The sequence below is a fragment of the Moschus berezovskii genome, chromosome 8 (genome assembly GCF_049115385.1).
Source record: "Moschus berezovskii isolate FMDL1 chromosome 8, NW_MosBer_1.0, whole genome shotgun sequence".
NCBI classification, from domain to species: domain Eukaryota; kingdom Metazoa; phylum Chordata; class Mammalia; order Artiodactyla; family Moschidae; genus Moschus; species Moschus berezovskii.
Genome location: NC_142467.1, coordinates 59014709 through 59085152, shown reverse-complemented (window position 1 = coordinate 59085152; position 70444 = coordinate 59014709). Strand labels below are relative to the sequence as shown.

Genomic DNA, 70444 nt, shown 5'->3' with positions numbered 1-70444 from the left:
GTTACGTAAGTTGCCCAAGGTCACTGTGCTGTCTGATCTCAGAGCCCAGCTCTTAACCACAGTACTATGCTTGGTTATAGCCTAGAACCATCACCAATTCCTAATCCCAAAAGAACAACCTCCACTAAGGTGGGGTCTGCACGCCCTCTTCTCAAGATAATGGCAGAACAACTGAGCCCTCCCATCATTTTGGTAGTAGATTTCCCTTCCCATTTAGTGAAGGTGCTATAGTCACTGGGACCACATTTGGCAAGAAGAAATCTAAAGGAAGACAGAATCATAAGATGTCAGTCTGGCAAAGACCTGATGGCACACCTCTCAGGTCCCAAGTGAAAAAGAAAAAGGTCCACAGAGGCTTCCCACAGCCGTTGGAAAGCAGCCATCTAAATCTGCAGTTCGGTTTTTCTTGGTATTTCTGCCCATGTTCTCATGCCAGAGCTGGGTCTTTTGCAGCCGGCCTACTTGCTGCTTTGTTAGATTTCCATTTTGAATTTCAGCTCTCTTATCCGCAAGCCCCTGGGAGCCTCCTGCTTCCTCTCATTTCTTGTGTCTTTAAAAAAAACTCTCCTTGCCTGAGCTCCCTCCCATTGGATTTTGTCCTTTGCAGCTGGGTCTGTCTCCCTTCCTCTTTTCCTTCTTCTCTTCCTTCTCCCACCCAGACATCTTCCTCTTCCTCATTCAGCAGGGGGAGCAGGACCATCAAAGGCCCCCCCACCCCCCCCACCCCCCGGCTCCAAGTGCTCCCAACCCAGCAGTGGCCATATGCCCACCTCCCCTGGTCTCAGGGTTCTCTGGCTGTACTGCAATGCCTCTAGCTGCAGCTTCCCCCACTCTCTCAGGGTTGCTAGAAGATTATTAGATAATTTTCAAATTTGTAAAGCGCCTTAAGCTCCTCGGAGGAAAGGTGGTATATGAGTGTAATAACAATAACAATCCTATCTGTCAGAGCCATTGAGAAAATGAATCTTGTTATCCTCAGGAACCAGCGGTAGGAACCTCAGCAAGAAACAAGAAAATAAAGCGTGGAGTGAGGTCTCCTGACCAATCAGAGGAGGGGAAAGTGCCACCCAGGGGCTGGGAGACCCTCCCCTCCTCCCCGTAGCTCAGTGCTGATGGGAAGGGGCTCTCAGAAAGTTACCCAAATTGCCTCTGATGCTTCACCAATTAAAATGACTTTAGGACAAGTTGAAATCAACTTAGGGAGCAAAGCATTCTGATTTCTGAAAGTCTCTGAAGGCAGCAGGGAAGACAAGTGTCTGAGCAGGTTGTCACTCACTCAGGAGTAATGATGGGAAAATCCATCCCAGTAACGTGATTGAGTTTGGTGAATTAGTGAGGATGTTTACACTGCATGCTGGAAGCCAGAGTGGGGCTGGCTGGGCGGTTGGGTTTTTGACGTGTGTGGCAGCTTCACTCCTAATGAGGTTCTCGGACTCATCAGTCGTCCTGGCTGGACTCACTGTCGCTGACTTCAAGTCAGTGTGTCTCACTTTTCAAGCAAGTGGCTGGATGCTGGATGGGCTCTGGAGTCAGATGGAACTGGGTTTAACTTCTGGCTCTGACCCTACCAGCCCTGTGACCTCGGGCAGAGCTCTGCACTGCTCTGAGCCTCAGTTTTCCCATAAATCCGTAAAAATCTGCATGATGATAGCACTCAATTCATGATGCTGTTGTAAAGGGAAATGAGATGAGCTACCATTTTAGTTTTTTATTCATCTCACCAAGCCCAGCATGGTCATAGAGAGAAAAGACAGTTGGGTTTCTTCTCTTAGGTTATTCTTCTGGAATATTCATTCCTTTCAGAACCAAGAAGAGACAAGGGGGATAGTCTTTTTTGGCACACATAAGTCCTGACGCTGCATTGTGATGGCTGTGTAGTCTCAACCAAGTCACTTAACCTCTCTGAGCCTTGGTTTTCTCATCTATAAAATGGGGACAACAATACAACCTCTCTGTGGGTTTCTGAACAGCCTTTCTAAAAGTTCTGAGCAGATACCTGTCAGTTTGCAAGTGGAGTCGAAGTCTAGGAAGGGAGGATGAGAACAGGTTGCCTTTCCCAGTCACCGTCGCTACCTGATGGAGGAAGGGGAGGCAGAGGACCACTAGGGTATACTGTGAACCTCGAGTAGGGAGCCATAGGCCGGAGGGGGTCCCTGGAACTCAAAGGCCAGGCTTGCTGAGAACTCACCAGAAGAAATTACAAGGGGCTACAGCATGAAAGACTGAAGTCAGATTGCAAACAGATTCCAGACAATCGGGCAACAACAAACCTACTCTTTCCTGGGGTCTTTGACTGTGCCTAAACAAAATCTCCCCCGAGAGAGAAAGGGGAGGAATGCATTCCTGGAAGGAACGCAGAAGGATGGACAGAGCAACCCTGAAGATGCTCCCCCACAGCCCGAGAAGGAGCTCATGGTGGTCCAGCAGGCTGCCCCCAGGCCTCTTTGAGCCGCATCCTCTGGAGGCCGGCCTTGTCAGAACCTCCCATGACCTTGAAGGGAAGTCGCTGGGCCTTCTCCAGAACTAGGGCCGTGTCCTCACAGACACAGCCCAGGTCAGCGCCAGGCCACAGCTCTATTATTTAAGGGTTTCATAAAAGAGTGAACCTCCGGGCCTGGAAGAATGGCCGGGATCCTGACTCTTCCTGCACAGGAAATGTAGCAGCTGTGCCCAAGCCCTGGCTCGGCCTGCTGAGGACTCAAAGCCCCTGCAGAAGTTTCCCAGCCGGAGGGCCCCCCGCTGTGGCCGGGCTGGTAACACCTGGACCCAGACTGAGAATGTCCTTTTCCAGCCTGAGCTGAGACCCACCCACCACCAGGCCCACGGCTTATGGACTCTGCAGTGATTTTATTGTAATTTCCTCGTTGTCGCAGTTAATAGCATTAGTTTGTTAATTACTGTATATTTTAAAAGTAAGAGGAAAGGGAATTCCCACTGGAGACTTGTTCTTGGCTGAAACGCTATGATGTGAGGGAAGGGAGAATATGCACGGGGTAATGAGCTTGCTCGGCTGCATTCTGCTCCTCTTGACAGGGCCCGGGGCCAGAGATGGAGCTGCCTGGCTGAGGCAAGGCCTTCCCTCCTCTGCGGCACCACATCTCAGCCTCCAACCTCCAACTGAGCCCCCTTCCCTTCAGACCTACACTCTGATCAGAGTGAGGCCCCAGGCCCCAGGGGGCGGGGTGGCTACTGCACCGAGGGCCGGGGGCTGAGGGAACCGGACCAGAGGGCAAAAGGTCACTAAGGAGACTGCAGGGGACAGGGGCAATTATTTAGTAGGATGAAGATTAAATGAAAACAGAGCTGGAATTTGGGGAGGGGCTCTCAAGTTTAAATTCAGAAGGAGGTCAGTCCTAGAGGGAGAATGGAGGTGAAGATAGCACAGATCTAGCAAGCAGCAGGGCTGCTTACAGAAACCTGACTGAACGGGCAAGCGGGGCCTGACACTCGGTCCCCACTCTGCTGGCTGAGCCGGAGACCTGGTGGGGCTGCATCAGCTCAGAGGAAGGGTGCCTTTTGGTAAGTCTTTTGACTGCTGGGGTTAGTGTGTGCTAGGCGGGGCCCTGAGTGTTCAGGCTTCTCCCATTTTTCCACCTGGAGTCATTATCAGGGACTGAAACTGGGACCAGCCACAGGAACCCAGGAGGAGTTGGCAAGGATGAAGAGCAGATAAGGAGAGAGAAGAGAAGGGAGGGAGATGTAAAGACAGAGAAGGATGGGGGCTGAGCAAGAACCTCATACCATCCAGAGGAGCTGATTAAAATCCTGGAAGAAAATGTGATGGGAAGACTTTCTATCTTCCTATTGAGACATTTAACCTAAAAGAAATGAGTTAAATAATTTATACAGAGAACAAGTGAAATTTGCTTTGATCAAATTAAAAAATATGACTCTGGAAATAAAGTGTCCGCCACGTCCCTTCCAGGCAGCAGAAAGAGCTGCCGAGAAACAAAATGACAAAGACATAAAAATAACTAACCCTAACCCGGCGAATATTAGTGCCATATTTTTTGGGAGATTACATGGCATCACTGTGGGCCACGCAGAGAAATCCTCTCTAAGCACCAACAGGAGAGGCTTTGCTCATTGAGGAAGCCCCATAAAAACCAGAAAATGGATAAAATTTTCCTTTGCAAAAGCCAGCCGACTTCACTCAGGGGTTGGCCCAGAAACCACAAGGGATCAAGTTAAATTTCCCATTCGTGCCTTTCAGAAAAAGAAGAAAGTTGCTCACCTCCCCTCTTCAACTCTGTGTTTCTTGAAGCTGACCCCCTGTTCCTCTCCCGTTTACCCTTCATGTAACACACACAGTCTGAAGAAGCATCCCATTTAAACTCCAAGACTCCTGAGCAAGGGGTAAGCATGGTTCTCTTTAAACTTAACCTGCCTGAGCCTCAGTTTACCACTCTTCAAAATGGGCCTACAGCCCCTGCACAGAGTTGCAGTGGGGATTAAAGGAGATGATAGAGCCTGGCCTGTGGGGGCAGTCAGTAAATGCAAGGGATTATCTCTTCCTCTTTGACCTGATAAAATGTCCAGTAAGTGCAGAGCCCCCCAACTTGATCTATACCTCCAAATGGACAGCCAACACCAGACATGGTTAGTCTAATTCTGGAGAGTTTAGCCTCAGGGACACCAGTCTGTCTGTCTTTGGGGGACCAAGGGGCCAAGAAGACACTTCCAATATCTGGAGAGATCTGAGGTTAGCCCTCTAGAGCTACAGTTTCCTGCTAAATTTAAATGCTTTGGACAGTATCAGGTTCAGATTCTGATTTCACCACTTGCTTAGCTGCATGACCATGGCCATGTTAACCTAATCCCTCTATTTGTCTTTTTTATCTGCGAAATGGAAATAATTTTAAAATGGACCTCATAGGATTGAATGAAATGAGGGGTATAAAGGGCATGCCAGTTCAGTTCAGCTGCTCAGTTGTGTCTGACTCTTTGCGACCCCATGAATCACAGCACGCCAGGCCTCCCTGTCCATCACCAACTCCTGGAGTTCACTCAAACTCATGTCCACAGAGTTGGTGATGCAATCCAGCCATCTCATTCTCTGTCATCCCCATCTCCTCCTACCCCCAATCCCTCCCAGCATCAGACTCTTTTCCAATGAGTCAACTCGTCGCATGAGGTGGCCAAAGTATTGGAGTTTCAAAAGGGCATGCTTAACATGTAGTAAAAGTTTGATATATATTATTTTTCACAATGACCTTGGGAGAGACATTCAAGGTCAGAGTGAATTTTCTTCCCAAGCCTTCAGTTATGGTTTCTGATCCCCAGATGGGAGGAGCTAAGACGCTGGCCTGTTTTGGCCTCTCCTTAGGAAGGGCTGTGGTCTGCTTTAGGACCATCTTGAAAGTCTCTGACCCACCCTGATGGCACAGAGTAGGGGAATCAGGATAAAGAGGGAACTTACCCCACTGACACAGGAAACCTGGAGGACTGTTTGGCTGTGAGACTGGAGGTGTCAGGGGGCTGGAATGGCAGCCTTCATGTTCCCAAAGGTCTGTCACTTGCCAGAGGGGGTCTGACAGTGAATATAGGCTCTTACTAAAGCGCTCTTGAATAATAGGAGTTTTGCTGCAATAAGAGTTTGCCTCCTCCTGAGGTAGTGATTTCCCAGTCCCTGGAGTAGGAAGTGGAAACAGAGGCACCTGTAGAGGCAACCTGGCTTCAGGAGCAGGGAAGAGCGTTTACGCTCTGTACCTGGGGGTAGCATAGAGGGTCAGTGAGCATCCCCCAGGACAGCCCTGAACAGTCCCTATGTAGCTCTCAGAGGGTGTCAAGCAGTTTCAAGGTCAGAAACCACAAACCTGTAGGGTACTCCAAGGTTTTTTGGAGTTGGTTTTTTGTACTCCTCCTTTTCCTTCTCTTAAAGAGATCTCTTTCCTTTTCCCACCCCACCCCAGCAGAGAACCTCTGAGAAAAGCAAAGACCATATGGGAATAGAGTCTATCCATATTGTGGGGCTGTTGGTTGAATGGTGTGAAGGTAAAGGAGGGAGAAGCAGGTGATGTAGGGGGGTGTGTGTGTGTGTGTGTGTGTGAGGGAGAGAGAGAGAAGGAGGGATGGGAGAAGAGGAAGAAGCAGAGACAGAAAACAGAAATCTACAAAGAGAGGGAGAAGATAGGAAAGATCAGATACAGAAAAAGAGAGAAATACTGAGAGGGAGGAACAGAAATGAGAGAGAGAAGATTCAGAGCAAGAGGCAAGTCCAGGAGCGGAAGCAGCCCCATGCCCGAAGCTATGCTCACATCTCTGGTCCATGACGTGAATCGGAGTGGGGTTGGGGGTAGGCCTGGGGAACACGCGTGTGCGCACACAGGCCAGGTCACAGAGCCACCATGTCAGGGCAAGCATGTCAGCCCCGGGATGGGGATGAGCCGGCTTTTATCTCCTCCGGCTGCGCAGGATTTACAAGCTTTTGAAATGCAGGATTAATAAGAAGAGGCCAGTGTTTTAATCTATAATGGAACAGAAAGTATCATTATTGTTAAATAATGCACAGCCTGTCGTTTATTAAGAATTAATGGTTTATCGAGTGCTCAGGTTGCTGTAGCCTCCTCTGCCCTCCCAGGCCCGGGCTCCTAGCCACTGGCCTGGCCACGCAACTGTGCCCCCCAGAGCCCAACTGGCTGTGGGCAGGCTGAAGGGGCTGCAGTCCATCAATGCAGGGCTGCCAAGGCTCTGTGATCTTGTGCCCAGGTTTCTCTGAGGCCTTCTGGGCTCAGCTAGGGGTGGGATCAGGGCTTTAAAGTCAGGAAGACATGATAGGGAGGAATTCCCCTCGTGTCTTCATCCTGGATCCACTTACCTCTTCTGGGGAGACAAAAACATGTCCTCATCACGTGAGGCTTCCCCCATCCATCCTTTTTCTAGGCCTGTGACATTCAATTTCCACCTCTTACACCGAGTCCTCTGAAAGTGGTGATGATACAGACACTAGAGATGCAGGAAGTCCCTTCCCACCTTCACCCCTTTGGAACCTGGAGGAAGGGATCACGCAATCACGAGGAGAAACAGGCGCCTGCAGAGGCAACCTGGCCCCAGGAGCAGGGAAGGGCGTTTACTCCCTCTATGGCAGTCATTTCTGTGTCTGCCTCATCACCCTAGGAGGTGTCATTTCTCCTTTTTATAGATGGGAAAACTGAGGTTTGGGGGAGTGAAGTCATCTGTCCAAGGCCACGCCACATATTCTATTTTATCGCAAAGCCATTTCCACTCTAGACCTGGAGTGTCAGTACTGAGTTCCCCTCTCATCTGAAAATGGGAGACTTCGGGACAGCACTGCAAGAACTGCTATAGGGTCTGTCACAAGGAGAGAGCTGTGACTGGAGTAATGCCCCACGCAACAGCACAGCCCTAGGGAAAAGTGACCTAAGGAGCCAGTGAGTGGCTGAGACAGGACTGGCAACCCAGGAGCTTGATGCCCAACTCAGCATCACAGCTGGACTCCCTCCTTGAGCCCCTGTGACGCAGACTCCCTGTCTTTCCCTGCTACCAATCTGTGTGGATTGGGCCTCTGGCCAGAGGTACCCATGTCCAGACACAGAAACTGACCATGTGTCCACCACATCTGAGGCTGGGATCAGAGCTGTGTGACCTTGGGCAAGTTAGTCAGCTTCTCTGAACCTCTGTCAAATGGTAATAGCACCTGCCTCAAAGGATTATTGAAAGTACTAAATGAGAAGTACTCAGTGTTGATATCGGGTAGTAAGAGAAGCACTGGTGTCACTGTTATTAATTCCAGCGCAGGCATGCTCCCAGCATCCAAAGCTCTCCAGTTTCCACTTCATTCATTCAGACCACAAACATGTTTTGAGCACCAACTATGTAACAAGCATATACTCACCTAGCACCTATTTTGGCCAGGCTGTGTGCCAGGGATAAGTGGTGAACAAGCCAGAAACTATGCCTAGACCCAGACATTCCCGTCTCACCCTTCACTGCCTGTTCCATCTCCTCGCACTTCATTCTTTTCCATCTCACCCAATCCCAGCTGCCACTCCAATCTCTCATCACTACTGCTACATTCAACCCCGTCCCCTTTCCACCTGGTACCCTCTAGCAGCTCTCCCTCTGTCCCCATCCTGGCCTCACCTCTGTCCCCAATATCTGCCATCCTCCACCCTCCGTTTGCTCCCTTCAGCTCATCCCTTCTTCCCCTTAGCCTCATCCCCAACTCTTCCACATCCACTTCATCTTTTCCTCCATCCACAACCTCAACTCCCCTCCCATCTCATCTTCATCTCACCCCAATCTCCTTCCTGATTCCCATTCTAGTCTTTCACTGCCATCTCTCTCCTTTCCCAGCCCCAGCCCCAGACTCCTCCTTCAGGGTCCGTGGTCCTGATGGGGGAGGAGACACTGCCTCCAGAGGCCACTGCAGAAAGGTACACTCCAGGGGCTGAACCCCCAGTTTCCCCAGGGCTAGGACAGCCCCAGAACGTGCTGTGGGTCGAGTCCCTTCAATTGGCTGGAGTGGGAAGGGCACTGACTGGGCAGCAAGCCATGTCCTCACTCCCCACCCCCACCCTTCCCCTCTCTCCTCTGGGCGGGCCACCATGCTGGGACCTCGGCCCACTGCCCGGCTCCTCACGCGGCTCCTGTTTTATTAACCTGCCTGTCGCTGCTCTCGCCACTGAATAGGGCCTATGGGGGGGGGGGGCGGCGCTGGCAAGGGGGGCCTTAGGCTTTGCTAGGGATCACCATGGAAACAGCAGCCTCGGCCAATCAGAGGGCCAGCAGCACCAAGTGCAGCAGGCAGCTCGGTCTCGGAAGCCTCGTGCAGCCTGCAGGCTGACTCCTGCCTGACAGGCCCTCGCAGCCCCAGCAGAGGGAGAGAAGGAAAAAAGGGGGGCACAACCCTGGGGGAAGAGGCATAGGCTGGAGTGGTGGGAGTATGAGGCCAGGGGATGCTGAGGGCCCGATTAGAAGAGGAGAGATGGGGGAGGGGATTGAGCCTCCTGGGTAGGGGTGTGGAGGGGGAACCTCAGAGGCCTGCGGCAGAGGCTGAGTTTCTCCCCAGCTGCAGTCTTGGTCTCAGCCCAGTTTCTCAGCCTGGGCAGAACTGACATTTGGGACCAGGTACATCTTTATTGTGGGGGACGCAGTTCTGAGCATTCTAGGGTATTTAACTGCATCCTTGGCTTCCACCCACTAGAAGTGAGTAGCTTCCCCTCACCATCCAATCCTAACAACCAAAACTGCCTCCAGATGCTGCCCTGTGTCTCTTGGTTGGGTGGGGGTGGGAGGGTACATAATCGCCCTCTGTTGAGAATCACTGGCCTAAGCCCTCACAGGGTAGTGGTTATCATTTGTGCAACTTGCTCCCTCTAAGCTGACTTCCCAGAGGGAAAGCAGGAAGGAGGAGGAAGAGGAAAATAGTGGGGATGAGAGAAGGGAAGAGGAGGAGGGAGCCTGGGGCAGGGCTCCTGATGGGTGGGAGAGCCTTGGGGAAATAGGGATGTAGGAGACAGTGCCGCCAATTCGCCTCAGGCTGCCAATTTACATTACATAAAGTAAGAGCTCTAAATGCCTTTCCTTGTTGAAGTTCCTTCTGCTGGGTGCACCCTCTCTCCTTCACCAGCCAGGAATCCTATCCTTCCTTCAGGCTCATAATTGGTACCACATCCAGGAAGGCCTCCCTGATTCTCTGAGCAGATTAATTTTTCTTTTCTCTAACACTCGTTGCCACGTTGCTTCTTTCTCCACGTTACCGCTCACATGGTTCATCCTAATAACAGTAGTTACCTTTGAGGAAGATTTCCTGTGTGCCAAATGCTGCACTAAAGGATTAAACACATGTTCTCCCCCCAGCTCCATGGGCTGGTTACTATTAACATTACCATTTTACAGACGAGGAAACTGAGGCCTAAGTAAAATAACTTGCCTAAGGTCACCCAATTAGTAGAAGCACAGTGAGGACTCAAACCCAGGTTTTCACGACTCCAGGGCCAGCAGTACCTACCGCTGGAGGTTGTGCAAGCATCCATCTCCCCTGTTACATTTGGACTCGCTTGTGATTCCCAGCACAGGGCTGGTGAGTGGTGGGTGCTTGAGAGCTGTTTGAATTGGTTGGTGGTCTCTGGAAAGGTCTGAGTAGGCAGCTGGGCATCAAGCCCGAAGAGGCTGGAAATGGAACTGGCTGTGGTAGGGTGCTGGGTGCCTCCTGAAGGCCCTCAGGTCTTGCTGTGGCCTGAATTCACTGGGTCAACCCCATGCAAGGCAAGTGTCCTGAGGCCACATCCCAGCCACACTGCTTCACTGGGCTGCCTGAGGTCTCAGAACTGACCTGTCCCGCAGTTACTAAGGATGCTGCACCATGGCCCCCCCTAGTGGCCAGAGGGTCACGGTGGCAGGTGGTGGGTGTGAGTGTGCGGTCCAAGTGCTCACACACAGTCCAGGCTTCTCTCTGAGCCCCATTCCCAGCTCCAAGGCCACCCTTGGGGAGTTGGAGACAGAGGCCTCAGATGGCCATATGCTTGTGGAACCTGACCCCTGACTCCAGCATGGAGGACAAAGCAAAGCCCCATTCCCCACAGAGAAAGAGCCCCTCTCCCTCCTGCCCCATCTGAAGCAAAGTGGGTAATGTTGGCAGAGGATTTCCATCTCAGCCTCTCCCACAGTGTAGATTCCACCCCCGTGCCTGCCTTACATTCAGCAAGAGAGGGTTTGAGGCAGAGGGGTGTCTGCCAAGAAGCATCGCGTGGTGCTGCTTCCCTCTCAGGGTTTTGATCTGGAATCCGGGAGCTGGAGTCCCAGGGGGCTCACATCAGAACTACTCCCCTACCCCAGACATGCATCCGCCATCCTCCTCCCCCAGGAACCTGCAACACTGGCACCTTAGCTTTGAAGGCAGGGCTTCTGACAGGCTGCTGTTGCCATGACAACCCCATCTCAGGCTGCCCTACCCAGTGCTTCTCTCCACCCACCTCCCTCCACCCTGAACCCACATCACCTTCATTCATAGAATGAGAATGGCTTAACATCAGCAGAGTGGACACCCCTCTGTCTACCCCACTCCTCTCTCTCTTTCCTCTCATTCAACTGAGATCCATGAGCCAGGGAGAGAAAAGACTGAATGAGTGGGAGTTGGGGTGGGACTGAGGCTGGCTTAACGTGGGTGGAAGGGTAGGATAGGAATGGGAAGGAGCCATGGCTCAGTCCCCACCCCCAGCCTGTGGTCCCCCAAGGCTTGGGCCTTGGCACTTCCTGTTCCCAGCTCTGTCTTAGTTCATGGACCTATGTCTATCTCAGCTGCAGCTCTGTGACGATCCAGGGCCAAGACAGGCTGTGTGATGGCCCCAGAGCAACACAGGGCCAGGTCTCAGCCTTCAGGCTCAGGTTTTCTCTCCAGGACCAACCAAACTGTAGCTCTGAGGCAAGATGCAATGGCCCAGCCCTGGAACTCAGCCCAGGAGCACCAAGGCTGCTCCTGACCTGGCGCCTCTTCCTGTGTAAGACATTGCCTAGCAGGATTGTGGAGGGGTGGAGGGATTCCAGTTTACAGCAGGATTAGAGGAAGGGCTAGAGGGGAGCCTCAGACCCCAGCCCTGGTTAAACAATGTGACTCTTTGGTTTCTGAGTGTTGGCAGGTGCTACTGGAAAGTCAGGCCAGGCCAGCTCAGAGCAGGCATCAGTCCCATCCCTGCAGGAGGCCTTGAGCATGGTCAGCAACTCAGCCTCAGAATCAGCCAGCCTGGGTTTGAATTATAATGCCCTCATTTATTCACTGTGTGATACTTACCTTTTCTGAGCCTTGATTTCCTTATCTAAAAAAGAGATAGTAATTATATACAGGCGCAGTCATCCCTCAGTATCCATGGAAGATTGGTTCCAGGAGCCCCTGCAGATAGCAAAATCTGAGGATGCTCAAGTCCCTTATATAAAATGGCATGGTACAGTGAATACAGCCAGCTCTCCATATCCTCGGAAGTAAAACCCATGGTAGGGAAGGTTGTCTGTACAAGGCTACATCCCTTTCGGACACCATACTTTAGGTGCATTATCTCACTTAATTCTCATCAAAGCCCAGTGATGTAGATATCATTGTTGTTATGTGTCCTTTACAGAAGAGAAACTGAGGCTCAGGGAGGTTAAGGTGAATCACCTGTCAGGAAGGCAGGGCTTTATATTCAGGCAGCATGAGATAATGTATGCAATAAATAGGGAGTCTTATTAGTAAGAGTCTGTGACTGAAAATGGGGCTGTGCCTCTTGCTTCCATTACTCTGAGGATGCACAACCTTCTCCAGCAACCAAGATGGCATACTGCTGGAAGAGGCTCGGGGTTGGGGGATCACAGAGGGGCCTAAGCTTGGTGAGGTTGGGGATGAGATGGATATAGGAAGGGAGACTAGCTCTGGTCCAAGGAATGTCTGAACTGGCAGAACTGTGAGACCATCTCTGGGAAAACCCCTCAACCGAGAGGACAGCAAGCATGTGAAATCTCAAGGAGGAAGTGACTTATCCAAGGTCACCTGGTAAATGGACAGCTCTACCTCCCTCCTTGGGGCTTCCCTGCTGGCTCAGTGGTAAAGAATCTGCCTGCCAGTGCAGGAGATGCAGGTTCGATCCCTGGGTTGGAAAGATGCCCTGGAGAAGGAAATGGCAACCTACTCCAGTATTCTTTTCTGGGAAATCCCATGGACAGAGAACTTGGTGGTCTACAGTCCATGGGCCATTGCAAAAGCCTCAGAGGACTTAGCAGCTAAACAACAACAAACAAACTTCCCCGCCTCAATCCTTTGTCGCCTTTGGTCAACACATTAAGGTCAAGGTCAATAGCCTCGGAGGCTTAGGGTCCCTTGGGAAGGGTCAGGAGGAGTGGAAGTGAGCAATTCTTTCTCCTTGGGGTACTACCCTGGAACTCAAAGCCACCCAGTCAGATTTGCAGCTTTCCTGCATTCCACCTGCCCCTAGCTCCTCTAGCTTCCATCCTTCCCTGAAAGGGTCCCCCACTCCTGAGCAGCCCGCCCCTCTAAAAACCTCCAAACACTGGGGCTTAACCATCCCCCCACCTCCCACCTTGAGTGAATGTGCTGAACAAACAGCATTGTTCCCTATACAATGGATACAAAGAACTTGGGAATTCACAGAATGGTCCTGAATTTCAGCTTCCTTCCCCTTCAAGCCCCAGAGAGATCTATTGTCTGTAAACTCCACTTAAAATATGCACCGTTGCTCCAGCTGGGGATCCACTTAAGACATTCGGAAGAGCCTCCCCCACTCCCACCCCCTTCCCCAGCCCTTTCAGAACCAGGCCGGGAGGATGGAAAGAACAGCCACCGAGAAGGAAGCTGGAAATGACCCAGCCCCCACAGTATTCCTGAGTGCCTGGGGCCCCCATTTTACAGCTGAAAGGACTGATTAGCAGTGCGGTTGAGGGACCTGGTTCCCTGGTAGACCCCAATCAGAGTACTTTGTCTTCAGGGGAGACTTCAGGGCCCCCCTCTCTCTTCTCCTGTCTGCTTACAACAAACCTCCAAGGACAGGGAGCTCACTAGCTTATAAGACACCTGTTCCACTCCTGAAATTTCTCATTATCATAAGACCTTCCTTAGAAGGAGCTTCACTTACCTTCTGGTAACAGCCCAGTCCTCCACGTCCTGGCTCCCATATTAATGTGGTCTTCCTTTGGTGTGTGACAGGACTCCTAGGATTTGAAAGCTGCCATTGCAGCCCCCTAAAGTTGTCTCTCCTGAGCACTTTTCCCCCACGCTCCATCAGCCCATGGTTTTTAGTCCCTCCACCATCCGATTCCCCTCGTCTATGCTCATCCTATCCCCCTCGTCTGTGTGTCACTGAGGACTTATACTGGTGGGGCCCAGAGCTGACCCCAGAAGCCATAAGTATTTATTCAACAAGTATTTAGGAAGTGCCTTCCAGGTACAAAGCACTGTGCTAACAGCTGGGGAGACTGACAAGATCCCAACCCTCCGGAGGTTCGTAATAGCGGTGGGGAACTCAGATACTAACATCAGATAAGCACAAGAATTAATGCATAATTACTAAGTAAGATAAGGGATCTGACTAAAGGAACTTGATAATGTGAAAACATCTAAAAAAGGAACCTGATTAATTGTGGAAGGGTGGACCACAATAGGCTTCCTGGCATCCAAAGGAAATAGGCTTTAACTAGAGAAAGAGGGTAAGGAAGAGCATTCAAAGTGGAGGGCACAGATTGTGCAAAGGACCTGTGGCAAGAAGCTTGTCTTATTCAAGAAACTGAAGAAGCCAGTGGGATTGGAGGCCTATTGGGGGTGGGGATAGGAGGTGTGTGTGGTGGAGGGGGTATAGGCCTCATTGAGGAGTTCAGCATCGGAAAGATATGTGTACATGTAATAAGGGCTGATTGAAATTTGCCTCAAAAAGACATAAATACTTACAGTGGCTGCCCCCAAAGCAGTTCTTCTGTGCTTTTGCACTTATGCTCTTTTCCCAGATTTTTCTGAGGTTTAAGAACTTGCCCAACCCACCCAGCCTAAAGGAGCCCCTACCACATGCCCTATCACTCTCTATCCCTTGTCTTATTTTTTTAATAGCACTTTCACAATCTGAAATTGAATTATCTCCTTCTATGTTTCCTCTTGCTCTCTTCTTTCTCTAGAAAGTAAACTCTGTATGGGCAGGAATTTTATCTGTCTTGTCACTGCTGTGTTATAGCATCTGACCCTGCTAGCACATAGTAGGCCCTCAGTAGATAATCCGTGAACAAATAAATGAATTACTGAGTGTATTTCAAGATAAAAGGACCAGCGTTTACCTGCATGTGTGCTCGCTAAGTTGCTTCAGTCATGTCTGACTCTGTGAACCTATGGACTGGAACCTGCTAGGCTCCTCTGTCCATGGGATTCTCAGGCAAAATTACTAGAGTGGGTTGCCATGCCCCTTCTCCAGAGGATTTTCCTGACTCAGGGATCAAACCCCACGCCCACCCCTCCACCCCGTCTCTTGTGTCTCCTGCATTACAGGCAGATTCTTTACCCCTGAGCCACAGGGGAAGCCCATTGTTTATCCACAGAGACATATATATGTAAATGTATAGGTGTTTATGAGCAAGTGCATATGGACCTGTGTGAACCACCTCTCAAGGGGCCTCTTAGACAATCCAGAGTCACGGCCTGAACAGTTCATTGTTCTGTTTCAGCTGATCAGTACCCACCCCTCTGACTGGATGACAACATATACAAGCACACATGTCTCAGATCAGCTAGTTAATCAAAGATGAGGGTGGAATTTTAAGTACCCTATGGAAGGGCCCGGAAAGAGATTGATCCACGTGGCCTGGAAGTGGTTGAGCTCCTCACGGACTCCATCTCTTCCCACCCGACCTTGCCTCCTCCTGGGGTCCCAGCCCACCTCCATTATTCCGTGTATGCTATTCTACGGGCAGGGGGATGGGGTGGAGGTGAGGGGGTGGTTGGGGGTGTGTGTGGGGGAGTCTGAACCAGGTGTTTTGTGGTCCTAGAACAAAAGACTTAGAATTTAGTGAAATTTACATGATTTGGGAATTTGACTCATTGGACAACTTTTTAAACAAGCATTTATTGACTTACTGAGTATTCACTAAGCGCACAGTATGGCTCGGGACTGCCACATGCATTCATAAACTTGATTCAGGGCAGATTGTGAAAAACTACTTAGGTGGAAACCTTAGGATTCGAAGTTCTGTGCTCCCAGAGTACTCATGGGCTGCGGGTGGGGTTAGAGGGTCAGGCACAATTAATTCCCGGTTGGGGAGTTCTGGAATAGCTTACTGGAGTATTACTTAAAATAATGACTACATAGAGTACTTACTGCATATTGGGCTCTTTTTACGTGGATTTTCCCACTTATTCTTCACTATAAGCCCCTCTGTGTGTGTTTGCACGTGCACTTGATTGCTATTATTATCCCATTTACAGATGGAGAGACTAAGGCTCAGGGTTATCCAACTTTTGAACAGCTGTTAATGCAGGGTGGATTTTCAAGCTCAGGAAGAGGGTCCACAGCTCCTGCTCTGAGCCATAATGGTGGGCTTAGCTATGCCTAAAGCAAAGGTAGGACATGGGTGGGCAGATAGAAGTCCATTCTAGGAAGAGGACGCAGCTTGAACAAAAGCTGGTCTACAGTGCTGCCAGATTTGTCTATTTTTTAAAATCTCTGGTAGACTAAGAACCTAGGAGATAGAAAAAATAGCTATTCTGACTTTTTCCTCTCCCTAGCCTTTAGCAAACTAGCCCTGAAATGGAGTCCTATCCTAAGGTGTGCTTTTCTCCAGTCCCCAAACAGAATTTTATGCAAGAGTGGACCCAGAGATTGGGGGACAGTGCTTATGGTGAATTGATCTCCCTACTCTGGCTAGGGATGGGGGCCACTTGGGGACACTCTCTGGGCCAAGCTGGTCCTCTGCCCATCTGCATCCCTGCCTCCTGACTCATTTCGTTCCAACCAATAGACTCGTAGCATGCAAATTTAATGAATAGGCAAAGAAATGATAGGCTCATTTTCCCCTGATGTAATAATGCCACTATTCAAGTAACTCCCATGTACCCTACCCCCACCTCAATTCAGGGCATTTGATAATGTTTCTGGCAAGAATCCCCCAATCCTCTATTTCCCCCTTTCCCATTCTGAGTTAGCAAATCACTTTAAAATGCCTGACTCATCTCCCAAGGGATGGGATGTGTAGAAGACCAGGAAGCCAGCACCCTTAGGCTCACACCACTGTGGTTCTCCTGGGAGGCCCCGTATGCCTCTGCTGGCTGTGAGTAGCATCAAATCCAGGATAACAGAGCCCATTTACTAAGAGATTTTGTGAGAATCCATGTCCAAGGTCTTCCTGAAACCAAACCCCAGCATATCGGCTGTTCCTTTCAGCCCCTAATTTAGTAATTCTATTGAGAAAAAGAGATTGTGGGTTTTTTTATTTGGTGTGATTTATTCTTTATCATATAAATAATAATAATTTACACAAAGCTCTTCCCCAAACAGAAGAGAATCTGTACATAAAAATAAACAAAAATTAAACTGAGCTGGGCCTGGTGCCCAGAAAACCAGCCAATTCCAAACACAACCAGGGGGAAAATCTCCTCTAGGTCCTGGGAGCTCTGGGGCTTTGGCTGGAATTCTGGGTGGAGGCTCTGGTCCGGGAAGTCAGTGCCCTCCCTTCCCTTGATACTGGGTAGGACGATGGCACCCCTGGCAGCTAACACCCGGGGAGAGCCAACCAGCAGACTTTTTGGGCTGAGAGGTAGGTGGAATTTGGACCCAAAGGAATAATCAATTTTTAAAACTCCTGGGCAGTGTTGCTTGCTGTTGGCATCCAGGGACTGTAAGAGCTACTGTGACTGGGAAGATGGGATACTGGCCAACACCCAAAGTGGGTAGAAGCTGCCTGTGCTTCCATCTTTCCCTTGTAGCTCATTAGAGGCATGGGTTGAGCAGAATATTTTCTGATCTTCTGTTCCCTTGGAGCTCTGACCCCCCCCATCCCTGGAGGCTTGTTATTTCTATAGATATTGAAAGATGACAAGCAATCTCCTTGGCCATTGATTAATTTCCCTCAACAGACACTCTGGCTGTTTGCAACTTCTCTCTCCCACCTTTTATTTCCAGAAAAGTCTCTAAGAGAGAGACTGCCTTTCTGCATTCTGGCTTTGTATCTTTAGTTGAGGGCGTATACATGGCTGGAGGAGACTCTAAGCTCTCTTCTCTCGTCCTGTCTCATCTCATGGCAGGAGTTAGGTTCGCATTGGTCCCTAGGGACACAGTCCTTTGCAATTATGGATTTATACCTGGTAAAGGTGGTGCTGATGCTAATATGATAATGCTGAAGATGATGTTGGCAAAGATGACAGGGAAGATAGAGGAAGGGGGAGTGCAGTAACAACACGGAGCCTGCCCTGTATCTCCGGGGATTATCTGGCTTAGACTGAAATAAGAAATGAGAAAATGAGAATTGGGAAGTGGGCAGTAATGGCTCCAGAGATGGTGAACATAGAGAACAGGAGAAAGGGCAAGTGAGGGTATGTTATGAAGCTCCGGGTGAGGAACAGCAACACAGGGGAGGGTGAGGAGCCAGATCCCAGGAGCAGACATTCTGGTTTTAGATTCCAACTAACATTTATAACACAATCACTTACACTTATAGCTTAGATTAGTTATTCAACCTCGCTGAGTCTCAGCTTCCTCATCTGTCAAATGAGGATCGTAATATTAATAGTGCCTGTCTTAGAGGGTTGCTGAAACTGCATGTAAAATGTCAGCTCATGGTAAACACTGTGTAAGCATGTGTGGTGTGAGGGCAGACAGGGGTTACAGCTATATCCACAATCAGGGAAGCAGAGCACAGCAGGCAGCCTTGGACTATTCTAGAGACCTTGGTCAGGCTCTACCACTTACTCCCTGTGACTCTCCCTGTCTAGGCCTTGTTTGCCTTGAGAGTGAAAGAGGAATTGGAGTGAATAATAGTCAGACCTCAGAAGTCCCCTGGAGCAGTGAAACTTTCTATGTGTGACCCATTCATGGGAACATCCAGGCCCAGACAAGACCCTACAGCTGTGCAGGTCCAGGTGCACACTCGACAGACATGTCTGTCCCTGAGGTCAGACAGAGGCAGACGCTGGACAGGTTGGATCAGACTCCTTCCAGAGGGAAGGGAAAGGTGAGAGGTCAGCTCTAGCCTATGGGAGGGGGCTCCAACCTGCCCCTTGCTCCAAAGAAGCTCCCAGGCCACAGAGCACAGCCCTGAAGGGGGCTGTGCTGCAGACTGCAGTTATCCTGTGATGGACAGAAGCAGCCCTTCCCAGTTCCGCCCCTTGTTCACACTCTCCACCAGTCTCTTCCTCCCCCTAGAGCTGGAGGACAGAAGTAGAAAACAAAAGTCACTCATGCACAGTGCCTGAGAATTCTTCACAGACTCCTCTTGCTGGGTTTGCTCTTAGAAGGTCAGAGCCCTCTAAGTCTTCAGATCCAACAGGTGGCTCAGAGACCGCAGGGGAGAATCAGCCACAGGAAATTCTCCCTCATTCCTGCCCCAGAGGGAGCCCCCACTTCCGGCTCATTGGTCCCTGACAGTGAGGGCTGGGGAAGTGGACTTGACCTTCTGTGTCTAGGAGCCTTTGCCAGTCCCACCCTCTCCCCACTGTCAGCCACTAGTCCTCCTGCAGGAGGGAGAAGAGACCTGCCATGTTCTGAGTTCCAGTCCTTGCATTGTCACTTACATCATGGACTCTGGTCCTGGCATGATTTGCATCCAGGAACCAGGCCTGCATGGTGGGGACTGCCCTCCAGCCTACCCCTTGTCTCACTGGCCTTTGGGACACAGGTACGACTGCATTTGATTGGTGGTTAGAAGACAAAATACAGATACTAACAATTCATCTATTGAGCTCTGGCTATGTGCTGGGCTTTATACAAGGTGTTCCACATGCATCATCTCCCTGAATCCTCATTTACAGATGAGAAAACAAACTCAGAGAGGTTAGGTCACTTGCTTAAAGTCACACAGAAAGCACTAGAGTCTAGATTCACAGAGTTCCTGATGCCAAAGTGTGTCCTTACCCACAAAGCTATGCACCACCCGCCGGGATGGACATGAGGTAACCCTCCTGACCCTGAGTAGCCAAGGTGTACTGAGGACAGTGTGAAAAGCCAAAGGGTGACCACTCTGTGGCCTCAGATCCACCTGTCCACCCATGATCATGTCCAGCGGAGACTGACCAGGGAGCCTCCCAGGAAAGCTGGAGCAGAGCCCAGCGCTGCCTGGATAGCTCCAGGAGGCCGCCACGTTTCTGCTGAATCAGCAAACCACCTCTACAGGCCCTCACCACAAGAACTCCCCCCAGTACCTCTCCCCAGCCCCTGTCCATTAAGTTGTTTCTCCTCCTACCTCCAGAATGTTCCCTGCAGCAGCCCCCGCCCCACTTGCCTCCTCCTGTAGACCCAGCTTTGTCTGGTTATACCGGTCCAGCCTGCAAATCTTCCAGTTGGGCTTCTCTTTGGGGAGTCACAGCTTCTGAGACATCTCTGCATCTTGCCTGTCCTTCTATAAATCAAATGAGGACCCGGTCCCCTCCCGGCTCCTCTAGACCCCCTCCTCCCTGCAACTTCTCCCTGCTCACCAGCTGCACAATGCAGGCAGGGGAAGGGGGTGGACTGGCAGAAACCAGCTTGTTTCTGAGGCTGGAAAACAGAACTGTAGGAAATTAACAGGCTGAGAAATGTCTGCTGGGCTTGTGTTTGTTTTGCACCCTCAGTCTTTCTGCAGCTCCCTCCTCCTGCCCCGGCCACTTCAATCTGGCTCCCCACCTCCACCACTCAGCGTGGGTGCCTGGGGCTTGGGGGTTGTGTATCTGAGGCTTTGCAGGAAGGTATGTCTTGGTGTGTGCGTGTGTGCGTGTGTGTGTGTGTGTGTGTTTAGAGATGGCAGGCCTGCCCTGCCTTCTCAGGCAGCTTAGCCAGAAATGCCAGTGGCAGAGACAATTGTGCGGGTGGGGATGCTGAGCCCAGAGCCGGCAGAGCCCGCGGGCAGGCAGAGAAGCACCACACAAGAAATTGATTCCATTAAAAAGTAATCTTAAATTTAATAAAAGTTATGATTTGATTATAGCCACAGAACCTACAGGCAAGAGGGAAGGGGGGTGGATTCTAGTGATGGATAAACAGAATGGGAAAAAAAAAAAAACAGAAGGATGGGGGGATGGGGAGGAGAGAGAGATGCTAAGGTTTGGATGGATGAGAGGATGGAAAGACCTGGGGGTGGGGAATGAGACCATTTTCTCTCCCTTGGATGGAAGAAAAAAGCCTGTGGCTGGTTTCCAAAGAGGAAGCAGAGTGAGGAGTGAGTGAAGAGATTCAAGGGGCTCTCAGGAGACAGCACTAGGAGGCCAGGCCTGGGAGAGGTGGGTACGTAGGAGTGAGGGCTTGGTCCCTGGGCAGTAGGTGAGAATCACAGAGCACCAATCTAACAGTCAGACAGGCAGTCCTGGGTTTAGAGCCCACGTCAGCCTCCTCCTTGCAGCATGACTTAACCTTCAGACACTCAGTTTCCTCCTCTGTGAACCAGCCAGAGATAGCACCTACCTCTCAAGGGGGCTGTGAGGATGAACAAAATCATGGGAAGGACAGTTCCTTCGCGTCTCTCCCCCACCGGGGTCCTCGCCCCGGCTCTGGCCCCTACCATTTATTGACAAGCACTGGTCAGTCCTAATCCTCTCTGTCACCCTTTTTGCAGTGATGGGGACTGAGTGGTCTTCATCTTCCCATCTCACTGAGGAGAGTTGGTTTTCCTGAGTGAAGTCTTGGTCCTATGCCCATCACTGTAGAGCACGAATAAGGGCATGGGCACAACAGGAAAGACACTCGCTCTCAGACCCACTTCCACAATGGGCTAAGGGACCATTTGACCATTTGGAGGATACATTTCCCTACCTAACCCCACCCCATCCATTCAACGCAGAATCATGCTTGAAGCCGAAACTCTCCCAACCCCTAGAGTGAGACTACTTGGGCCCAGCCCTCAGCCCCTGTAATCAGCTCCTGTTATGCACAGCATTTGGCTCTCAGGCAAGCCTCCTGTTAGTTCCTTCCAGCATGCTGCAGCCCTGTCTCCTGGCTGGGCAGAGGGAGCCAGGGGCCTACAGGGTTAGCACTGGTGAGTGGGGCCTGGGCAGGAAGCCAGATCATCACAGGGAGATGCTAAGGGAGGCAAGAGCCAGAGATCTCAGCTACCCCGGAGTCCAGGAATTGGGAACCAGGAAATAGAGTCACGGTAACAGGAGTCTCCAGGGGACACAAGAAATCATTCTGAGGATAATGTGACCAGTTCTGCTCAGTCATCTCCTCCCCTTCCAGGCTGTTTTTTTAGCGAAGTAGCTCCACTTGAATTTGCTCCAGCCCTTTGGTATAAAGACACCTGCTGATCAAGACACTGAGGGAAATAGGACTGGTGGTATTAATGTCTCCATTTTACTGATGAAGAAATTGAGGTCAGAAAGGGTAACCTATTTCCCCCAGACCACACAGCTTGTAATAGATGAATCTGGGACTGAAAACCAAGTGTTCAGACTCCAATTACCGAGTACAGCCTCACCAGGCCCCCACAGTCTCCCTGACCAGGCCATCGCTCATCCCAGCTGCACCTGTGGGGCCCTCATCACCATGCCTGTCACCACTCTGCTCAGATCAGATTCTTTTTTTTTGGGCACATGGCATGTGGGCTCTTAGTCCCCTGACCAGAGATGGAACGCACGTCCCCTGCATTGTGAGGCAGATTCTTAACCACCGGACTGCTGGGGAAGTCCAAGCTTTGCCTCTTTTGGCACGGTCACACCCCTGGGCCCTGTCACAGCAGCCTTGGGCTCACATCCTCATCCTTTTCCAGAAGGGCACTCCAGTCTTGGATTCTCATGTCCCATGCGATCTCCAGGAGAAAGAAACCATAGCCCTGAAGGTCGAGGGAGGGTGGACAGTGACCTGGAGCTGAGGGGCTCTGAGCATGGCCAGGGATCCCACTGGGCCTATAGACACAATCTGGCCATTACCTCAAAGGATGGCCACACCCGCCAACTTTCCAGACCCCCTTCACAGGGCCACCCGGTCACTGAATGGAAGCGGAGGGGCTGACTCCTGAGCTGGGATCTCCAGCAGGCAGCCGTGACATTTTCTTCAGCCACACGTGTCGGCTCTCCAGGACAGAGATCTCACCTTGCCGCCCAACTGGAGTCCTGTCTGCTGTGCATGTTCTTGTTCTGTTCTGTGTCTGTGCTGAGAGCAATCCAGTCACGCCCTAAAATAAAATCCACCCACCCCACTCTTTTTCTTCCATGAGAACATGAGGGCAGTGGCTGGGGTGAAAGGATCACTTAGTCAAAGGTCCTCCAGGGGATGGCCCCCACGCTGTGTTCTCCAAAGCAGATCCTTTTGCTTTACTTGAAATGGCCCCTAATTCCCAGAATTGCCTGGGTGACCTATAGAAGGAATCACTGGAGTCCTGACTCTGTCCTAACACTCTTCATAAGTCACTTCTCCAGCCTCTACCCAGAGCTGTCCTCCCACAGTGAATGCAGAAGGGGTCCAGACAGGGAAAGGGTGCTACCTCAGCCAAGAGCCTGCTGTGTACCAGGCTCATGCTAGTAGCTTGACCTACAGGAAGCCAGTTGATCCATGCAACAGCTTGTAAGGCAGCGCTTAATGGTCCCCACTTTGCAGTTATGGGAACTGAAGCTCAGATAGGTTAAGTGACTTGTCCAGGGTCACACAGGAAGAAGACGGGAGAGCCAGGATTTGAACCTGAACACATCTGACTCGAAAGCTCATGCTTTTCCTACACCAGGTGACTTTCATCCCTGGTTCAGCCCCTTCACAGGAAAAAGGTCTCCACTTCAACTTGGCAGTACCTTTCAAAATGAAAAATTCATACACACTTTGAGCCAGCAATCTCTCTTCTAGGAATGAATCCTCAAGAAACACTTTATACATGTGCACAAGGTATACTAGGTGTTCACTGCACAAAACATGTGAGATGTTCTTGTTTGCAACAGTAAAAAAGTCAGATAAACCTCAGTGTCCATCAGTAAGGAGTGGATAAATAAACAGAATTACCATGCTGCTGTAGGAAAGGATGAAGCTGATCTTAACTAGAAAGCATGGAAATGTCTCTAAAACAGAGTTAACAGGGAGAATGACAACTGCTTGAATATTGTATGTATTTTTATATATTGAATTTTGTATGTACACATATACTACATAAATGTATTTTTAGGTCATTTTTTAAAAAAGCATTGATCATTTCCTAGTGAGGGGAAGTGGGAGAAGGAGTAAAGAGAGAAGTAACTCCCAGGCACCAGGCAACAGACCCTCCACCCTCTCTGTCTTTACTTAGGGCCGTGTCCTCCCTCTCACCCCTGCGAGGCAGACATTGGTGTGTCTGGGACAAGGGAAGGGAGTTCCTTATCAGCACAGGGCATGATTTCCTCCCACCATGCCCATCTACACCTGGCACCTCCTCCAAGCAGCACAGACAAGATTCGAGGGTGGTGGTCCCCAGGAGGTCATCCCATTAGGTTATTATCAGTGGGGTTTCAGCATATCATGCAGTAACAGCAAGGAAAGCTGTGATCACCCACCCTGGGCTGCATCTGGCACATGTCGGAGCCAGGCAACCTGGACCATGGATGAGTCAAGCTTGTGACTTAGTTCCTCCTTCTGTCTCTCTTGTTTATCACTTAGTATCCTGTAAATCAGATGAAATCTGGGGATGTCTGATAAGGAATGGGTCGGGGAGGGACAATGCTGAACACACGTGATAAGCAGGGATTGGTTGAATGTTTTCATTTGTCTTTGAAGATCTGTCTTGGAATGAAGCTTGTTAAAAGTCTTAAGAGCTATTAATAGGGACGTCCGTTGCAACTGGCTGCTGACTGTCAAAATAAACTCTAACTGCCCTTGCCTTCCTGCCCACCCTCTGTTGACCCATACCCTGTGCAGGCTGGGGGCTCAGGTGGACTTCTATGAGTACACAGGTAGACGGCCTATGTAGCAGGAAAAAAGCTTTCACCCCACCTCAGATTAACCCACCTGCAGAATCGTCTTCAGCTGTGCTTTCTTTCCAATAAACCCTGGTATTCCTGTTTCACGGCTGAACGTCAGTTCAGTGATCCTGATGGACCAGCCCTCCCCCTGCTTCACTTTCCTTTGCTCTCCTATCAGACTTGGTCCTCACTCCTACAACTGTCTCTGTCTCTGGCGGTCATTCTGTCCTGTTTCTCTAAGCTGCCTTACTCTCTTTGATGTAAATCCAACATAGTCTGGCTTAAGTTTTACTCATATAACTGAAAAGTCTAAAGTTAGACTTCAGGTATAGCTGGATCCAAGCACTTAGACAATGTCATCTGGCATCTGTCTCTCTTCAGCTCTTGGCTCTTCTCTCCTTTGTGTTGGCTTTACTCTTTAATAGTCACTTCGCAAGCGTTTTGAGCAGCTCTAGGCTTAAACTTACCAACATGGACAAATCCAATGGAAAGAAATCACTCCTTTTCCAGTGGTTCCACAAAAAGACCCAGTGCTGATCTTACTGGATCAGCTGTTACCGAGACTTGTGACCCAGGGATGGATGGCACAGATGGGCCAGCTCCAGTCACAGGCCACCCTAAGATTTCATGGACAGAAGCAGGGAAGGGGGGGTTCCTAGGAAAAATCTAGGCGTGCTCAGCAGCAGAAGGGAGATGGAAAGTAGCATGCAAATCAGTGTGACACTGACTTGGGCAGGGTCTTCACTTCTCTGGTCTTCTGTTTCCTTGTGTGGTAAACTGGGTGTGGTGTCCACATTGGATCCCCTGCTCCTGGACATTTTCACAGCCTGGGTTCTTTTCAGAACCTTGGGCAGGTGATCTGCCGGAAAGCAGCTCCCAGATCTTTTGGTGTCACCTCTGCTGTCACCACTCCCTTCCCCATTTCTGCTCCTGGTGGAGACTATGGTGGAGAGCAGTACAGGGAGGGGAAAACGAGAAAGGAAGAGACAGGCTAGGAAAGGAAGACAAGGGAAAAGCAACAGAGACTGGCAGGGAGGCAGAAGTTCAGTAGCAAACCTCTAAGGCTGTGCTGATGCTGGGCTCTGCGGCCCACCTCCCTGCCCCCTACCAGCCACACACCCCAGCCTGGAAGTGGTGCATCATGGCTTAGCGGTGCCAGCACCCTGGCCGGGCTAAGCTCCAAGCCCCCACTACTTTGTCAGGGTATCATTATCCCCATTCTGCAGCTCTTGTCACCTGGAGGTTCTTTCTTCTCCTCTGGCCCACACACCAAACCTGCACAGGTGCCTCTGTGACGGTCTCCTAACTGCCGTCTCCTCCAAGGCCCTCTCCACGGCACAGTCAGTGCCTTGTTCCTGTGGAGCCCATCCCTGCCCCAAGACCATTTCCCCCTCCTTAGCCTCCCTCTGACTGCGTTCTCTACTCTGTCTAGAGAGAGCCAGGGTCTCTGCTCCAGAGAGCCTTCTGTCCTCCCTGGGGGGACTGAGATGGAAGGGGCCAGAGGTCAGAGGTGATACAACTGGGGACTGGGCACATCCGGTCAACTGATCACCCCGTAAGAACTGAGCACTCATTCAGTGTCCAGTGTGGGATGCCTCCATGGTCTTCTCCACAGCTTCACGTTGGCTGATCTTATCCCATACTAAGGATCCACTTTCCCTGGGTCCCTTGTCTTTGTCTAGGATGTATCGTACAACTTTCACTTGGATTTTAGGAGACAACAAGGGCCCTGAGACCCTCGAACAGGTCTCTTCACCTTTTGGTTCCTCCAGAATGAAGAGATTGAAACTAGATCAGGGATGTAAATTCTGGCACCCATGCTACCATTTCTACTCCAGTGCCCATGGCAGACATTGCTAATCAATAACGACACTCTCTTCTCAGGACACTCTCCAGGCAGCTGCTATTCATCATTTAGCATTAACTTGAAACTCCTTTGCCACTCCTGGATTGGCTGATCTCTGAGGGCTATTCCAACACTGACAGTCAAGATTCTTTTGGCCTGGTTGAATCGATATCATCTCCCCCATTTCCCATTTCTCCCTCCGGCTCATTCTTTTGATCATCCTATCCCTCTCTCTCTCCCATCTTGCCTTATGTCTAAGTTCCTGCTGCTGAGTCCATGTATACCCGAGATGATGTCTAGGTCTCCAAGGTTCTGTTTACTGTCACTCAACTTCAGTCTCTTTGAAAGTTACATTTTCCAGGCAGTCACACTTACACATGTTGGGCGGTTCTGTGGCATTGGCTCAGGGGAGGGAGGCAATGATAGAGACACCAGAGGCAGTCAGAGGAGAAGCAGGAGTGACATCCAGAGAAATATTAAGAAAGAGATAACAGGATGGGCAGACAGAGGGGCTAGAGTTAAATTTCTGTCTCAAGGCCATATGGGTAGGAGTAGGGAGGGGGGAGTTTAAATGGAATTTATCCTGGACCCCCAAGGTCAAGTAGGAGGGAGGATCAGGTAGAATCTAAAAGCAAAGGACAAAGGGGACATATAAATTAGCAGCTCAGCTGACAAACAGGAAAAGGGAAAGGGGATTCTTTGGTGGGAAGGACTATCAAGAATTATAATAATGAGATGGTATTTTAGTGGGTGCTTTATGAACATAAAAGCATCCCCTAGTTATTGATCAGAAGAGTTTGATACAGGAAGGTGAGTGCTGGCCAGCAGCCAACTGGAGCGTTAAAGCAAAGCCTGACCCAAGTCGCAGGACACTCCCATCAGAATTGCTTGGAGCAGTTTTGGAATTTCAGGAAATGCTGCCAACTTTACCAGAGGGGCCTGTGTACTTGCGCGACAGGCACAAGGGCCAGTCATTCAGGAGCCAAGTGACTATAAGAAAGCCACTTCCCTATAGGCCTGGGTTCAAATCCCAGCTTGTTCACATACTATGAGACTTTCGCCTCAGTTTTCTCATCTGTAAGATGAGGATGAGTAGCATCTAACTTATAGGTCATGGAAAATACTAAATGTCTGTAAAGTGTTCAGCACAGTATCAGTTTTGAGATGGATAATAGCCAGTAGCTGATAAGCTGGTAATGCTAGCAATAGTATTACCATGGGTGATGCATCTTGGGAGCCCCATGAGGGACCCCCTAATCCACTTACTGTATATATATATATATATATATATGCTGGGTGCTGGCCTAAGTGCTTACCTGTATTACTGACTTTAATTGTGGGATTCTCCCAGGCACCGGCACACCATCGAATTCCCACGTGACAGATACATTTTGTCTAAACCCAAAAGGCTGCAATTCAAAATGCTTGCTCTCTGGTTTCGATTGTGTGTGGTAGAGGAAGAGCTGGACAGCTCCTTTGGGCCTGAGAAGAGGGGCTCCTTCTCTTTATGGGCAAAACCGAGGTATGGGGAAAAGCACCACGGCCAGGCAAGAGGCTAAGAAAGGGCCCCAAGATGCTCAGCAGAGAGAGGGGCAGCTTCTCCAGTCTGTCTCCTTCTCTGTTGTGCTGTGGGTGAGCCCAGTTGAGACTGCGGCCCCGCCCAGCCTCCCTCTGAAGGAAGTGGTCAGGCCAGTGGGCCCCCCCAACTCCCCGCCTGTGAGGCTGCTGCAGGAGTTGGACTGGCTGGGGTTAACAAGGGTCAGTTGGCTGTCAGGATGCCATTTACTAGCATGACCTGGGGCTGGGTCAGCTCTTGAGCAATCTGTGCCTCAGTTTTTTTGCTGATAAATTAGGGATGATAAAAATTGACTCCTGACAGGATTAAGTAAGAATGTAGCATGTGCGGTGTTAATTATTTGGCCCAGGGCTTCCCAGGTGGCACAGTGGTAAGAATCTGCCTGCCAATGTAGAAGTAGTGGGTTCGATCCCTGTGTGGTCGGGAAGATCCCCTGGAGAAGGGAATGGCTACCCACTCCAGTATTCTTGCCTGGAGAATTCCATAGACAGAACAGCCTCGTGGGTTACAGTCCATGGGGTCGCAAACAGTCAGACATGATTGAGCATGCACACATGGCACGTGAATGTTTAGCCCAGGTTGGACACATAGTAAGTGCTTAAAAAAAAGTGAGCTATGATTCTGCCAGTTGATTATTATTATGGCTGTGACGTCCTCAAATGTTTATTTTTACTGCCTGTGACTGCCTCAAATTGGGCAGTTACACAAATTCCAGCCAGGAGGTCCATGAGGGCCAGTGGAGGAGTGGGTCTTAGTCAAGTCCAGTATGATCTGGTCCCAGTCTCTCTGCCACCCACAGTCCTGAGTCCAGATGATTCCATAGGGGAAGGCAGCCCCCCACCTCACCAAGTAATTGCTGAGCAAGTAAGAGGGGAGCAATCACGTGAAAACAGACAGGAGCGGCCACAGCGAGACCCAACCCTTTCTGTTAGGGACCTTAGCTCAAGAGCCCCACCCAGAGGAGTGTTCTCCACATACCCCCACGTCCATCCCTGACTCCCACCTCCTTTCTCATCAGGAACACCCTGTGTTCCTGTGTTTACCTGGGAAGGTGGAGGCTGCTGTGTCTGGGTATTTCTCTGGACACGGTCCTTCCCTGTCCCCACCCGGCGGATGCCTGGCCTGGATTGTATATTTCCGGAGCTGCCTACTTGAAACACAAGCTTTTATTTTTAGAAAATTACAAAGGCAGGGGGCTGGGAGGAGAGACTTGGGGCCCCAGAACTGGGGTGAAGGGGAGAAACTCAGGGGTCTGAATATGAATATGATGACTCTGAAACAAGAGTGAAGGGAGGCGCAAAGGGGAATAAGTGAGATGGTGGGAAAACCGAGGTGAGGAAGTAGAGGGGGATCCCACACTCCCAGCACCCTGAGCAGGGATCAGAGTCTTTACCCATTTAGGCTGGGGAGGGCGGGTGGGTGGAGGGGGAAGGGTCAAGGGTCACCTCTCTGGCATGTAGCTGGATCCCCAGGGAGGCTGAGGAGCCTGGGAAAGAGACTGAGCCAGTGGCTCCCCTCCCCACTCCCTGAGGCCTTGGGGACTGGGAGAGCAGCTTCCTGCACAGACAGCTCCTCTGTCTCCTGGGCTGGGGACGTCTTAACCCTTCTGATACCAGTATCAGGGAAAGCAGAGAGGAACACAGATGTACACCCAGGTTCGGGTGTCCCCCACATGCTGTTTTGTGCTTGCCTTCCTCATGATATCTTGCTTACTATGCATCTCTGCATCTCTGGAGTCCCCACCCCAAAGCCCCAGATGGCCTAAAGCGGCAAGAATTCAGCTGATTGTCTTCTCCCAGAGCCCAGACAGAGGGACATGGGGGCGCTTCCCCCTAGGGATGGGTGGCACAGCGTCTTTTCCTTCACTGGTGGGTGTTAGGGGATGTCAGACAGAGCTTCAAGCTTAGAAGATCATGAAGTCCCCATTCTGCTGTAAAGGCTTCCAGCAAAGAATCTGCCTACCAATAAAGTAAAGAATCTGCCTACCAATGAAGGAGACATGGGTCAGGAAGGTCCCATAGAGTAGGAAATGGCAACCCACTCTGGTATTCTTGCTCGAAAAACCCCATGGAGAAAGGAGCCTGGTAGGCTACAATCCATGGGGTTGAAAAGAGTTGGACACAACTGAGTGATTGAGTACATGCTGGTGTGAATGGGAGGCCCCGGGCTGAGGGGAAACTTGTCTTAGAGTCAGGAGTCTTGGTTTGCTTGCCCAGTGACCTTGGGGAGTTATTTAACTCTCTGGGCTTCAGTTATAGACTGTGCAAAATGAGGAAATCAGACCAGAGATGACCTGGTGTCATAAGGGGCACACCCTTCTCTGGGCCTTCATTCCCTGGTGTCCCCTGACTAATGCAGCTCCACATCCCTGGACACTGAACTTCAAGGCTTTCTTCTCCACCTGCTCCATGGGGACAGGAAAATGTTTGCTTTCTCCACCCCTAAATAAGCATGCCTAGCACAATGCCTTGCACAATCCTTCAAACAGGCTTGTGACCGATGAGTAAATAGATGAACCAGCCACCCATGATTTAGGGATAGGATGTCTCTTTCTCTTTCCATTGTCTCCTCAAGAGCACTAGACTAGGAGCAGAAGGACCTGGCCTGGGTTCAAGTTCTGACTGTTACTCACCAACTATGAAGTTTCGGGCTGGTTACATTGCCCCTCCAAACCTTGATTTCTTTTCTCTGCAAAGTAGGGATTAGAAATAAAACATCTACCTTATGGACTTGTCAGGATAAATCCAAAAAGCCTTTGTAAATTCTAAAGCAAAAGAATTATATACAAAAAAAAAAAAATCAAGAAGTATGACCATCAGTTACATTATTGTTAATCCTGCACCCAGTTCAGGGGTAGTACAAAGTATGGTGGTTTTGAGGCTGAGGAGTCTTGATAGTCGTGTGACTTCTGGCAAGTTTCTAAACCTCTGTAAGCTTCCATTTCCTCATCTGCAAAATGGGGATTCTAATAGTACCTTCAGTAAAGGGTTGTTGTAGGTATAAAAGAGAGACTATATATAAATGGTTTCCCCAGTGCCTGGTGCAGAGCAAATTCCACAAATAACAGCTGTTATTATTTCAGCACCGGTCCCCAACAATTCCTCCAGCTGCTTCAGCCCTGCCCTCCCACCTGCAGGAGGTGATGGTCTCACCCATACCTTCCTTGCCTGACACAGACATTCCCAAACTCATTTGATGAAAACGTATCCTGCAGAAGCTGCCTACCCCAAAACCCTCAGAGGAGGCAGAGCAGGAGTGGGTGCTGCTGACGGGAGGCCAGAGGATGAGGGCACTGTGCAGGGCTGTGTGGCGGCCAGGGCCGGGGAACGGAGGGTCAGAGGCTGTCCCTGCACCCTCACCAGCCGCCCAGGATTGGGGCCTCCTCTGCTTGCCAGGCTGGGCCTCATTGATGTTGGGAGCTGCTTATCAGGTTAGCGCGGAGCCGCTGTCTCTGGCTGTCTCTGCATATTACCCGACCCATCCGTCCCGGCCCTCCTGCGTGCTCTGCCTGCCCCCAGCTCTGCCTGCGCTAACTAGCTAATTGGATCTTGGCTAACCTGGTTATGAGCCAAGTCAGCCCAGCTTCTCTGCCTCCAGAAGCACAGGTGGGGGCAGGGCAGAGCGGCTGTGCATGAGTGTGTGAGCCCGTGTGTTTGTGTCTGTGTGTAGGAGCCTGTCTTGGAGCCCTTGTTCTAATCCTCCTGGGATTCCCTGGGCCCACGGAGATTGGATCTGAGGCACCTGAGGTGAGCTCAGAGCACCCCAATCCACTGTAAGTGGTTGAGGGCATGAGGGCATATGCCCTATTCCAAAACTCAGCTCTGCCACTGTCACCATCTAGATGACTTTGGGGCAGCTGAGCCTCAACTTCCTCCTCTGTCAGCTGTATTATGAAATAATAAAATGTGCCACCTTGAATGGTTGTGAGGACTAAGAGAAAACAAAAGACACACTCTAGTGCTTGGAGCTTAGTAGGCACTCTGGGAATGATAACTGTGATCTGTGACCACATTGTCATCATCATCGTCGTAATTAGGCACGCTGGGTTCCTGCCACTTCCCCCATCCTGTAGTGGGGGTGGGAGGGATCTCAGGGTGGGGGGCGGGAAAGGCTTTCATTCACAGTTCCTGGCAGGTGTTTCCTCTGAGGCAAGACTCCAATCTCCTCAATTGTTCCTTATGCAAATATCATGCTAATGATCACGACCAAACACCCTAGCACTTGGGGAAGGTGAAGGGTGGACTGATTCCCCAGGTTTCACTTCGGCCATTCCTTCTCCTTCCTCCCCCAAAGAGGAGCAAGTGCTGATCCCCACCAGTCCTCAGGGCAGAGAGAGGCAGAAAGACCCCGATTGAGAGAGAAACAAAGAAAGGCCCCAGTCTTGGTGGGAGATGGACAGCCTCATCATCGCCATAATCACCAACATCAAAAAGGCCTTTGGAAACGTCAGATTCTTCCCCGCCCTGTGCAGGCTACTCTGCAATTACAAGGCGCAGCCCCCTGGCCCTGGGGAGTTGGGGCGGGGGTGGGGAGGAGTTGGGGTGAGGGGGAAGGGGAGGAGGAGGAGAGAGAGCTAGGGTTTGCTAAAAGGCGAGGGGCTGCTCCCTCATTGTCCTTGAAGGCAGGGAACTTGCTCAGGCCTCTCCCAGTGCCCCAGTGCCCCAGCTCCAGGCTGAGGCCAGGCTCACAATCAAGAGGGGAGACTGGAGATAAAGAAAGTGATCCTGAGTCAGCCACAGTGGGCCTTGCCCTGCTCTGCTTTCACTTTCTGACCAGCGAGGGGTCAGAAAGTCACCTCATAGTCTTTTTCCCTCCATGTTAAATGGCCATGATAATCCTTGGTTTTTTACATTCCTGTGAGAATTAAATGAGATGCTGTAGGCCTCACCAAGGATGATCATAACTGGAAGTAGAGTGAGAGCAAAATAAAAGCAAATGCCCATCCCCGCTCCGTGGCTCACAGTAGGGTGATCTGACAAAACCAGCCTCATTCTGTACCTGGCAACGTGACACAGGGTCTCCACTGAACATTTGCCCTGCCCTCTGGGTTAATGTTGGACAAGATTTGCAGTTGAACCTTAGCCTTCTGGCACTGTCCTCTGTTGGAACAGAGATGGAAGGGAAGTGTACCTGTGCAGGCAAAAGTACTGCTGAGGCCAGTGTGGAACCAGCCTCTTCCCTGAGGGAACTCCCAGTGCATACTGCCTTTCTTTTGCTGAGATGTCAGACCTGTAGGCAGCTCTACCAACCATGACCCCTCTTGACCGTGTTGTGAGGAGCCCCGGCCCTTGGAACCTACTCCAGGCACACCTGGCCCTCAAGACTTAGAAGGTGCTCAGGGACTTACCTGGTGGTCCGGTGGTTAAGAATCCCCCTTGCAATGCAGGGGCCATGGTTTTGATCCCTGGTCAGGGAACTCAGATCTCATGTGCCTCAAGCAACTAAGCTTGTATGTGAAACTACTGAGCCTGCACATCACAACTAGAGAGTCCCTGCACCACAAGAAAAGATCCCACATGATGCGATAAAGAGCCCACAGCCACAACTAAAAGGCAAATAAATAAAAATTAAAACAAACATGTCTCCTTAAAAAAAAAGACATAGTAGGCACCTGATATATACAAATTGGGTGGAATGAGAAGTTAGCCATGAGGACACTGCCAAATAAGTAGCCAATGGTGCAAGCAGCAAGCCACTGTAATTAGACCAAGGAGGATGGTCAGTTATTCATATCAGACACGTGGCAGGGTTAATAGCCATTGAGGGTGGCTGTAAGGACGAGAGAGAGGCACCTGCTATGCCCTCAAGGCCTCCCCTCCCTTTTTGGCCTTCTGAAGAGGGCTGAACATCTCCAAGTGCCCTCCCTGCCTCAGGATTCCCCTGCCTTCATGGCGGCTTCCAAGATGGTCTCTGTCTTAGTCCCCCCACCATTAGGGTCCCTGCCTCTCCCATTCCTCCTCCCTCCTAGAATCGCCCCCACCCTAGCCTTCTATCTACACCTCTATCATGATGCCTATCAGGATGGAGCCCAATTACAGTTCTTTATGCCCAAGCCTTATCTCCTCTGTGGGATTCTAAACTCCCCAGGGCAGGATTTATCCAGTGGTGTCCATTGCTGCATTCCCAGTGGGGGAAGGCAGCCCCTGGCCTATAAAGGATGCTTAATAAATCTGTGTTGAAATGGAAAATTAGAGTGAGGAGAAGGGGAGCTGGAAGAAGGGAGAGAAAGACCTGAGAGAGGGAGGAGAAGAAAGGAGGGGGGCGGAGGGAGGAGAAGGGGAGGAAGGAAGAGGGGACAGTGAGGCACCCGTGTTGTTCTCTGATGCGGGACGCAGCCGAGCCCTCTTTTGGTGCTTATAGTCTACTTGGAAACATAGGTGGCCACACAAAGGGTGCAGGCCCCAGTACTCTGTATTGCTGGCTCCTGCGTCCGTGCCCTGGACCTGCCGTCTCTGTCCTGTCAGTCTAGGCTCCCCTCACTCCCTGGCTCCCCTTGGCAGCCCGGCTCTGAGGAGGTGCACCTGGGTGCCATCCAGGGGGAAGGGGCTGGGCAGAAAACACGCCAAGCCAGGGAGCACGGCCAGGAAGGAGTCAGCAAGGCAGATGCCGCCCCTCTCCTGCTGCCTTGATTAGAGAAATTGAGATGTTAATAATATTCCGAGATGCAAGGTGCTAATTAAAGTTAATTACTGTTTCCTTGTGAAGTAACCTCTCCTCATGTTTACCAGGAGCAAGGCTGCCAGCCGCTCCCCTGGCTCGTGCCAATCACGGTGCCCGCTGCTCAGTGTCCCCACATCTTCACAGGTACCCTCAGCTGCCTCAGTCCAGCAATCTGAGGTTCCCAGGCCCTGCCTCTTGGCACAGTACCAGACTAGCTCTGCCAAGGCACATGGGGGCACACGGGCAGGAGTGTCATGTGGGGCCTGGGGATAGGACAAGTGGCCTTTGAGGTTGGCACCCTGTCCTTTGCCTTCTCCCCTCCTGCAGAGTCTTGCCCTGTCTCTTTCCAGTTCCTAGACCTACAGCAAGTTACTTCACCTCTTAGAATCTCAGTTTTCACATCTGTATGTGGGGCTAATAATTCCTACCTTGTACAGTTGTGAGGATCAAATGAGACTGCCTGTAAAATGCTCACCACAATCACAGGACTGGGATTTAATAAGCTTTCAATTAAGGTTAACTGTGATTGCTGTTGTCTTTGTTAATAATCATCTCCCTCCCAAATCCCTCTCCTGTGTGGTCTGACTGCATGATTGGCAGTGAGTGAGTTGAGTAGACACATCCTCTACATATACCAGGGACATCACCTCAGGGACACTCCACACGCTCCCCACACCGACACCCTTGGGAAGCACACCCTGCCTTGTGGAGGGCCTCCCCATCCCTGCCCCTCCCCCATATACCTGTTTCTCAGGGCTCAGTCCCTGGTCTCAGCCTCACCCAGGGAAGTAGAGAGCAGAAGCCGGGAAGCTGATAGGGCTTTCTCAGGGATAGAGTTCTGCAAAGCCGTGTGTGTGTGTGTGTGTGTGTGTCTGCAAAGCCGTGTGTGTGCGTGTGTGTGCGTGTGTGTGTGTGTGTGCGTGTGTTTCCACCCTTGTGTTCCAGGCCACCCTCTTGGGATACAAGTCAGGTTGCCATGACAACCACTGCAGGTGCACAGCACCTCCAATCTTTTCTGCTTCCCCCTCCACAGCCACTCTGACCAATGCTGGGGGAGACACCATCTCACTGATGGGAGTCTCCCCATCCCCACCCCAGGCTACCACCCCTGTCTCTTTCCTGCCTTCTCAGAAAGCCACAGGGCTCAGGAGGGGGCCCAGGGATAAGGAAGAGCCCTGGGAAAGGATTCCTCCTTCAAGCCCAGGTTCCTCTATGGGCTGAGTGCTAAGAGTTAATATTGTTGTCACCTTTGATTTGGGCAGATGGAGGCTTCTGAAGCTTGGGTAATCAGAGTCAAGACCCCCTACTGATTTTGTGTACCTCCCTCTCTCCTGCCCTGGGAGGATTCCTAGCTCTTTCTCTGAGGGCAGCATAGGTCAGCCCCGCCTGGGGCATTTCCTGTTTATGGGCTTAGAAGGGCAAAGGGAGGGGCTCTCAGGCTGGGCATTTGGCCCAGATTTCAGATGAGGGTGAGCTGGAGGGACACTGATGGTACCGGCAGGCCCTGGGAAACTCCCATGGCTCAGCTATTCCTGGTAGATTTCTGTGTTCCACCTACTCTGACCCCAAACCCGAATTCCAAATGTAGCCTTGCTGAGGGTAGAGCCTGTCCTTAGCTTTCTATTCCAGCCTTGATCTCTTTTGGCCCAACAACCTGCCTCTAGCCCTTTTGGAGGCCTGGATCCCTTCCCCCAAAGCCTATGCCTCATGGCTCCGTCTAACTCCACCCTAGCCCCCTCCTCACAGCCCTCTTCCCCAGTCTCCCTCTCATCCCCCTCCCACCCACCTTCCACACCTCCTTCCCCTCTCCACCACAACCCTCTCACCTATATCCCTGTTCACCTGTCACCACCCTCCCTCTGCCTCCCTTTTCCTGCTCAGGCTGCAGAAACCCCAAGCAGATTTCCTCCCATTCATTCGTTCTTTCAGCAAACATTTTTAAGGTCTGACAAATAAGTTAAACAAGATTTTTGCCTCCTGCAAGCAAGCTTTTATTCTAGTGAGAAGAGACAGAAATTGAACAAGTAAACATAGAAATGAAATAATGACAGATTGGGCAAGGTCAAGGAAAAGGATAAAGGAGAACCCGTGACAGAGATCACAAGGGCACCTTCTAATCCCCCTCTTAGATATGGAGTCAGGAAAAGGATCATGGAGAGCAGCCGACAGGGGCCACCTGGAGGCAGAGACTTGGCAGAGGCTGTCCCTCAACTCCTCTTTAAGCAGTAGACCGGGGAGCTACTAGATCCTGCTGCTCTCCACCCACTCCGCACCTGCTCTCATAGATACCTTGCTCTTCAGTCAACCATGACGGACAGAGACAGGAAATCAGAGAGACCTCCTCCCTGCCAGCCCTGCCCCTGCCCCCGCCCCACAAGCTTTTGCCAACAGCAGCTCTCCTGATGGCAAGGGCATAACTCCTGGGGCATCTAGAGGGGGAAACTGAGTATACAGGTAAGAAAAACGTGACCTTGTCAAAATAGTTTGTTCAGCCTCAAGCCTGAACAAACTACCACAGCTGTAAGAAATAAAATATGCACATGTTGAGACACTTCCTTGGCCTGGAAAGGGTTCACTGTGGGCAGTTTCCCGTGGGGGTACGGAGGGCACTGAGCATGTGGAACAGCTCCAAGCCACGTGGAGTCCAGAGCACGTTCACAAACACAGCTCGGGGACTTTGCCCTTCCCAGTGCTGCAGCCCCATGAAATATTTAGGCTTCTGGACTCAGCTTATCCCTTCTTGTCCCCCTCAGCAAGTGCACTTCCCCTACATCATTTATGGCTGTCCCTTTTCCTCTTCTTGGAGTCCTGCAGAGGAGGGAAAACCAGTCTCCAGACTGGAGGAGGGTATGTCCTGGAGGAGGGTATGTCCTCAACCTCCCATCCTGGCCCCGTGGGCGGGGGCAGGAATCAAGCCTAACCTTCTATTCCCTATCCCTCCCCCACCCCATAACTGGGACAGCCACCCGCAGATAGAAGCCTTGAGAGCAAGGCAGTGGGGTTGAGTCTAGGAGCTGAGAGGTAATTTGGGGGCCACAATAAGAGGGAAGAAAAACAAGAAAAGGAAAATGGACACGTCATGGTTCCTGAAGGGCCCCAGGAAAGGAAAAGAGCTGGGGACTGATGATGATAAAAGCTGCGCGTTCATTGAGCTCTTACAACTTACTGTTCTAAGCAGCTCACATGCATTATCCTTTTAAATCTACACTACAAAGTTAGGATCTATTATCCCCATCTAAATAGCTAGAGAAACTGATGCTCAGAGAGGTTAAATTACTTGTCCAAGGAAATTCAGACAGTTCAACTTCAGAGGTCAAGCTCCATATACTCCAGAAAGGTGATGAGACTTGGTTAGGGGTGGGAAGTGGGAATAGAGTTGCACGTGTGTGTGTGTGTCTGTGTGTGTGTCCGTGTCTGTGTGTGGGGAGTCATACTGGGGTAGTGTCTGCTGTCTTCCCTCTTACTCCCAAAAGATGAGGCTGCTCTCAATATAACCCCATCCCCTTGCCCCTCCTCCACTCCAAAGTGGATCTGCCCCAGTCAGCACTCCTAATGGCAAACGTTGTTGGCCAAAGATTGGGAGACCCTGAGGAAGGGGGGAAATGAAGGTGAGGAGACAGAGGAGGAGGAAGAGCTAGAGGAGGAGACAGACACTAAGCAGAAAGCAGGTGTGTGTGAGGGAACATGAGTGACAGCTGGGTGGGGGGATTAGAGTGACCCACAGCTTGGACAGTTATAGCCCAGCCGATCCACTGGATGGTGACAGAATGGATGGAAAGTGATAGAAGGAACTCCCGCTCCACTCCCCACCCCCACAGGGCTCCCTCTCCTCCCACCCTTCCCCCTTCACATCCCAGTTTCTCCTTCCCCTCCCCCACTGTCTTCTTCCCAACAATTCTAATTAGACTAAGTGACTAAGAGGTGGTTTCAGCCTGAACAGCCAATTAGGCTGAGAAGAAGGGAAAGAAGCTCCCCTAAGTCTCCCGTCCCTCCCCTTTCATCTGCCTTTTACTCAGACCAAGTATTCTGTGCCCCAAACTCCTGACTTGCTCAGATTCTCCTGATCCTGCTCCTCCCTCACTGGCCACCGGGCCCCAATTACCTGTGTCCAGACAGCTGTCAGCCCATTGCTTAGTGCCCACCTTGAGGCCCTCCATTCTCAGGCACTGAGAGTCCATTCAAGTCTTCCTGGTAGGAGGTGCAAGGAGAAAGAGGGGCCTCCTTGGAAGGCTATCTTCCTGAGTCTCTTTATTTATAATGTTGCTCCTCTCTCTCTCTTTCCTCTTCCTCTGGCACTTATTTCTAACATCCATGGACCAGGCCTACTGGTTGCCATGGAGACACAATGTGCAGCTGGATGGTAAGCGGGTGAGAGGAGCTGTGTGCACTCTGCAGCACGGGTGGCTGTGTGTGATACATATCCATGTGCGAGGAAGCTTTCCTCAAGGCCTCCCGAAGTGAGACCCTGGCTGAGGGGGAGACTCCAGAGGGCCCCAGTGACCTTCAGCCTCTGCAGGTCAGACACTAAATGATGTTCAATCCAGGCCTTTGATCAAGATTTTGGAGGGGCCCCAAGCTGCCCCTCCTGTCCAAGGAGAGGATTGGGAACCCCAGGAAAGGAACAGGAGTGGGCAGAGACCTTTCCTGTATAGAACAGCTGGAGGGAAGATTAAGCTGTGCAGATGGACAGGCTGCTAAGAGGCCAAAAGCACCCCACCCCAACACACTCTAGGGGATAGGGGTGGGGAGGTTGGCCCAGCAAGTTGGAAATTCCCCTCCATTTACTTCACCCCACGTTTATCCAGAAGGTTCTAAGAAGTGAGAGACCTCGGTTCCTGCCCACAGAAAGCTTAGCATCTTGGATGAATCAGGCTAACTTCCTAATCATCTCCCATCTTGGGGTGTTGGCAGCTGCAATTTTCTGTACTGGAATACTCTGTTTTGAGCTCTGAAACTTGAGGTTCCCTTAGAGAAGCTTCCTGGGCCACATTGAGTAAGGCAGCCCCCTCTTCTCCCCCACCTCCAGTTATCCTCCTTCATGTTTCACTGTTTGTTTCCTTCACAGCACTTTAACACCGTCTATAATTATCTCATTTGTTTGTTTATTGTCTGTCTACTCCACTGGAATAGAAGTTCTAAGAGACAGTAGGGGCCAGGCCTGTCTAAATGAGTGCAGCTGGCACAGAGCCTGCCCCACAGTAGGTGTTAAATATGTGTTAAATACAAGAGTGGACACATTATTTCACTGAAGTCCCCAGATAGTCCTCTGTGATGATAAGCATTATTAGCTCCATTTTACAGATGAAGAAGTCAAGGGTCAGTCACATGCCCAAGCTCATACCACAGGAAGTGCTATAGATAAGATTTCTAATGTAGATCTCTCTGATTCCAGGCATGATGGAAGGACGTAGGGACTGAATTTCCTAACATACACCATGCTGTGGTTCCTCTTTCCCACTATCTGTGGGTATATGCCTCCACCTCTACCCCAGGCATCTCTAGAAACCTGGGCAGAGAAGGCAAGAGGACAGTTAGAATCTATAAAGAACACAAATCTGATCCCTCCTTTTAGAGGCTTAGAATCCTTGAGTGACTCCCTTGCCCTCCTTAGGTTGACCAGCAGGCCCTTCTAGCTCTGGCCCCTGTCTTCTCCAGTCTCGCTGGCCCTCCAGAACCATTTCATCTTTTCCTGCTGTACCTTCAAGCCCTTGCACACACTGCTCCATAGCCTGGGAGGCAGACCCCTTCCTCAGTGGGCTCTTCCCCATCTGCCCTTCAAAACTCAGCTCTGGCCCAACCTCTTCCAGGAAGCCTGCTGCAAGGTGCTGGAAAAGGCACCTCCTTTGGCTCTCCAGCCTGAATTTACAGCTCAGGGCAGGGCCGAACATATGATGTGGTCATTGTTTACCTGTCTGCCTCTCCCAAAGAGACCTTGAAATGTCTGTAGCATGAATGAACCAACCAGGGACAGGATTCTAGTACCCAAGTCCCTTAACCCTGACATCATTTAAAGGGCTTGGCCTCAACAGAAAGAGCTCCTCACCCCTCACTGTCTGGCCAACTCAGAGGTGGAGATGACGTGGGGCCCTCTTGCTGACTCAGTGCCTCCTCTGATCAGGAAGTGAGGCCTCAAGGTTAGGCGCAGGTCTCCCTGGCCTAACTGGTAGAGAGAGGACTGGAGATTCTGTAACTGGAGGAAGGTGGGAGCACAGGGTTGCACACTGAGCCACCGAGCTGATCTCACCCTTTTTGGGTTCAGAGGCTGCCAGAGGGACCTCTGCCCTTCCTTTCAGGGTGTCCGCCGCCCACCCCACTGCCAGGCTTGCTTGAGCCCAACTGATCAGACCTGATCTTGGTGCTGTCTCCACTCTGCCCCTGCCGCTCCCACATCTTCAGCACAGCAGATCCAACCACTTGTCTCCGATTGTAGCGAGAAGGTAGACAGTAGCGAGGGGCCGTGGGGTGGGTCCAAGCCCTGCGAATCCCGGAGTAAGGGAATGGATAAAGAAGCCCCCACGACCTGCGCCGTAACCGCGGTCGATCCGGGTTTACAAGGAGGCTCATCCAGGATTAGTCCCTGCGCTCGACTAATCCCAGCAGCTGAACCGACCCCGGGGTCCGGGAGTCAGGCCCACGCTGCGAGGGTGGGGTGGGGTGGGTGGGGAAGGGTGCACGCGGGCTGAGCGGAAGCGCACGCGGGGGGAGGGGCGCCCCGGCAGGCGGGGCCGCGAAACCGGCTGATCCGGTCTCTGTTCTTCGACTTCTTCCGAGCTGGTGTTTATCAGGGAGCCGGACGGAGGAGGCCTGGCCACTCGGCCCGGAAGCGGGGGGCGGGGAGGGGAGCGCATTCGGGGCCAGAGGCTGAGACCTTATCGGGTCCCCATACATAAGACTTCCAACCCTCGTTCCTGAGCATGCGACGGAGGGACAGATAGGTGTCCCCTGCCCCTTCTCCCATCCGCTTCTGTGATTCAAACTCTGCTAAATGAGGGGTAGCGGGAATGATACGTGCCAGACGGAGGACGGCAGCATAGCGTAACCCTCCGCAGCGCGGCGCGCCCTCCAGCCTAATGCCTAGCCTACACCTTAACTCCGGTGGGAATGGGTTGCCGGGAGCGGATCGAGCCCAGTGGATGGCTTCGGAGTACGAAGTAGATCTGCCCTCAGCTTCCGTCCTCTTGTCCCCTTCCCTGCGTGGCGCCGATTAATGCCATTATGGATCTCGATCCCTCTTCTCCCTTCCGCGCCCCCCGATCCCCTCCAAGGTCGGTATCCCAGATTTAGCCTCCACTTTCCCCCGGACGCCGACCCAAGGGGCTGGAAGAAGCCACGTGGGGTCCGGTTTTCACACTTTTATTGTAAAGCTCGGGAATAATTACACAGGTCTTTCATTGACAGCTCAGCAAACAAACCGGAAACGAACCGAACCGGAGGGGTAGGGGCGGTGCCTGCGCATGCTCGCGGCGGGGGGCGGGGGGCGGTCAGAGAAAGAGAAAGACAGAGAGACAGAAATCATTACAAATCAACGGGATTGTGCTCGCAGCGCCGGGGACAGGGGTGGAGTGGGGGCGGAGCGGGGGCCCTTCCCGGGAGGAGCGAGGCGGTGGGAAGTGGCACGAACCAAGAGAAACACGACCCCAGTGTGGGCACCCGACGCGCCCAAAACCCCCCTCCCTGATCCCCACCCCCCGCCCCATCACACGAGAGAGACACGGCCCCCCTCCCCACTCAGATAACCCGAGGAGACACAGTCTCCCCCTCCCCACGGGCAGACACACCGCCCGGAAACCCCATGGGCGAGACACAGTCCCCCCTCCCAGAGAAGTCCCACGTGGAGACGCCCCCTAAGAGGCTTTCTCTTGGCCAACACAAGCCAACCCAACACCAGGAGACAGCCCCCCCTCCAGGGAAGAAATGGCTCCAGAGGCTGGGCCCTCAGGAGATAGAGGTATCCCAGGGCTCCTAGGAGAAAAGACAGCTTAGAGCTGCCCAGTCTCATCCCAAGTGCTGCAGGTCAGAGACACCGCCGGAGGAGAGGCTCGGGGAGGGCCGGAAACATCTCTTCCCAGACATGCTTCAGAGATAGCCCCCTTCCCTGGGAAGAGAGATGGCCCTAGACTGACATGCCTTAAGTACTCCCAGGAACCCTGGGAGGAAAACAGGCTCCCCAGAGAGCCTGGGTAGGGGGGAGACATGCTCCCATGGTCCCCAGAGGGAATACATATCCCTCTAGAGACTCCCAAGGGGAGAGATAGGGCCTAGGGAGCCCCCAGAGGTGAGGGATGCCCCAGAGACTCTACCCTGGGGATGTGAGACACGCTTCAGGGACCCTAGGAGAGAAGTATGTCCCCATATACCCTCCCCCTACCAAGAGACATGCTCTGAAGTAGGGGGTGAGGACGGCCTAGGTCCCCTAAGGAAGACTGACCGGGTCAGGCTGGGTTTGCGCGGGGTCTCCTCTGGCCAAAGGTCGCCTATTTGTACATAAAACTGTACGCGACACAAGGCATTGGGGAAGGGCTTCACAGACCCAGGACCAAACGGAGTGGTCCCCAGTGCTGTCTCCCACCCCCTGCCCACCTTTGGTTTCACCTCTCCAGTGCCCAGGTGGTGACAGACTCAGTGCCCCGACCCCAACCAGGGGGCTAGGGACTCTGCCTTCGCCTGTGGGAAGGGCTTCTCTGTGCTTCTCAGCCCTCCTGCCACCTGGGCCACTCTCTTCTTTCTGGCTTCTCCATTGTGCAAAGTGCTCCTCTGCCCTTCCACTTAGTGCCCAAGGGCCTCCAAGACCAGGGCAGGGTGCCCAGGCCACCAGGGGCTTCCAAGGGGAGTCTGCCGACCCCAGGAATGCCTCCTGATCTGGACCACCCACTCCACCAAGCAAATGGGCTGCATACAGTCTTGCCAGAATCTTGAACTCCAGGACCCAGGACAGCCCTCAAAGCCACTGCCCCACCAGCTGGGCAACTCGTGTTACCAACTCCACCACTATTGCACCTGCCCCGTTTGTGCAGGGGGAAGGGGCTGTCTTTTCAACCAGCCCCAGCCCACCTCCTGGGCCTCCCCGAGGGAAAGGAGCCTTTGGCCAATCCCTGGACCTGGTTGCTGCCACCCCAGCCCACTCTACCCCCTGCCCTCCATAGAAGGGCTGTGGATGCTGGGGCCACCAGCCTAACAATGTTCTTCTTCCCAGCACTGTTACCCCAAGCCAAGTTAGGGGCAAGGAGCAGAGAATAAGGTGATTCTTCAGCCCCCTGGCTTTCAGGGGTGGAGGTGGGGTCTCTGGGGATACAGGAGTCAAGACCCCAGCAACACAGCTCCCAAAGGCACCAGACGACCCAGCAGCCTGTACCCACCCCTCCCACCCTTGGGCCGACCCCCTCAAGCTTAGACGAAGTCAAGCAAGGGCCATACCCTGAGTCTCCAGCCTCCCAGCCTGGGCCCCTGGGGAGCTGGAGAGGTATGGGCCAAGGCAGTGGGGGTTTCTGGAAGGAAGGGGGACTGAGGCTTTGAGATGGCCACAGTGGGAGATGGAGGCTCTGCAGGATGCCCCTCACACCCTGGCCCCCTGAGGTGAAGAAAAGAATCCCACCTCATCATGGCTGACTGGGCTTCTCTGCCCCCCAATCTCCCCACCCCCATGGGACCCCTGACCCTGGCAAAGGGAAGCCCAACTGGAAGAAGGGGGCCTGGAGCCCAGGGTGCCCTGAGGCGCCCTTCCCACCCCCTGAGATCAAGGCAATGGTGGTTTTACAGGCTGACGGGTCAGTCATGGCAGGGGCTGGGGGTGGGGGGCAGAGAGGGGGCAGGGTGCAGGTACCCCCTACTGGGGGCAGCAACCAGCCACCCCCTGAGCAAACCTTCCTGCTCCCAACTCACCCAACCAGGCCAGAGGCACAGTCATCCCACCCCTGTCCAGCTGCCCCCCACAGCCTCAGGGCCCCTCTGTGATGCTCATCTGGATGTGGGGGCCAGCCTGAGCGGGGATTCCCCCCACCAGGGCACAGCGTAACAGTTCCAAAAAAATAGAGATTTGTATTCTTAAAAAAAATTAAATAAAAGCCCAGCTCTGCTGATAGGCGAATGTTACCCTCACCCCCACCCACCCTTTATTTCCCTGGCCTGCACCCCCATCCCATCATGGCCCCAGGGGTATTTACAACATGGAACAATAGAGGCCTGGGGTGGGGGGCACTGCGGCAGGGAGGAGGGGGCATAGGGCAGGTCCCCCCCAGAGGGGTCCCCCAAGACAACACAACATCAACAAGAAAAGTTGCAAATCAGGCAGAAATGGGGACATCATTCCAAGGTCCTTATATACAGACACTGCATGACCAGTGGAGAAGGGGGGGGCCCCCAGATGGGACCAGGCATGGGCATGTGGCAGGCAGGTGGGCCGGCCCAGGAGCAGTACAGGAAGACAAGGCCTCCGCCCCACTCTCACCCCCATCCCCACCCCACCTTTGGTAACAACAGCCCTTTGGGGAGCCCCTGGTGGTTGAATTTCCTCTGGGAGTTCCCAGGGAGGGGGGCTCCCCAGTACCGCCCTGCTGCAGGGCTGGAATGGGGGCATCCTATCCCCGCCCTGGTTGGCCACCTGGGAAACAATGAGTTAAAAGTGTGCTACCCGCCCTTGACTCCACCATCAGCCCAAAGTAAGGGGGTGCTCCCTGGAAGTCGAGGGAAGGGAGCCTAGTCATCGGAGAGGAGCCCTTTTGGGCATCAGCTGGGAGGAGCCCCATAAAGGGGAAGAGGGGGCTTCCTAGGGTCTGGGGGATGAAGTGAGGGGAGAGGACCTGGACCCTGCATGGGGGAAGGGCCAGCGTGGTCATGAGGCCAGTACCCCACCCCCCACTCAGGGCTCTGGCCAGAAAGTCCACGCTGGAGGAGTCAGGAGCGGGGACCCTGGAATGGGCCCACCTGGGAGCCGGCCGGCGACTGGGGAAGGGATGGCCGGCCGGCCAGAAGGGGGCTCACAGGTAGATCTCGCGCTTGGCCGTCTGGGCAGATGCCGGTGTGGCTGCAGGTGGGAAGTCCGAGGTCTGGGTCAGGGGGATTTCCTCCAAGGTGGCCGAGTCCTTGCAGGAGTCATGGCTACTGTGGGAGAAGGCACTGTAGGAGGGCAGGAGGCGCACAGGGGCCGTTTTGGTGTTCCGGTCTTCCGGGGGGCTGGGGCTGCCGGCGCCCGCAGGCTCCTGCCCTCCTCGGTCCTGGTAAGGCACGAAGGTGGAGAGTTTGAGGGCGCTGCTCTTGGTCCGGCGGTTGGGAGACGACTGGCCTGGCATCCAGCACGTGTCGGAGTGGCCAAACTCGCTGCACTCACGGGTACAGGTGCCCGTCATGGCGACATCAGGCAGAGGGCGCAGGTCTGCAGGGAAGAAAGGGGAGGGTCCTCAGGCAGGGCAGCCTCCCAGGGCTTTGCTCCATGGCCTCCCAACAGCACCCCCACTCTGCCTCGGAACAAGAGTGCACACCCCTTCCTGCCCACCAAGCTCACAGGCACACACACCCTCCCACCATCCACGGCACGTGCACTCTTACACACGCAGCCTATCCTTAAATAGACACCTTCCTGCTTCCATCCTCACCCATCCTCCAGCTCTCCTCTCACACACCCACTGTATCTGCCCTCAGACAGGTGCACAAACACACAGCCCATCTTTGCACTCTGTCATCTACCTCCAGAAAGGCTGACACATGCACATCTGCCCTCAGATAGGGATAAGGAAACCCCTATCCACATTACAGACACAATCTCTTTCTCCCTCGTCCCCCACTTCCCCACACACACCCATGTCCTTCCCCTCAGACAGGCATGGACGCACAAATCTACACCGGGTATCTCTATCCTCAGACAGAGGTGGACACATATCTTCCTTCTGAGCCCCTTGAGCCTCACCATGCCCCCAGCTGTTCTGAAACCCCACCCCAGCACAGCAAGGCCCCGCTACAAAGCCAGGGGTTCCCATAGAAGCACACACTCACATAGCCACAAGCACGCTCATGCAGCCCCACCCCACCTCACTCTGGCCCCTACAGCAACCACCACCCCTGGCCTTGCCCCGGCTCCCTGCCCAGAACACCCACGGGAACAGGAGTTGGCCGCCTGACATCAGCAGTAGCCGCTGTGGTTGCTGGGCAGCCGGGGTCTCTATGGGAACAGCTGGGCCTGGAGCATTTCCTGTCACAGTTGCCCCCGTCCCGCCCTCTCTTGGGGACAGCACCAGGTGGTGACCCCCCCCTACCAGGGACATGACTAAGCAGCACCACCTGGGGTGGGGGCTCCCCTGGCACCACCCACCCTGGTTTGGCCTCCTGCCAATGCAAGGTGAGAAGGGGACAGCTCTGTCATTAACCCTCAAAGCACCCAGGCTCTTCAGCTCAGGGCAGAGTGGGGGACCCAACATGACATGGAGCAGAGCACGGGCACTGGGTGGGCGGGGCTGGGTGCTGGGCCGAGTCCCACAGACCCCAGACCCCAGAGCAGCTCCCACATACCTGGCAGTCCGCCTCAGGGCCTGCTCCTGCCAGCCGGCTCTGCGCGGGCACAAAAAGGACGAGATGGGCGTGAGATCGCGCATGGATGGGCAGGGTGGGGAGAGAGGACACTCTGAGACCTGGGGCCTGGGAGGTCAGACAAGAACCTTGTGCCCGTGGGGTGGTGTGGAACCTTTCATCTTTTGGGGGGCTTGGGGACTTCGGCCTGAGGGAGGGGGCGAGACCTGAAGACAGCTCCAAGCTGGAGAGTCTGTCTATCCCAAGGGCAAGGTGATTTAGGCTCCCCAGCACGGGCCACCACAGATGCCCTCACACACACACGCGCTGCACCCATACATCCTGACAGCACATCCCTCATCTGTCCCCACACTGCTCCTGCTCAGACCTCACTTCTGCCATCACCCTCCAAGCCTCTCCCAGACAAGACTTTCCCCACCGCAGCCCCACCACCCCTCTCCTCAGCCAAACCATCTTCTGCTCCCCCAGGGGACCATCACACGCTTCTCTGGGCTCCTTAGAGCATCCAGGGTCCCTTGAGCATCCTCAAGGCCCTGTGACCCTCATTACATCAAAAGATTGCCTCGTTTCCCTCACCACTACCTGAGCCCTCTAGACCCCATTCTTGGGGTCCCTGTTCCCAGGAAGCAATATAGAATAGTGCTAAATGCAAAGTCTTTGGAATCAGAGAAGCCTGGGTTTGAATCCTTCCCAGCTTTGTCACTTCCTGTCTATGACTTTGGGTAAGTGACTCAACCTCTCTGAGCTTCAGTTTTCTCCACTGTAAAGTGGGCAAAATAAAGTTCTCAGATCAGAGTGGTTATGCAGATTCAATGAATATATGCCAGAAAGCACTCTGCACAGTGATTACTGCTGACCACAGAAGAGCTCAAGAGATGGAGGCTTGTCTTGTAAGGTCTTGTCATCATTTTCAGGCTTCTACTCATTCCTGGGGATGCCATTGCCCCTCACCGTTCTCGGGGTGCTCCATCTCTCCTATGCTGCCATCAGGGGTGGTGCGCTCATAGTGATCCTCAGGCAGAGCCAGGGGACCCAATCGGGGCCCTGACGACGACTTGCTGGATGGCGTCTCGGACTCCTCCAGGCCACTATCGTAGTAACTATGCTGGGATGGGTCCTGCAGCTCCTGGGCCTGGCTGGTGGCGGAGAAGGTGACGCGGCGGTGAGGTAACTGCAGGGAGAGGAGGCGTCACTGCTGGCCGGCCAGCCTGCCCCACGGGCCCACCACCACACCAGGCTGCAGCCCCAGCCAAGCCTACCCCCAGAGCTTCTAGTCCTCTAGGCCTCAGCAGCAACCAAGAAGAGGCCCAGCCCCCCAGCACAGCACAGCCCCCCAGAAAGCAGACACCTTCATAGAGGACTGCCCTTCATTCTAGGACAGCTCCTAGGACAGCCTGGACCACACACTGGAAGTCCTAACACAGCACAGGCCCCAGTGTTATGATAGCCCCCAGGCCAGCAACGATAAGCCTAATCCAGTACAACCACTTGTTAGAGCACAGCTTCCCAGTATTGGCACAGCCTCTCTTTCATTCCAGACAGCCAACACCAAAATAGCACAATACCAGCCAACTCCCCTAATTCCAGCATAGCCTCTAAACACCAGCAAGCCTCCAGTTTCTAGAACAGCTCCCTGAAAGCAGGACACACTCCTCATTCCAAAACAGCTCACCAATACCAGAACAGTTCCCTAATTTCCAAATAGCAGCCTCCAGACTCCAGCTCCTCACCTGTCTCATTGCTCCGTAACTTCCTACTGCCTCCATCCGGTGGGGTTGCTAATGCTTTCTGAGCTTCTGTTCCTCAGCCCTGGTCTGCAATGCCCCCTGGTCTGTAACGCCGTGGGCAGGACTCCCTGCTGAGTCCTCTCCCACTCAGCCCCTGTCCCCATTTGTTCCCCTTCAGAGAGGCCTGGGAGTGGAAAACGGTGGGAAGGCAGAAGAAAAAGGAGCCTGATAACAAACCAGGGCACCTTGGGGGTGGGGTGGCAGAACAATGGAAACTCCCCAGCCCTCCACATCAGGAAACAGTATTAACTGGAGAGGGCAGGGCCCAGGAGGACCCAGGCATAGGGGGAGGGGCTGGCATCCATCAGGGATTCCGAAGGCTGGCTTCAGATGGAGACTCCTTCTAGGAAACAGGAAGGAGCTTCTGGGAGGGGCTGCTGGCTTGGTGGAGTCAGGATTTAGACTGGGAGCTGGGGTCGGGGGAGTGCAACAGTGACAGGCTGCTCCCAGCCAGCAGCTCTGTCTGCCTGCCATGGGTTAATGATCATCCCAGGAACCTGGCAACCTCAGCTTGGCACTTGGCACAACCAACCAATCACCCAAACACCCACCTGGGACTGCCACTGGTTCTCCTGCCAACCGGAAATTAGGAGTTGTGGAGGGCGAAGACCAACGGCCCCTGGAGGCCAGGGGTGGGAGCAGCCCATGCCCAGGCCCCTGCTGATGAGTCTCCAGGTTCCCTCTGACTCTGTGCTGCTTTGTTCTTAACATTCTCAATAAGAGGTTATCTATCGAGATGGAGGGTGGCCCAGGTTTGCAGACCCACCCTCCTGATACCCTACACAATTTGTGTCCCATTCAAGGCAGCTGGGGTGGGGGAGGATGTCAGCACGGGGAGCTGCCTTCCTACCTTGCCTCCCACTCCGTCTTCAGGCACAGGCAACCCTTCTCAAGATCCATGTTGGGATCCAAAACACTGAAAGGTCTGGGTGATAACAGACAAGATCTCCCAAACTGACCTGACGATAGGTTCCAGGAGCTCTGGGAGGCACAGAGTAGCCTGGCTATCAAGTGTTTTTTTTCTCCACAGTTTTCTTTTTAGACATTGGCCATTTAGACATTAGACATTCTGCAGCCCTCCCTCCCTGCAGAACCTGTGCCTGGTAATCCAAGGCTGAAATCCTGCCTCCTGGAATACACATTGCTTGGTCTTTTTCTATGATGCTTTTCTTTAAAATGGAGGGTTGGGTCGCACTCAATACTAAATATTCCCTATAGTTCTATGACTATCAAATTTTAAAAAGTCTAGGGACTTCCCAGCAGTCCATTGGTTAAGATCCCACACTTCCACTGCAGGAGGCACGGGTTCAGTCCCTGGTTGAGGAACTAAGATCCCACAGGCCGTGCAGTGTGACCAATAAATAAATAAATCTTAAAAGCCTATGTCCAAAATCTGTCTCAAATACCCTAGTCCAGAAGTTCTAGACACTTGCTGGATATTTCTAGTTGGTGTCCCCATGGACCCTTCAGATTCAACATGCCTGAAACCAAATTCTTTTTCTTCAGTCAGCTTCTGCATGGGCAATGATCTTACCATTATCCCCCTTATCCAGACTCAGAAGGATGGTATCTATCTGGAAATCTTGGTAGCTCTCCCCTCACTCCCCACCCCCACTCCATATACAATTATTCCTTGAGTCCTATGGGTCTTTTCTCCAGAATGTCGGTCTGATCCATCCATCCATCATCCCTTCACCACCATCCTTGCCTAGGCCTTAGGGGTTCAGTCCTGTGCCTTCACCTCTACAACCTAAATCCACCATATACTCCAGTGAACTTTCTAAAACTCAGTTCATTCAAAATTCAGGAGCTTTCAGGAGCTTCCATTTCCTCTTAAGGAACTTTTGACAAGGCATCTATGTCCTCTCTAGCCTACAGTCTTCCAATCTCCTGTCTCAGCTCCCCACTCCATCCTCCATTCCGTTCAGGATCCCCTTTCTGCCCTCTCCCTGCCTCCAGCTTGGTGACACTCACTCCTGCCTCAGGGACTGGCTCAGCCTCCCGTCCATCTCCTGCTCCTCACTTCAAGAAAAGCTGGTTCAAGGTGCACATTCCCCTCTCAGGAGCCCACTCCCATGTCTTCTCATACTATATGCCTCAAAGAAAGGGAGGGGACACCATGGTCAAATAAATTTGGAAAACCCAGAGTTATACAAAGCTTAACAGTTTCTCCCTTCTTGCAGAACTTTGTAGAGCCTTTATTAGGTTAATCTGAACTTAGTCAAAAAGTGCATAATGGAAAATAGCAGACTCTGGCAACCAGATCTCCTGATGATTTGAATTTGACTCCATTGCTACCTAGTTTTCATTTCTGTAAAATGACCTACTCACAAAGAGTTATGAGCATTGAATGAGCTAATTCACATAAAATGCTTAGCATGGTACGTTGCACCTGGTAAGGACTCAAAAAAAAAAAAAGCAAGTAGTGGCAGAAGAAGTGGCAGAACAAGTTGGGAAAAGCTTTTCTACGCGGCATTCTCACTGGTGAGAATCAACACCAAGATTCTCAACCGCCTCTTCTTGTCACTTGTATGTCTTATAGAAATATGACCATTTTTTCCCTCAGGGTCTAGCACGGTGCTGAGCACACAGTAGGGATTCAGCCTATGTGTTTTGATGATAACAGCGGTGTCGTGACTTGGTTATGTTCGAATGTGCAGTGTGGCTCCATCCCTGGGTTGGTCTGGAGCCGAGTAAAGGATAATCCCTCAGACTTTGGGAAAGGAAAAGAGATGAAGGAGCTAAAGGAATGGAAGAAAGAGGGAGAGGCAGTGGCAGCAAGGAGAGGAGCAAAAGAGAAAGGAGGATTGGTCAGGAGCTGCTGGAGGTCACCCTAGAGATGCTTATTTGTCCAGAAGAAATGGGATGAAACCAGATTTCACTTCCCCATGCCCCACTCCTCCAAAACCCCCAGGATTTTTACTTTGGGGGTGCCGCAGGGCGTTGGGGACTTTGTGGACAGAATCAGAATAGAGAGCTGGCGCCTTGGACCTCCTGGGAGTGTCTCAAGCCTCTTCAGTCACCATGGACACAGGTTGCCTCTGGCCTCAGAGACTCCCCCAGGACCTGAGTCCCCTCACTCTGACTTTAGCCTCCTCCTTGGGCACAGCCAGCGACAGGGCAGACCCAGGAGAGCAAGAAGTGAGAGACGGAGAGAGAGAGAGTGAATGAGAGCTAGCAGCTAAGGGTGGCCAGAGCAAGGAGCTGAAGGAAGGGAAGGGAGAGGGCCGTATAGGGTGCCTCAGCCCGGGTCAGCAGTGGGGACACAGAGCAGGTCGGCCCGCAGCACCGGAGGATCCCCGCCCCTCTCCCTGGGCCCTCCCTCCCGGCAGCCCGGGCTGGTGACCCTGGTGGGAAAACAGGGCAAAACAGGCTAATTGCCGGGTGTTGCGTAGTATTGGGATGAAGAGGCTGGGAAAGGGACTTGGGAAGATCTTGCCTCTAGGAAAGTTGCCTAGTATAATTAAGAGGTTCTGTGCCTTCACCCCAGGCAGCCAAATTGCCCTCCACCTACCCCTACCAGCTGCTCTGGTCTGAGCTCTATTGGGAACTTCTCAGTCTGCACAGAGAGGAAAGGTCAAGTCTTAGCCAGTGGAGAAGGGTCAGGACTTGGGTGCCTCTCCACCCGCTTTCTTGATGAAGGGCATCATTCCCAGGGAGGCCTTACAAACATGAGGGGAGGGGGCCTTCCCTAGTAGTACCGTGGTCAAGACTCTGTGCTCTCAACGCAAGGGGCCCCGGATTCGACTCCTGGTCAGGGAACTAGACCCCACATGCTATGAGTAAGACCTGACCCAGCCTAAACAAATAAATATTGTTTTTTTAAAAACAAAAAACAAAAGACCATGAGGAGAGGGATACACTGCTGGACAGCTCTATTTGAAGTGTGCTTCACCCAGACATGGACTCGGTCATGGTCATGGGTGGAGGGGGGACGGTGATCAATTAAGATACGGTTGGCAGAGAGGTGCAGGTCTGGGACACAGGGAGGGACAAAGAGCAGGGATGGGGACATTGAGGCAGGACCTCCAGACAAAGGTTTGTTTCCAGTCTCTCTCACTTCTTCTCTCACTTCCAGGAAAATAAGAAACCAAAACTCCAAAAATAGAGAACTTTATTATCAGGGGGAAGTGTTTGGGACTGGGGAAGAGGAATGAGGGGCCCAGCCCAGGAGTCTGGGGTGGGGAAGAGGGTGACACACAGTACACAGAGAAGGCACAAAAGGGGAGGCCCCCCTCCCGGACAGAGTCCCCACCTGGTTACCCACCAGGACCCCAGGTCTCCCTCTTTCCCCTTTAGAGAAGCACCCACGGCTGGTCTCAGACAGAGACCCAGGTTTGAAGGAGACTTATTCTCCATTTCCCTCCCTGCTTCTGCCTCCAAACCCTTCTGCTCCCCTGCCCACCAGCCCCCACCTGCAGGACCCAGCATCTGGTCATGTCCCAGGATGTAACAAATCACAGGCCTCTCCCAGTGGGGAGGGGCGGTGGGTGGGGGGACACAGAACACACCCTCCATTTTCACTGGGCCCAGCCCTCCAAGCCTGGGTGAGGCAGGAGAGTCATTGCCGGTCCCAGCATTCCCTGACCTTTGGTTCCACCTCCCACCACTGCCTTGGGCTGGTGAGCAGAGCAGGTCCAAGACACCAGCTCCGTCACTCCCACACCTCGGTCCAGATGGCCCCGTGGTAGGGGTGGGGTGGGGGCTGGGGCGTGCTGAGCCTCAAGGGATGGCCTACCTGCTTGCTGGGGTATTTGGGGGGGTTGGTGCGGTAGCTGTAGTCGGAGTACTGCTCAGAGCCCGTGGACGTCGTGTCCCCGGTGCCCACGAATGTGTTTGCAGGCGGCAGTTCCTGCACCACCTGGTGCTTCTTGGAGGCGGAGGGCGACTGGGGCTGCAACTGGATGGAAGGCAGTGGGGAATTAGAGCGATAGTGGCGACCCAGGTCAGGGCTGCCCGGTGGGTAGTTGAGGGGCAGGTGGATGCGCGGACTGTCCCCGGGGGCATCGCTCATCAGGTTGAACTTGAGAGACTTCTGCAGGCCGGTCTCATCCTCATCTTCCACTGGTTTCACAGGCTTGGGAGACTTGCTCTTCTTGCCCTTGCTTTTGTTGCCCTTGGAAACTTTGCTGCTGGGCTTGGGGGCATACAGGTCCTTGGTCTCTTTCTTGCCAGCCTGGTAGCCACTCTTGGCCTCCCGTTGCCGGCAATAGCGCACAAGCACAGCCAGGGCGATGAGCAAGGCCACGGCCACGACACCAGCCACCACGCCAAAGAGAATGTTGCCGCGCTGCTTGGAGCGCTCGTATTCTGGGTCCCCAGCAATGTCGATGTCCAGTGGCGTGTCCAAGCTGTGGCCCAGTAGGGTCTCCAGCAGCGTGCGGTTGGCCAGGGTCTCGTTGACATACAGGTGGACCAAGGCTGTGCTGTAGCGTGGGGACTTGCCGCGGTCACTGACCTTCACGACTAAGCGGTGCAGCCCATGGTGGCGGCGCTCAATCTCCTTCTCCAGGGTGATGGCACCAGAATGTGACCCAATCTGGAAAAGTCCATAAGGGTTGCCACCAGCGATGCTGTAGGTCAGCTCAGCATTGACACCAGAGTCAATGTCCTCAGCTGTCACCTGGCTGACCGTCTCACCCAGACGGGTCTGGGGGGTCAGTAGCCGGTGGGAGGTGTTGGAAGGAGCAGTGATAAAAGGCGCGTTGTCATTCTCATCCAGCACGTTGATGGTGACACCAACGTAAGCTGAGCGAGGTGGGACACCACCGTCCACAGCTTTCAGTTGGAAGGTATAGGTGCTTTGCTGCTCCCGGTCGAAGCTCAGGCTGGAGAGTATGGTGCCCGTGCCGTTCTGGATAACAAAGTCACCGTTGTCCTGCTCCACCGTGAGCTGTACCCGTGCGTTCTCCCCCTTGTCACCATCAATGACAGTCACCATGCCCACCGGACTCAGTGCCGGCATGTTCTCCATCACCGAGAAGTTGTAGCCACTCAGCATAAACTTGGGGTCATTGTCATTGCAGTCCAGCACGTTGACAAGGACGGTGGCTGTGCCCTGGAGACTAGGGCTGCCCCTGTCGGCTGCCACCACCTTCAACTCATAGCTTTCCCTCTGTTCCCTATCCAGGGATGTCTTCACCCGGATCTCTCCAGTTTCAGGTGAGATGGTGAAGAGGCCCTTGGCAGCTGGCTCAGGCTCCAGAGAGTAAACCAGCTCAGCATTGGAGCCCGAGTCGGCATCACTGGCAGTGACCTCGGCAACCACTTCACCCGGCTTGTTGTTTTCAGGGAAAGCGACCTCAGTGATGCTCTGGGTGAAGATGGGCGCATTGTCATTGACGTCCACCACCTGCACCTTGAGGGAATTGGTGCTGGAGAGTGGCGGGTTGCCAGAGTCCACGGCCACAATCTCGATGGTGTAGTCTTTGACCTTCTCGTAGTCGAGCGGGGTGGTGGTTTGCAGGAAGTACTTCTTCTTGCTGTCGCTTCCCGTCTCACTGGCCTGGCGGAGTTGGAAGGGCACATCGCCTGCTACCACACAAGTGACAGCCGCGTTCTCTCCCTCGTCTCTGTCAGATACCTGCACCAGGGCCACAGCTGTCTCTTCTGCCACATCCTCTGAGATGTTAGCCATCCCGTCCTGGTGTGTCACCAGCCCTATGCCACGGATCTCGATGGTGGGTGCATTGTCATTCATGTCCTTCACAGTCACCACCACCTGGGCTCGGGCACTCTTGGGGTTGGTGCCACGGTCCTTGGCAAGCACCGAGAAACGCAGGGTGCTCAGGTCCTCACGGTCCACGGGGCCCTGCACAGTGATAAGTCCGGTGTTCCTGTCCAGTCGCAGAAGGCGTCTCACGACTTCAGGCGCCTGGTGGAAGGTGTAGTCGATCTCTGCGTTGGCACCTTGGTCTGAGTCGTTGGCCTTCACCTACAGGGCAGGGGGAGAAACGAGGGAAACAGGGCTGGGTTAGCTTGGGGATAACAAATTAAGGGACACCAGGGCTGCCTTTCCAGGGAGCACAGCAGACATGACTAATCTAATAAGGCAGCCTTTCCAAAAGGAGCACGTGTGAGCCCTGCCCTTTCCCAGTTCCTGACACTGTAGCTGATATTACTGATCTGTTTCCCTGAAGAGCACAGATAACAGCCCACAAATCCTCGACGGTGCTGCAGGCTTGCTGCTAGAGATGGGACAGGGCAGAACTGAACTCTCCTTATCATTTCTATACTAGTCCACCCAAACGTGGGGATGAGGATCCAACTAGCAACCAGGGTAGCCCTTCCACCCAATTTAACTGACCTTCAAGCCTTCTGAAGAGCCGGGAATGTGTGAGTAGCAGAGATGGTGTGTATGTATGGCATATGTGTATAATAGGCATGCGTGAACATACACGTGTTGTGATATGTGAGAAGGTATGTGTGTTTGCATACGTGTGTGTTTGTACTTGAATGGAGACCCACATGCCCACCTGGAGGCCACAGGTGAGGGGACTACTTTTTTTGAAAACCGCCAGATAGGGATGTGGGTCAGAGGGAGCCCGCCAAGCCAGGCCACTACTCTTGTCAAACCGGGGAAACCTGTTTCAAGTCTCTTCCCCTCCCAGGTCTGGTGCTGGCTAGGCACCAACTTGAGGAATCCGGCTGAGCCTGCGGCCAAGAAGGAGGGACTGGCGCAGGCCACAGAGCCTGCTGGTGGCAGGCTGGGCTCCCAGCATCAAACAATGAACTGTCTGTCCCTCTGCAGTGGGCACGCCCTCCCACGCCGAGGCCGACGCACACTCGGCCCAAGTCTACACAAACATGGGTTGGTGACGGAGTAGCAGTAGCCAGGTGGGAATGGCCATGAGGGAGCACTGGTCAGGTGGAAACATGCGATCTGGAGTTAGGTCATGGCCCAACAGAATGATGGCAGTATGTGTGGGAGATGAGCAGGGAGACAAGATAGGTGCAGCTAGGCAGAGTCTATAGGGAGCAGAGCAACAGAGTCTTATGTTCAAATCCCAGCTCCACTGCTTCCCAATAACGTGACCTTGGGCCAATGATTTAACATCCTCAAGCCTCAGTTTACAAAAGTGTAAAATGAGGATAATAATAGAACCTATTTCATAAGGTTGTGATGAGGATTAAATGGGATGATATCGGTAAAAGTGTCTAACAGTGCCTGGCACGTGCCAAGTGCTCCCTAAATACCATGTATCTCTTTGTTCATCCATTTAGCCATCTATCCATTCACCTCTGAAAATCAGTGCTGACACTCTATGGGCCACTGCTAGTCTTTCCTTCCCATCAGGACTTTTTTCTGACAGTAAAGACACGTGGGGCAGGATTCCCAGCTGCTTGATCTCTGCTCACTCCTCTAACAGTTTCTCTTCGCCCCTCCATCCCCTCAGTCTGTCACCGACTTTTCATTATGATTCCCGCTGTCTGCTTCCCTGTCTCTAGCTTGGTCACCCACCTCCTTATCCGCCTTTCTTGCCAGCTTACCTCTCTCTGACTCTTGACTTCTGTCTCTCCCTGCCACCTTGCTCAGTTCTTCTGCCTCTTTCCCACTGCTGGCTCTCTCCTATCCTCTCTTTTCTGCTCTGTCTACCCTAGTCTCGTCTCTGCCCCACTGTCCTGCTGCATCCCACTTCTTGACTCTTACACCCATGGGCTCGGAAGTCAAACTGTTGGATGTGGCCATCAGATGGGTGATATGAGGAAAGTTTCCTAATCTCTGTGGGCTCAGTTCCCCATCTGTAAAATGGGATAATGCTTACTTTGTACTGTGGGGATTAAATGATATAATACACAGAATGTATTCAGAACAGTGCCCAGCACTTAGGCTATTATTAGTCACCATCCCCGACTGTCTGTCTCCCTTCTCTCTCTCAGTCTTTCTTCTACAGGTTCCAGTCCATCAGCCACTAAATAAAGGTCCAAACTCCCCCTGTGCCCTGCTTCAGTTTGGGGATGTAGAAGGAATGGTTTCCCAGAACAGCTAACGGTGTACAGGGCAGTCTGAGCCCTCTTCAGCTCCCTCGCATCAAAGACAGACAACTTCAGCCCATGGGGAAGGAGAAAGGCTCTGGGGCTGGCAGGAGGCCAGGGCTGAGATGACAGCATGAGATACACCCACCTGTCTGCAAGGACGCTTTCTTTGCTCCCTCCCAGGCCCTGGCCCCACCAAGCTGCCCAGCCCCTGGGGCAGTTCCCACGGAAAGGGGTACTGAGAACTGAAACAGAGGCCACCAACCCCTCAACTGTGCCTACCACCCCATACCCATGGGTGCCCAGTACCTAGGAGAGGAGACAGACGTACAGACATCTGAGCACAGTCTTCTAGAATTCTGAGGACTCACCTGGCTAAAATGATTTCATTTGACTGTCAGGGATGGGCAAAGGAAGGCTCTGGCTTTCAGCCTCGGGAAACTCTCATCTGGCTAACGGGCCCCTGGTTGCGAAGATATTCTCATCTTTGGAGAGAATCTACTTGGACAAAAGGCGATTCATTTGTTCAGCTCACTTGGCTGGGGAGGAGAATGTCATTTGACTTGGGAGGGGATTTCACTTTGCAGAGGTTTCTCCAACTTGACTCTGCCTCAGGGATGGGGGATCACTGTTCTTATGCTGTGTCACTGTCACATAAATAGCTTGACAGAGGAAAGTCACTCCCCTGCTGGGGTGTGGTAGGAAAGTCTCACCAAGCAGGGGCTGGGAAAAGAGATCTCACTGCAGTATTTTGACCGTTTTGCCCTTAAATGAAGGGAATTCTCACGAGGTCGGGGTGGGCTCCCATTTCTAAGTAGAAGTCGCCTACAGGGTAGAGCAGGGAAGACGTAGGGTAGAGTAGACCTAGGGTAGAGTGGGTCACCCTGATAGTCAGACAGAGGGGCCTCTCACCTGGATGACTGAGTGGCCTATGGGGCTGTTCTCAGACAGCTCAGCCTCGTAGGACGGCCGCTCGAACTTGGGGGCATTGTCATTGGTGTCGAGCACAGTGACCCGAAGCAGGGCGCTGCTGGCACGTGGGGGGTTGCCACCATCCTGCACCTTGATGGTGAGGTCATAAGAGTCCAGGCGTTCCCGGTCCAGGTTGCCCATCACGATTAGCTGTGGCTGCTTCCCCTCCTGGTCCTCTGCCACCTGCAGCCCAAATAGCTCCTGGGCCTCGGGCCCCACCTGCAGCTCATATGATGCCACACCATTGGGGCCAGCATCTCGGTCCGAAGCCACCGGGATGGAGAAGAGTGAGCCAATGTTAGTGTTCTCGGGGATAGGCAGTGTGATGACTGGCGAGGCGAAGTTGGGAGTGTTGTCATTGATATCCTGAACCTCTATCTGGCCCTCCAGCAACCGGGGGCTGCCATTCTGCACAAGGTCCGTGATAGACACCTCAAACTCCAGGATGCAGGGCTCACCAGGGAGCTGGTTCTGGCATTCACGGAGCCCCTCACGGTCGATAGAGGTCTCGGTGGTAAAGATGTCACCCGTCTTCCCATCCACCCGCAGGTACGGGGCGCCCACCTCTAGTTTGTACAGGTGGCCCACGTCGGGAAAACCGTAGTCGGCGGCGAGGCTCCCAATGAGGGTATTGGGCGGCTGTTCCTCAGCCACCTTGTACACCACCCGAGTGGCATGGCCCGGGGACGGAGCCAGCAGCAGCAGCAGTGCTAGCAGCAGGGTGGGCAGCAGCAGACGTCGCTCCCCGGGGCCTGGGCTGTGCCTCAGGGGCCCCATTGGGGCAGGCTCCAGAATCAGGAGGGCTGTAAGGGGGAGAGACAGAACAGTGGTCAGCTGGGAAAGAGCCCAGGCTCCGAGAGCTGCCCAGAGCCTCCCCCAACTCCCCCTCTCCCACCTATACACTGATCTCCAGGAGAGAGAACACCGATTCCAGGACCCAGAACCCGGAGTCTCACCCACAGCCCAGTGTAGCAGCGGTGTCTGCTCCAGCTGGAGGAGCCGGTAGGCGCCGGAACAGGTCTAGAGCAGTTCCCGCCCCTGGAACGCCGGGACCCACCTGACACTCCCTCCCTCCCTCCCTGCTCTCTGCTCTGCCCAACACCTCCTTCTCACCAGCATCCTGCCTTAGTCACCCATGCTAATTACCCTGATACTGAGATAGGGCGAGACCTGGAGCCCCCCACCCCCTGCCGTGAACACAGTAGGAGAGAGACCAGGAACCCTCACATTCCCCAGACCCCGATCATCACCACCGCCCACGCTGAGGGCCGCTCTAGTTGGCTGCAGGCAGAAGGGATGACGTCACGTTCCTAGCCCTTCTGAGATGCCAAGTCAGTCTGCGCATGTGAGGTAGGACCTCTCAAATCCCCTTTTTCTGACACTAATCACTCTGCTAACCAGGATGCCCACCCCTACAAAGGGCCAGCTTGAACAGGGCCCCAACCAAGGCTTGAAAACAAGGTTGAGGAATAGGAGTTCTCCCTCCCTGACCTCCTTGCAAACACACATGCCCCTGAGAATGACACCTGTGTGTACACACACAGTTCCTCCACCCTTGCTCTTCACAGCGGGGGTGGGGAGGAGAGACACGGGCAGGTACGTGGAAGATAGCAGACGTCAATACTGGGGTCAGGGCAGTGGTCAGAGCTGACTAGCCCTGGAACTGGTATTGGGAGCTGCCCTGGCCTGTCCTTAGAAACTAGGAGTACAGCAGGTCTAACTGGGATAGGGCTGCCGATGACACGAGCAGCCTTGCCCAGACCACTTCCCACACGTCTGTTCAGTCTCCCAGTGTGTATCTGGCCCCTACCTCACACCTGGCCCCTCCCGGCCTTAACCGGGCCAGCCCCATCTCACACCTGCCTCTCCCTGCCCACCCCCAAATCCTTCCAGTGAGAGGCCCGTATGCCCCAGCCAACCACAAGCTGCACCACGGTCACAGCAGCAGCTTGCTGCTTCTGCTGCTCCTCAGCTTTGAGCTGCGTGTCAGCAGACTCCAGCTCAGTACCAGTCTTGACTACCTCCTCTGCTCCAGCACCACCACGCCACAACCAGCCTGGCTATTCAAATCCAAAGACTTTGGCCCGGCATCTTCAACAGAGGCTCAGGCTGGATCTCCTGTCCCCAGCTCCCTGCCTGCCCCCGGAATAGGTGCCCCGCACCTGGAAATCCTACCCAGGCCCTGTCACAGGCCACACCCACCCCACTGAAGGCAGCCACTGGTTGCCCAGGAAGCCTTCCCAGGCCTCTTCAGCCCACAGTGACCTCTCCTTCCTCCAACTCACAGCCACTTATTGTGTGTACCAATCCCTCGGCGCAATGAATCACCGTGCAGCCCGGGACACCGCCCACCCGTGTTATTCAGTCCCCATACCGTGCACCTAGTCCTGTGTTCTCCACCTCCCCAAGCATCCTGAAGGAAGGGACAGGGCTTCCTGCACTCATCCCCCAGCCCCGACCTGTGCCCCTTCCTAGAGCTGGGCTCACCACAGTGCTCATTCATGCTTTCAGGGAACATTTACTGGGTAAAACGTTCCAGGCTCTATCCTGGACAGTGGAACACAGCAGTGAACAAGACAGATGCAATCTGTCGTTGTGGAGCTGACAGTTCTAACTCATGACTATTTGTCACTTTTGTTGGGTTGTACCCATTTGACAGGTGAAGGGCAGTAAGATGGAGAAGAGCAGGGACTGTGACACCAGGCAGTCTGAGGCAAACCCCAGCTGCCCATTTCCTGACTATGTGAGCTGGAGCAGTTGATTTAGAGCCTCGGTTTCCTTGTCAGTAAAATAGGAATAATACTACCTCTTTCCTAGGGAGTTTGAGATCATGTGGGCTGAATGCCTAGCACATGGGCACTCAACAAATGCTCCCTCTCAAAGCACTTACAGTTGTAGTTAGGTAGCCATTTGGGGAATAATTTGTGAATTGTTTGTCTTTCTGTGACCAAAAACTAAGAGAGCCTCTGCTTTGTTTGCTTGTATTTCCATCCTGAGGGCCTCGCACTGGACCCTGCACACAGTTGTTGCTGCTGCTGTTGTTTAGTCGCTAAGTCGTGTCCGACTCTTTTGCATCCCCATGACTGTAGCCCGCCAGGCTACTCTGTCCATGGCATTTCCCAAGCAAGAATACTGGAGTGGGTTGCCATCTCCTTCAGGGGATCTTCCCGACCCAGGGATTGAACCTGGGTCTCCTGCGTTGGCAGGTGGATTCTTTACCACTGAACCACCAGGGGAGCCCCTGCACAGTACAGTAGGTACTCAGTAACAGCTCATGAATGATGTGATTATTTTAGCTAACCTATCCTGGAACTCTGTGTGTGTTCACTGCTTGTCCTCACCCAGTTTCTCTACTCCACTGAGAACTCCCTGGGCTCTGATCTAACCCTTCTTGTGTAGGTTCAGTTCAGTTCACTCGCTCAGTCGTGTCCGACTCTTTGCGACCCCATGAATCACAGCACGCCAGGCCTCCCTGTCCATCACCAACTCCCGGAGTTCACTCAAACTCATGTCCATCGAGTCGGTGATGCCATCCAGCCATCTCATTCTCTATCGTCCCTGTCTCCTCCTGCTCCCAATCCTTCCCAGCATCAGAGTCTTTTCCAGTGAGTCAACTCGTCGCATGAGGTGGACAAAGTATTGGAGTTTCAGCTTTAGCATCAGTCCTTCCAATGAACACCCAGGATTGATTTCCCCCAGAATGGACTGGTTGGATCTCCTTGCAGTCCAAGGGACTCTCAAGAGTCTTCTCCAGCACCACAGTTCAAAAGCATCAATTCTTCGGCGATCAGCTTTCTTCACAGTCCAACTCTCACATGACCACTGGAAAAATCATAACCTTGACTAGACAGACCTTCATTGGCAAAGTAATGTCTCTGCTTTTTAATATACTATCTAGGTTGGTCATAACTTTCCTTCCAAGGAGTAAGCGTCTTTTAATTTCATGGCTGCAATCAGCATCCGCAGTGATTTTGGAGCCCAAAAAAATAAAGTTTGACAGTTTCCACTGTTTCCCCATCTATTTCCCATGAAGTGATGGGACCAGATGCCATGATCTTTGTTTTGTGTAGGTTAGATCTCAGCAAATGGTCATTGAATGCAGATTCCTTACACAAGCACAGCCCCTCCCTGGTCATTTCTCCCACTAATAGGCTCAACACATGTGAGGCTGTTATCAGATGAGTAGTGTGTGTTTGTTCCCAGTTGCAATCTTAATCTCTTTAAAGGAGAGGAATTTATCTGATGCTCTATTTGGATCCATCCTTCAGCCATTTCCCCTCTCCGGATGAACCTAGCACTGGCCTCATCTTACCATCAAGCCTCAACCCAAACACACCTATCTCCAAAGAACCTCACTCCCTTCTGAGCACCTTATTCTGCCCTCCCTTGCACAGCACACACACTGTATGGGATCACTGTGAGCACCAACTCCGTGCATAAGTCTTGGCTGGGTGGGGCTTAAACCTGACAAACAGGAGAAATAAAGCAGTGATGGCCTGCCTCCACTCACTCTCTCCAGATCAACAATTTGTAACCTTTTGGGGTCATATCCCCCTTAGTGAATTTTATGAAACTACATGGCAGATTTTTCCAAGAAAAACGAATGTTCACAAATTTTGGCTACAACTTCAGAGGTCCTTGGTCTGGCAGCGTCAGGGTGACTTTGATTTGTAGCTGCTCTAAGAGCTACAGATTAAGCACCAATCTTGGGGGCTTCCTTTCCCATCTCAGGTCACAACCAGGGGCTCTGACCCCTCAGGCCTCCCAGGCAGCACAGACTTAGCACGTTTGTGATACATTCTCCCCACCTCCCGCCTGCCTCCTAATACTCATACACATTCTCTCACTCACGCTGTCACCCTTGCTCAGTTGTGTCCGACTCTTTGTGACCCCATGGACTAGAGCCCACCAGGCTCCTCTGTCCATGGAATTTTTCAAGCAGGAATACTGGAGCCGGTTGCCATTTCCTTCTCCCGGGAATCTTCCCCACCCAGGGATCAAACCCACATCTCTTGCATCTCCTGCCTTGGCAGGCAGATTCTGTACCACTGAGCCACCAGGGAAGCCCCCCTGACACCCTTAGGAGTCAGGAAAGGATTGTGGCATCTAACTTCTGATTGGGAGGAACACCAAAAAGGAATATCCAAGGCAACGACAGCTGGGAGCAGGGGGAGTTTCCAGGGTTTGGGAGAGGCTTGCCCAGAGTAGGATCAAGAGCCGAAGAAGGTTAGGCTCTTTAAGTACATGAAGAGTCCCTTTAAAATGAGTACTATATGGCCCCACCCTTAGAAATTCTGATTCTGGAAAAGAGGTGCCTGGAGAAACGCCCCAGGCAGCAAGGTGGAGGCAGCAAGGGTCTGGAACCTTCTGGGAACAACCTTGAGGTACTCTAGGTCTTTAGAATTAAGAATGAAGTATAATTTCTGTCATCATCACCTTTACCACCATCATCTCTTAACACCCCCAGAGATTCTACTACATTTACATCCATTTCCCATTTAATCCTCCCAACCCTCTGAAATAGGTCCTGCTTATTATTACATGGCTTCCCATAGTACAGATGATAAAACTGAGCCTCAGAAAAAATAACTGCCTTAGGTCATAGAAATAGTAAGCTGAAAAGTTAAAGTGAAGTCGCTCATTTGTGTCTGATTTGCGACCCCATGGACTAGCCTACGAGGCTCCTCTGTCCATGGCATTTTCCAGGCAAGAGTACTGGAGTGGGTTGCCATTTCCTTCTCCAGGGGATCTTCCCGACCCAGGGATTGAACCTGGGTCATCAGCATTGCAGGCAGACACTTTACTAACTGAGCCACCAGGGAAGCCCCTAATAAGCTGAAGAGTTGGGATTTGAGAAATAAGAATGCCTCCCCACATGAGTTGAGAAAAGGCTGGATGGGGGAAGAGAAATCAACAAAAATCACTGGTTGCTATGTACCCCCCGAACATACACACACACAGAATCCCTGGGCTGCCAAACGTGCAGGGCAAGAAGTGAAAGAGAAAGAGAGGGTCTAGGGTTCAAGGACGGAAGGACGCCAGGCCTCCCTGGATGCAGGGAGAGAGATCAGAACAGCCAGGAGTGGCAGTAAGGCAGCCCTTCCTACTCCTGCTCTCACCATTCCTGAACTTTGTCCTGGTGGTTGGTTACAGGGAGTCATTAGTCCCAGACGGCAGCCTCTGAAGCCATTAGTGCCTTATCTGCCCTTGCCCAGGCACTGGATGCCTTCCCGGCAGGGGTGTCCCCACCTCCACCTAGCGACACTGGGGACCCAGGACTCTCAGCAGTCAGAGCCTCAGGAGGGTCAGTGACTCATTCTTCTCAGGCTCCACAGCACAGTGAGGTGGGAGGGCACAGAATCCAGGGAAGGCCAAGGAAAATGCCATCTGTGTCAACATCTGGGCAGGAAGAAGGACGGCTGTGAGGGTCACCTGGAACCTTCATTGCCAGCCCACCTCGGGGACCAGGGGCCATTTCCTCCTGATTGCCATGGCCAGAGAGGAAATACACAGGGGCAGATGTCACAGCCCCAGAGGCCAGGTCAGCTGTGACCCCCACCCTTGCATTGTAACAAACAGCCACCACCACTGCGGGCACAAAACACTGAGGGACAAAGCAAACATCTGGGAGAGGAGGGTAAGCAAGCTGGGCTGTGTGGGGTGGAGCTGTTCAGAGGCTTCCCACAGTGAATAAGTGCGCAGCCCTCAGCTCCTCTCCCTTCTTTCACAACCCTCTATTAGCCTCTGTGGGGTTTCCAGACACCTGCATTCTTGAGTCAGATTGTCAGAGTTCAGACCCTTGTTCCACCACTTGCTAGCTGTGTGACCTTGGCCAAGTGACTTTACCTCTCTGAAGATATTTCTGTATTGCGGAATAGAAATAATCCTGCCTCTTGAAATTATTTGAGAGGATTAAATGGGAGTTGATACATTAAGGTCTATTGTGAAGGAGAGATACCTTTCTATCTAAATGGAGCATTTCATTTCCAGCATCAGGCACACAGTAGGTGCTCACTGGTTTCATCAGTAAGTGAACAAATCCCTTGCCAGCTGGGAAGACCTATGAAGGCAAGGATAGCTGTGTATCTTACTACAGTATTGCATCCTCATCACCCACCATGGGCCTTGGCAGACAGTAGGAGCTCAATACATGGTTGAAAGAATCTCTGCAGCACCAACTATCCTGTTTCATGGTAGGGGCAGCCCTCGCCCCATATGAGGATCTCCTCCTTCCCCATCTCCTCTCCCCAGCCCTGACTCCCGCTCAGCTCCTCCCTCCATCCTCCCAGACCCTCTCCTGACCCTTCTACCCATACTCCGCAGCAGTCAGCTCACCATCTCTGCCTAGCCCAGGTCCCCTGACCAAATAGCCACAGCAGCAGACCCTCTGCCAGCAAGACGCCCCTTTCCAGCTGAAATCCCTTTTGGGGGTGGGAACTGGGTGGGAGAAACTAAATGCATCCAGAACTGAAACCAGACCTGCTCCCCTACCACCCTGCTCCGGCAGTCTCTGGAGGCCCTTCTCATCCCTCTCTCCTCGATCTACTCCTTGCCCTGGTCTAGTTATAATTACAGATCTCAATCCTCTGAGACCCCCACGTCAAGAAAGTAACACTTGCCCCACCTCTAACCCCCACACACCTAGACCTCTGGCTGTCACAAACACCTTCTGGCGCCCTCTTTCCAGGCAGCTACCAAGGGTTGGCTCAAAGCAGGTAATGGAAGGCCCTCGGCGTCTTCCGGCACGACGTCCCAGACTCAGCCGGACAGGCCGGAGTGGGCAGACCCCAACCTACACCGCTGCGGTCAGCGAGCGCTCGCGGCACACACCCTGCGCTCGGGGCATCTCCTCCCAGAGGACACTGGAGAGTGTCGGGGGTGGGACGGCGGCAGTCCCTCCAGCATCCTCCGGCTCGCCCGGCCCCACCCCACCCCCACCCTCACCCCCGCGGCGCCGGGCCTCCCCGAGCTCGAGGCGAGGCGCGAGTGCGGCGCCGGGAGAATGCGCCTCGCCAGCGGGCCCCCGGCGCCCCCTGCCCCAGGGGCCGCCGCCGCGGGGAATCCCGCCTCCTCCTCACTCCCTGTCTCAGCCTAGGGACCCCCAGAAGCCGGCGTCGCCGAGAGCCGCGCCGCGGGCGCCGGGAGGGGGCAGGGAGGGAGCCGGCGCCGGAATCACAAAGCGGCGAGCCGGGCCCGGAGGAGAAATTCTCGTAAAACCGAGCCTCTTGCGGACAGCAGAAAAGGGGGCTTTACCCTACTCTCAATCATGAAAGACCTCAGAGCCGCCCCGAATATATCCGGCTAGAAGGAATGGTCGCCGGCCACTGCTGAGAAAGAGGCCAGAAGTCTGGGCTCCCGAGGGTAGGTGGGGGGGAAGGAGTGCGGGTCCTTGTCGCCTGCCAATTCTGCTCCTGCGCGTGCCGCGCGTGCCCTCCTGGTCCCAGGGCCTCGCCCGCGCACACGACTCTGGCTTGCAGCCGGGACCTGGCGGAGGGGACGCCCAGGTGTGAGAGGGACACAGGTGTGTGGGACCCAGGTGTGCTGGGGATCCAAGTGGTTCAGGGAACGCAACTGAATGGTCCGAAGAGGGTCGCAAACACTGCCCAAGGTTGGCACCCTTTGCAAAAGGGCCTAGTGCCCCGGAGCTTCGGGGAGGCGGGGTGGCGCGGCCTGCCAGGTCCAGCTTGTTCCGGGAATACTCGGCCGGCCGGCCCGGGAGTGGGGGTGGGGGAGGCGCCGGCGGGGAAGCAGGTCCGGCCAGCCCGCCCCTAGGGTTCCCGCCGGGCCGATATTTACACTGCCTGTATCGTTATAAGGGGAAGGGGCGCTAGGGGCTCTCCCGGCGGCCGGGCGGCTTCCTAGGACGGAATCTGGCCTCTGAGGGAGAGGGACAGAGCGCCTGTGTTTGTGTGTATACCCCGCCAGGTGTAATGTGATATTGTCGGTGGAAGGTATGTGTGAAATCCAGTGTTAAGATGTGGGAAGCAATAAACTCTGTGTTTGTGACCGTGAAGCGCTGTTGTGGGTGCCACTTGCTGTGTTAGGGTGTATGTCTTCAAGGCGTGTGCAATCGAGGGGTGCAAGCAAGACGTGTTGTGTACCTATGTTCTGGCCAAGGAGTGTAACATAATTTATGTTAGGGTGTGTTCCTTAAAGGAATATGTGTGTGAGGCTGGGTTTTGAGTGTTCATCTGGCGAACTGTGGCCGTGACAATCCTGTTTTAGGGCACGAGATTGCGTTTGTGTGTCCAAGTCGCCGAATGTCACACCCGGGTGTGTTCTGTTGCTTTGTAGGACCACGGGTTGTGTGTCCATGCTGCTGAGCGTGCAGGCGCTGAAGCGGATTCTCGCTAGTGACGGTGCCCCAGCGGGCGCTGGTGTGCGGGAGGTATGCCTGCGTGCACATATATATGTATGTGTGTACATATGACCATGCTCTGGCCCTCCGGGTGCCCGCGGGGAGCTGGACGCGCCTGAGTGATCCGAGCTGGTCGCCCAACAAGTGTGTGTGTGCTTCTGGATGAGGGTCCTTGCTTGCTACATCCTCGGGGAGTGCCCCCCCAACTGGGGGCTGCGCACTTGCCCCAAACCATCTCCATCTCTCGCGCTCCCGGAACCCCCTTATCCCCGAAGCTCCAAGCGCACCGGGATGCAGGGCGCCTAGGTTGGTGTCCAGTCCAGCACTCCCTCTCCTCGCTCGGCTTCTTGCGGCGGACCTTGGAGGCCAGGGTGCCCCGGCCGCAACCCCCACTCCGAGCTCCCAAACACCCCCACTTCAACCCCGGCACGCGGAGCACCGACTGGGTCCCCGTGGCCTCGCTCGGCCGAGCGCCCCTCCCTCGGCTCCCGCCGGCCATGGCCGCTCACGGGCGGGAGCCACCGCCGCCTCCACCGCCACCGATCCTTACCCGACTCTGGGCAGCGCCGGCCGCGGGCCCTGCAGTCCATGAGCCGCCACCGGCCCCGGCCCGGGCTGCGACTCGGCACGGCTCGGGCTGGCGCTGCGGTTCAGGCTTGGCTCCGGCTGGCTTTGCGCGCAGCAGCCCCGGCGGCTTCGCGTCCGCGCCGCGCTCCCGCTCCCGGAGTGTGTGAGGCGGCGGCGGCGGCGGCGGCGGCGGCGGCAGAGCCAGCAGCGAGCGGAGCGCACAGCCGGGCCCGCCCCCTCCCTCCCCCTCCCTCCTGGCCCGCCCGCCCGCCTCCCTCCCGCCTCCCTGCCCCCTCCCCCCGCTCCGTGGCCGGGAGGTGGAGCTCGGGACCGCTCTGGTTCTGCTGGGAGGGGACCCCAGCACCGCTCCGCAAAGCCGGGACCCCTTTTGCTATCTCGTCGCTACCCGAGGCTCGTATACGCAGATTGTCCCCCTCCCAGGCTCTTCAGTTTACACTTATCCCACCCGTGCCCCTATCTGGAACCCCTCCCGAATTCCTTTCCCAGCTTCATTCAAACACCTGTCCTTTACTCTGCCCCCCTGGGAAGTCGAGGCACGGGAAATGTCTCCCGATGCCTTCTCTGGGCATCTGCTCCTCCAGATCCACGTTCTTCCTGCGCAGACCCCCGGAGCACCCCGAGTGGCCCTCCCTTCCCGCTGCGCTCTGGGGAAGTCCACCCCTCCCCCTCTGGCCGAAGCCGCAGAGCGGTCAGCGTCGGTGGCCGCAGCAAGTCTTGGGGGTGGGGCTACGGAGGGGACCGTGGAAGGGGGAGGGCAATGGGACCCGGAGGCTCCCCTAGAATGAGGACTGGGGAAATATACAAGTGCGAGGATGAGGTGACGCGCCTCAGCTCGGGCTGTTAGAGGGGCCCCCAATCACCTGTCCTCTGGGCGGCGTAGAGCAGTGGCCCCAACACATTTACCGGTGACAAACATATTCACACAGAGTCACACGGGTCCCTACCCCGCGAAGCCGCGCGGTGTCACGGCCTGTATCACACGCCCTCGCGGTGCCACACTCTCTGTTACACTCACACTCAGCGACTCACACACGGTGTCACACGCTCGATAACTCAGTTTCTCCCACTCAGTTTTGGCTCTCTGCCGCCATCTAGAGGTGGCTGAGCGGCCTGGGAATTCCTTTTCCTTCGCTCAGTGTTTGGTACCCGAGGCTCGTAATTACCCCAGTCCAATAGGACCTCCAGCCTTTCGCCATGGATAAGCCAACGCAGAGGGTTGAAGGTCAGAAGAGTGAGAAAGACTGTGTTCCTGGCAAGGCCTGGCACTGGGTGTGGAAAAGTCTAATACGGGATGACCGATATCTGCGTCTCTATTTGCCTTGGCCTCTGACTCCTCCTCCCTATCCACCGCATTTTCCCATCCCTGTCACTCCTCTACCCCTTGTCTCTTTCCTCTGCTATCTCCCCTCTGACACCTGGATTCTCGGTGGAGCCCTCCTCAGGGTAAGGGTGGGCTCTCAGACCAGCTAAGAGCTGGCCAAGATCTCTCCGGGAGCAGCCTCCTCTCCACTGGACTCCCTTTCTGGCCTAGGCCCTGCTCTAGTCTGCACCCTTAGCCCTCAGCCCTAGAATCCCAGGTGGGGGGCTCTGGGTGGGAGATGAGGTGAGCTAGTGGCAGGCAAATCTGTCCTTTAGGTGGTTTCTC

The 70444-nt window shown here is 53.4% G+C and overlaps 1 protein-coding gene across 6 annotated transcripts; it reads right to left on the bottom strand.

Annotated features, from left to right (window-relative positions):
• Nucleotides 1–41920: 41920 nt before the first annotated feature.
• PCDH1 (protocadherin 1) lies at nt 41921–68969 on the bottom strand. Of its 6 annotated transcripts, XM_055428796.2 has the most exons (6): nt 68762–68969; nt 58794–59656; nt 53644–55839; nt 48070–48289; nt 47101–47139; nt 45836–45970 (listed from the first exon to the last, which is right to left on the bottom strand). In XM_055428796.2, exons 1-5 carry the CDS (start codon nt 68799–68801, stop codon nt 47114–47116), a joined length of 3345 nt encoding a protein of 1114 aa, XP_055284771.1. In that variant the 5' UTR covers nt 68802–68969; the 3' UTR covers nt 45836–45970; nt 47101–47113. The 6 variants fall into 6 exon arrangements, 5 of the variants coding, with proteins under 5 accessions (XP_055284767.1, XP_088694722.1, XP_055284768.1 ...); XM_055428792.2 differs by lacking the exon at nt 47101–47139 and having other exon boundaries at nt 41921–45970; XM_088838596.1 differs by lacking the exons at nt 47101–47139; nt 68762–68969 and adding an exon at nt 59810–59833 and having other exon boundaries at nt 41921–45970.
• Nucleotides 68970–70444: the final 1475 nt, after the last annotated feature.

Excerpts from the sequence above, each read along its gene's own strand:
- PCDH1 (XM_055428792.2), bottom strand. The coding sequence starts at position 68,801 with ATGGACTGCAGGGCCCGCGGCCGGCGCTGCCCAGAGTCGG. Across the intron at positions 55,840-58,793 it reads TAGGCCACTCAGTCATCCAG|GTGAAGGCCAACGACTCAGA; the intron begins GTGAGAGGCCCC and ends CCTGCCCTGTAG. Across the intron at positions 45,971-48,069 it reads GATGGAGCACCCCGAGAACG|ACCTGCGCCCTCTGCCTGAT; the intron begins GTGAGGGGCAAT and ends TCTTCCCTGCAG.